The sequence below is a fragment of the Peromyscus leucopus genome, chromosome 3, assembly GCF_004664715.2.
Source record: "Peromyscus leucopus breed LL Stock chromosome 3, UCI_PerLeu_2.1, whole genome shotgun sequence".
Classification (NCBI taxonomy): Eukaryota; Metazoa; Chordata; class Mammalia; order Rodentia; family Cricetidae; genus Peromyscus; species Peromyscus leucopus.
Window position 1 is genome coordinate 15,728,641 of NC_051065.1, and position 72,089 is coordinate 15,800,729.

At 36.7% G+C, this 72,089-nt stretch overlaps 1 long non-coding RNA gene across 1 annotated transcript; it reads left to right on the forward strand.

The window, feature by feature from the left end:
* The first annotated feature begins 9,208 nt into the window (after positions 1-9,208).
* On the forward strand, positions 9,209-53,559 carry LOC119087515. Its single transcript, XR_005090981.1, has 3 exons — positions 9,209-9,280; positions 9,942-10,121; positions 53,200-53,559. It is a non-coding gene; the product is annotated as an uncharacterized LOC119087515 (long non-coding RNA).
* Positions 53,560-72,089: the final 18,530 nt, after the last annotated feature.

The window sequence follows — 72,089 nt, forward strand, 5'->3', positions numbered from 1 at the left end:
ATAGGTATTTCCTTGCTTAAGTTGGGAAAGTTTTCTTCTATGATTTTGTTGAATGTATTTTCTGGGCCTTTAAGTTGATATTATTCTCCGTTTTCTATCCCTATTATTCTTAGGTTTGGCCTTTTCATGGTTTCCCATATTTCCTGGATATTTTGTGTTACGACTTTTTGGCTTTAGTGTTTTCTTTGACTAATGAATCTATTTCCTCTATTGTATCCTCCACACCAGAGATTCTCTCTTCCATCTCTTGTATTCTGTTGGCTATGCTTGTATCTGTGTTTCCTGCTTGTTTACTCAGATTTTCCATTTCCAGCATTCCCTCAGTTTGTGTCTTCTTCATTTCCTCTATTTCAATTACAGGTCTTAAACTGTTTCCTTCACCTGTTTAATTGTTTTATCTTGATTTTCTTAGCTTTCTTAAGGGATTTATTGATTTCTTCCAATTTTTTTTTGTTTCTATTTTCCTCAATTTCTTTAAGGGAATTTTTATTTCCTTTTTAAAGGCCTCTATTATTTTCATAAAGTTAATTTTAAGGTCGCTTTCTTCTGCTTCTTCTACGTTGTGATGTTCACGTCTTGCTGTTGTAGAACCACTAAGGTTCTTGTGGTGCCATATTGTTCTTTATGCTGTTGTATATATTTTTGCACTGGTGTCTACCCATCTCTTCCTCCAAAAGGTGAACAAAGTGCCTGTGTCTGAGTGAGCCCTTCTTGGTCCAATCTGTGCTTGCTGTGTCTGTGCCTCAGAGGGCCACTCTTGGTCCAACCATAGCTCTTGGTCTAATTGGAGCTGGCAGATTCTGTGTCTCAGGAAGCTGCTGAGGTCCCAGGGGATTGGGTGGGTTTGGAGTAGGGAGTGAGTCTTGTAGATAGCAGGGTCCAATGGGTGGCGTTGGTGGGGAAGCCTCCTCACAGAAGTCCTCCCTGCTAAACAGCAACTGGGGCAGCGATATGTGGGGGTTCCTGGGCACGAGTTCTTGGAGTGCATTTTTAAGGTGGTGAATTTTAGAGAAAGTTGTTTCTGTTTTATGCATAAGGACCCATGTTCATAACTTATGTAAATATAAATTTTACCTTGTAGTTTTAAATGGCATTAAGGAAAACAATTAAACATACCACATTAGTTAAAAAATAGGTTCAAACTATAGACATGTCAAACTAAAGAGGGAAAAGCCTATGTAGCCTCAACCCACACAGAGAACTATAGGTAACTGAGGAATGCTGGGTGGTCTTCCCCAGGCAAGAGCATACAAGTTGGTTGTCTAATTCCAAATACTCAGCCTTGAAAATATACATATACATAACAGTGTATGAACTGAACAGATTATATTTAAGAATATATATGTATATATACTTATGCATGAAATAACAATTAGTGAAAAAAGAGGGCATGCAGTTGAAGGAGAGCAGGTAGGAGCATATAGGAGGGTTTGGAGGGAGGAAAAATGTAGCAATGATATTATAATTTAAAAAATAATAAAAAACAAAAAGAAAATCACACACAAAATGTCTCCATATTCTCAGCTAATGTTTGTAAGTCCCATAGTTATTACCTATATGTTTATTAATATATTAAATATAAAAATTCATTTTGTTTTCATTTTTAATTTAAAAACTTAAGCTCCATTATTACTTTATTCCCAACCAACTTCACTCTGCTATCACCTCTGCAATCTTTTAATTGTGTTACCACTTCTGACTGTTCTACTAATGCCAGATACCACTACTGGAAAAAGACATTTATTGGGCTTACAATTTTGAAGGTGGGGAAACCAGTACAGGAGGATCTTTTCCATCCATCCTTACTAAGTAAGTGGAAGGTGTGTTTAAATAAACAGAAGAGCAGTGGTGCCTTGCCCCAGTCACAGCAAACCTTCATTAAATGACAATTTGTGTTTACACCAGCCACAATGCTGTTCCTTTCGCATGACTCACTCTATTCCTTCTTGTAGATGAAAAGGGAAATGCTCCACTCTGGTCTTGGGCGCGATGTTTATACAGGCATTGCTGAGGCAAGCAATGCCAAGAGGTTCCATGGTGACAATGAACTGAAACTTACATGGTGTTGGCCAAGACCACACCTTCAGGAGCCATGGATTTACTGTAGGTGCCACTGATGTGTCCCTTCTGCAAGATGTATGTGACTATTCAAAGGCTGATGCTTGCAAAAGAACTAGACACTTGGCTGTTTGACTAGCAGTTTTTGTTCAAGGTAGCCACAGTCCTAGAGAAGAGTCCAACCGCTGCCAATCAGGGAGTCAGTTGTTTTTTTTTTTTTCATAGACGAATCTTTTCACTTATTCACAGGAATATAAACATCAGAAAGCATAAAGCATGCTTATAATTAGGATGCCTTGTTAACATAAATCTTGGTTTTGATAGTTGTTTAGCAATGATTTTAACAATGGTGAATTTTTTCCAGTGCCTGAGGGAAAGACAGAACCATAGTAAGTGGTCTCAATCCAGGTAAGATGCTCTGAGGACTGAAATAAAGACTCATTTGTTCCCTGAAACAGATCATCTAAGTTGTTTTGAATACAAAAGTAGCTACTCTCACTTTCAGTTCTAAACAAGTTTCTCACTTTATGCATTTAAGTGCTATACCTTAGGGGATGCTTCAAAACACCAGCACGACAACAGTGCTGATATATCCATGATGCTACTGGACAGTACTGCTACATATGGTGCAGTGTAGTGAAATGTACCAAAATCAGTGCTCTTTTTGAAAGCCCTTAAATATTTCCCTGGAAAAAGTATCTCAGAAAACCTTCTCACAAATACTTGAAGTTCAGTGGAATGCAACATAAGACAAAAGTTAGAGCACAACATTGATACTCTTAATTCTGGGAGCCAGAGGGAATGAAACTCCAGATGACTTTACAAGATTAGGTAGTATTGCTGAATAAAATGGACTAATGTTTCTCTAATTGATTAGTTTTTCCAACAGTATATCATCTAGACAGTGAAACAAATTCAAGCCTTTGAAGCATTTGCCTTAGTTAAGAGTGAGAAGAATAGTATTGCCATCCCATAGCTTGCAGACTGAACCACAGAAATGGGAATTAATGAGGTTCATTCCCACAGTGAACTGCCCTGAGTCTTGCAGCACTCAGAGGAAGATGGAAGTGTGTAGTTTCTGTACTAAAGAGGAATAGCCATGGCATTTTGCTTGCTTGCAATGTGTATTTCATTTTATGTTATTTCATCATTGTCATTTACATTCAATCATTCATTCTTCCTGTTTACTCATTTATTGTAGTGTACTGGATATTGTTTTAGTACCCAGTTACACATTTAATATCTTAAGTAATCCAGGTTATTACGATTTCAATGAATGGCAACTAGGTGTCTCCATTATAGCAAGTTATGTAGAAAATAAAACTAGAAGATGAATTATCTTACATTAAAGAAAAAAGTGAATGAATAAATATGAAAGTTTTATGGGATATTTTTGATCATGCTCTGACACTCCTAAGACTGACAATAAAGTTTACTTTATTGTCAGTAATCAGAGGGTGGAGTTCGCTAATAGCTAACCAAAATTAGCCACAGAGGTTTTGCGGGACCAAGGACATATAGAGAGAAACAAGAAGGAGTAGGCTTAGAAAGATTCTTGACCCTTTTGGATTGAGGAAGGAGAAAGAGAGGAGGTCACTGGTCCCTTCTCGGCAGCTTCTCTGATCAATCAGATTTTTACCACAATATCTGACTCCCGAGTTTTTACTGATAAAAGAATAATTAAACACTTCATCTGGCACCCAGTGTGGGGTATGAGACCACGCCCTGAACACCACAGGCAGCTGGACCCCAAACACTGCTGGAGTTAGCCACCCACCACTGGCTGGCTCGGTCATTGAGGCAGGCCCATGCCCTGACTTGTAGCCACACAGGATTCTTCTGCACAATGGTCCCATGTCCCTGTGCTTTTCAGGGCGCTTGCTCTCTCTCCTGGAGGGTTTAAGGGTTCCCAGGACCTCCTCCTTGGGCTGGTGCCATACCAGGTCAGCTGTCTTGACACCTGCTAAGGCTTTTATTACTGTTGCCACCACACACTCTCAGCCCCCAGCTACATGCAAGTAACTGCAACTGCCCTTGGCCAGGTGTGCGTCACCCACATTCTCTGCTCACTCTCATACTTTACTGTCATTTTCAAGAGGTGTGTGAGACACTTAGGGATTCTTAAGGGGGGAATTAGGTTTTTCAAAAAAAGTTTTTACCCACGTTAAGAATGGGGAGCAATATTATAATTCAGGGAGTTAGGTCTCTGATGGTTCCACAATGGGTGGTTTGAAAATGGAAAAATTAAATGAAGAGATAATCAACTTAGCTGAGATTGACATAATACCTATTATAATCACCATCAGTTTGGTAATTCATGTTTTATCCTCAAAAAAGTGGTTTGATATCAGTGTCAACTACAAAAATTTGACTGATAAAACACAATTTTAGAAAGACCTACTAATGAAATTAAGATAAAATGTTCACACATAGACAGAGTTTAGAGCAGAACCTACCACATCATTGCATTATGAAACCAAAGGGAAGTGACCCAAAGTTATTAGAAAACCAACATTAATTTATCCAGTTACCATTCAAGAAGAACCACCAGATGATATGCACCCCCAAGGCTATTTAGAAGTTTTTTGGAATCCAGTAGAAATGTTAGATTTGAAGAGATTTAAGGAAGCAGTAGTTTCATATGGTATGCATGCACTTTTTGTGAAGCAGATGTTAAATTCATGGGCAACTCAGAAGAGAATTACTCCACAAGACTGGAAAGATTTAGCTACAGCAATACTGGAAGTTGGTCCTCAGTTACAATGGAAAACATGGCGGAGAGAGGAAGCTAGGTTCATAGAACAACAAATTAAGGGTAGAGGTATGGGAATTTCCCAAGATCAGCCTCTCCATAAATAGTTTCCTCAATCTGTAGTTTGTTGTGGAGTGCTTTTTTTTTTTTTTTTTTTTTTTTTTTTTTTTTTTTTTTTTTTTTTTTTTTTAACTAGGCAAAGATGTGTTACACTTGTTTATGCTGAGGAATATTACTTTCACCGTGTAAAGGTGTGTCACATTTTCTTTATGTTGCATTTTTTTAAATATACAAGGATATTTGTTTAATTATGTAAAGATGAGTTGCATTTGTTTTACCTTGCCTGTCTAAAGCAGCTGATTGGTCTAATAAAAAACTGAATGGCCAATAGCTGGCCAGAAGAAGGATAGGTGAGTCTGGTGGGCAGAGAATGAATAGGAGAGCAAGAGAAGGTGGAGAGAAGATGAAGAGAGAAGAAAACAAGGAGAAAGAGGAGGACATACCTGGGGCAAGAAGCCAGGCAGCTGCCAGCCAGCCAGATAGTGGAGAAAGCAGGAAAAGTAAGACATGCAGAAAGAAAAGTGAAAATCTCTGAGGAAAGTACCTTATCAGAGATACCTCTCTACTCTCTAAGAACAGATGTAAGCATTCAGACTATCCATTTGAGAAGGCCTGGCAGATGTGCCAGTTAAGCTTAGCTCTAGTTCCAGATCTCCCTTTAACTATCACCAGAGGCATCTAGCTGTACATAGGTTGCCTAGCGACTGAGCACATTTGCCCCCACCCTGCAGAAAAACGGCAGATAGCTTGGACAGAAAGGAGCCACAGGAAAAAAGAAGGCAGTTTTATTTTTCTCCCATTGACCTAGCAAATGATAGATTCTTAACATTTTTCTACCAATCATGTTTAAGATTATAGTTATATGCACATAAGATCCCTCTTCTTAGATATTACCCGAATTTAGTCTTTAGTTAATTCACTAGTCACTTCCCCTTTTGGTTGCAAATGATAATTAACAATTACTGTCCCCTATGTGATTCTTTTTTTAAAAAAAAAAATTATAATTAATTTAATTTTACATATCAGCCACAGATTCCCCTGTCCTCCCTCCTCCTGCTCCCTCCCCTCCCCCCAATCCACTTTCCATTCCCATTTCTTCCAGGGCAAGGACTCCCCTGGGGATTCAGCTCAGCCTGGTAGATTCAGTCCAGGCAGGTCCAGTCCTCTCCCCACTTCACCCAGGCTGAGCAAAGTGTCTCAGCATAGTCCCCAGGCTCCAAACAGGCATCTCATGCACAAAGGACAGGTCCTGGTCCCACTGCCTGGGGTCCTCCCAAACAGTTCAAGCTAATCGACTGTCTCACTTATCCAGAGGGCCTGATCCAGTTCCATGGGGACTCCTCAGCCATTGGTTCATAGTTCATGTGTTTCCACTATGTTCATAGCAGCATTGTTTGTAATAGTCAGAACCTGGAAACAACCTAGATGCCCTTCAACTGAAAAATGGATAAATAAAATGTGGTACATATATACAATGGAGTACTACTCAGCAGAAAAAAACAATGACATCATGAGGTTTGCAGGCAAATGGATGGATCTAGAAAAAAAAAATCATCCTGAGTGAGGTAACCCAGACCCTTATGTGATTCTTATCACTCCTCAGTTTGACCCTGGAAGCCTGATAATCACTGCCTGAGAAAACACTTATCTGCCTTTATGACCACACAGGAATTCAGGCTTGGTGATCAGGGTGGAGGTGGGGGGGGATTGTGATTGTTTGAGTATATAACTCTAAAAGCTAGAGATGGCATGAGAATTAAAGTGAATGGAGAGAGAGAGAGAGTGAGAGAGAGAGATATTAATTTAAGTTAAAAAGAGCTAGCAAAAATGAGCCTAAGCTAGGCGAATCATTTATAACTAATAATAAGTCTCTGTGTTTTGGGGCCTAAAAGAAAAAGTTCAATATAATAATTTACCATTATATGGATGATATCTTACCAGCTGATTCAGATGCAGATAACTTAGAAAAAATGTTTGAAGAAGTAAAGACAATTTTGCTTTCCTGGGGATTACAAATTGCTCCTGAAAAAATATGAAGAGGAGATTCTGTTAATTACTTAGGATACAAGCTAGGTTTACACATATTCAACCACAGAAAGTACAAATCAGGAGAGACTAATTACAAACTCTTAATGATTTTCAAAAATTGCTGGGAGATAGTAACTGGTTATGATCCACAATTGGATTGACCACTCAAGAACTCAGTAATATATTTCAAATCTTACAAGGTAATAAAGAAAGTGATCAGCCGAGGCTGAGAAAGAATTGGCTTTGGTAGAAAAAAAAATTACAGGATGCACACATGGATTGTTTGAATCCAGAGCTTGATTTTTATTCTGGTTATTTTATCTTCTACACATTCTCCCACATGAATTCTTATGGAGAGAGAAGACAATACCTTAGAATGGATATTTTTGCCACACAAACAGAGTAAAAAATTAAAGACCTATATAGAAAAGGTTTTTGAATTGATTTTGGGGATACCTGTAAAAATTAAGACTAACAATGCTCCAGCATATGTCTCTAGTAAAATGACACAGTTTTTCACATATTACAACATAAAGCATATTACAGGTACGCCACATAATTTTGGAGGACAAACAGTTATAACAAATCGAATTATACTTTAAAAGATGTTCTTAGTAAACAGAAAGGGGCAGTAAAACCCTCAGAGATAGATTATACAGTGCTTTATTAACTTGAAAATTTTAAATGCTAATGAAAAAAATGGCTGCAGAGAAACATTGGACAGTAGAGAAAACTGCTGAACTTATTCTACTCAGCCTGTATACTTTAAAGATGTGCTAACCTCTGAGTGGAAGCCAGGATATATGTTACATTGGGGAAGAAGTTTGGATTTTGTTTCTATAGAAGAAGAAACACTATGGATACCATAAAGATTGATAAGGATTAGATTCAAACAGGAGAGACTTATTGATTAAGAATGGTCATTCTTGTGTGATATTTTGATAGCTCTGACTCCAGAGACTGACAATGAAATTTGCTTTGAATCAGAGTACAGAGCTATCCACTAACTGACCAAAATTAACCATAGAGATTTTGAATGACTGAGGACAGATAGAGAGATTGGAAATAGTAGGGCAGAGGTTAGAGTGGGTCTTAGCCTCTTTTGGATGGAGGAATGAGAGAGAGGAGGCCACTTGTCACTTTTCTGGTGCTTCTCTGATCATTCATAGCTGACTCCTGAGTTTTTGTTGATAAAGAATAATTCTAAAAACACTTTAGGTCATTAACTCTAAACTGACTTATAAGACTAACAAATACTTCTTGTTTGACCAGATTAACATGCCCAAAAGGGAATATTGGCAAAGTTAGGGTTGGGGCAGGGTTTTGTGTTTTTCTTTCTAGGACAATAAAGGCATCCAACTAAGGAATCTGAAGACTACTGGGCAAATGAGACATCTGAAGAAAAAGGATAAATTTTTCAGAGAAAATGTCCAAAGAAAGAAAAATAAATTGACCTAATGGTATAGCACATTTCCAATAAGATAAAATTTCATAAATCTTCCCAAATGTTTGTTTCTGCTATTCTCTACAGACATATAAGACAGTCTTTTTGTAGTCTCAATTCAATTAAAAATTAAAGTTGGCTCTTGAGTTACAGTGTGGCTCTCTTCTTCTCTAAATCCAAGCATACTTATTAATGGAAAATCCAAAATCTCTGGCTCATGTCAGAAGAGCCACCTGGTATGGAGCAGAATAAAAACCAAAATTAAGGGACTATTCTATTGCGACAAATGCCATAATCCTTCGGTCTTATTTTGACTCTTTAACATTTTTCTTAAGGTATAAATATTATCTCAAAATTTATAAGATTAATGTATATTTAATCTTTCTGTCATTATATTAATGGTCATACAGATCACTAATTCTAGAAATAGGCTTCATCTAGCTTCCTGTATATGACTTATGGCTTGAATCTGATGTAGGTAACTAGGAATTAAGTCCATGTGCCCTGGATGTACTTAACAAATTGTGGTCCTTTAACCTGTCTGAATCTGCTAGATATGATATTTAAAATGTTTCAGTTTCCTGGAGTAAACTGTGGTCATTCCTAAGAGTGACCTTTCTAGTCTTCAAATGGATGATAGAGGCTCAAAACAACAATTCCATCTGGAATGTGGTAATACCATTAAGCTGACAAACACCACCCAAAGATCAACTTTGAACTAAAAGCTGCTCAGGATAATTTCGAGGCAGTTCGATGGCCCATATTTTTAGATTACTCCAGTCAGGACTTCAGATAAGCCCCAACTTTTCCATCACAGTGAGACTGGACAAAATCTAGCTCTTCCAGGACTTGACCATCATCTCAATTTTCTCAGGGTCCCTTAAAGGTGCCACAAAAAAGAGGAAGCAGTCTAGAAATGAAGACCACATTTCCAAAAGGTAGGCTGGGTCATTTTTGGATGTTCAGTGGATTATGGGTGTTTGCCATTGTCAATTAGTTGCAAGTTGTTACTGGTCATGGTCAGGGAAAAAAAAACTAAGTAAAAGAGGTTAGATTCAAGGATCTCTTTCTGAAAAGAAAAAGGGGAATATAGGAATGATAGGATCAAAGGGTGGATTACTGAATCTACTTTTAAAAAACAACTACTAGTCTTAAATGTTTTATATTGGTTTGGATTTTTGTATATTGATATAAATTTAAGGTTATTTTTGCTATGCTGCATACATGTTTCTACTCTTATTTTAGGTATCTTTGTATATTGATATAAATTTAAGGTTACTTTTGTTATACTGGACATATGTTTTTATTCTTATTTAAGGTATTATACCTATACAGCTCATTTAACAACATAATGTAAATTTCTAGACCTTGAAAGTTACTATTATAAACTATTTAAAATAATTAAGAAATACTGGTAAATAATTAGTCATCTAATAATCAAACTTGTAGTCATGTTAGGTATGTTTTAAGGTCAGAGATATATTTTATATAGATAGGTGGTCTTCAGACACTTCAGAAATTTATAGAATATTGCATTTAAAATGTTTTAATAACATAAGGCTTTTCATAACAGTGAGACATGTTTGCTCCTGGCTGCAGCAATCTACGTCAGAAAAGATGATGATCATTGAAGAATATCCATATGGAGTTTGCTTTCTTTATGACAAAAGTTAGCCAATGAGCAAGAAAATTCCTTTGCCTCGACTTCTGACAGTATGAATTCCAAATTGGATAAGCAGAGCACAAAAGAAAGTGATTGCCAGACTTTGCCAAGACAAGGTAGGTCAGTCCTTCAAAATTCCTGCTTTACAGAAATGTCTGTCTGTATTCTAGACTTCTAGGTCAAAGGTGGATGCCACATATTGCAGAGGAAACTTGGGTGACTGTCCAGGCAGCCAGCTGTTTCTGTCATTTTTATAGTTTTGGAGGTTGTTTGCTCTGCATTTCCTTTTTACTTGGGTACTATTATATTCTTCTCACATCTCTAATGGCGTTGAAGATGAGATAGTTATAGTTACATTTTTCTTTTTTTGCCAAATTCAGAAAAGAATCTCACAGAAGAGGTATAAGATATAAAATGTATAAGGTTGAAAAACAAATAAACAAACAAAACCCTTAAATTATTTATCAAGAAAAAGTATTGAGGTTTAAAAGGTAGTTTTTGGTTGGTAATATAAGTTAGGATAGAAAGTGAATTAGGTACAAAACTTTGGACTCACCAAGATGAGATATATAGTGAAATATTTTCTCTGAATTTGTCAAATGCAAATGGACTGTATATTGTGAATGTAATTCTTATCTGATAATTGTTTTTATTGTATATAGTTTTACTGTGGTAGAGTTAAAACTTTCCCTTTTTATTTAGACAAAATGAGGAAATGTTGTGGGATGTTTCTATCACACTCTGATAATCCTGAGGCTAACAATAAAGCTTACTTTGAATCAAAGCTAGCTACTAGCTGACTAGAATTAGCCATAGAGGTTTTGGAGGATCAAGGACACATAGAGAGACATAGGAAGTAGTAGGAAGAGGCTTAGAGAGATTCTTGGCCCTTTTGGTCAAGGAACAAGAGAAAGAGGAAGTCAGTGATTTCTTTTCTCCTGAGTTTTTATTGATAAAAGAATAATTAGACAAACACCTCATGAAGGCAGTCAGAACATAAAGAAATTAGCATTACAGTAAAGAGCACTAGTTGGTGTCGGTATTTTTTTTTTTTTATAAATGTTAGGTTCAAATTTCAAAAGGTCGTTATTTAGAAATTACATTTAAAGACTTTTTATAATGCTGGAATATTTATTCAACTGCAGGAAGATTTCTATGGCCATATGCATGTATGGTTCAATTTGCTGTGTCAGCTTGCAACATAATAAATAAAGTGCACTATTAGTACAACAAAAGAGATTTTGAAAAATAAAAGGTAAACTCTATATACATATTTGAAAACATGGGCTAATATTACATTTATTCAAGTATAAAGTAGTAAAGTTGACAAATGAAAGAGGTAACATAATATTTAGCAATATATATGGAGTCCTCACTGTTTCTACATAATGTTCTGGGCATTTTAAATGCATTACATTTAATTTTTAAGTTAATGACTGTATAGTAAGTGCTATTATTTTTTGTTTTTATAAAAGAAGAAATTGAAAGTCAGTGAGGAGAGTTTACGCAAATTTGCTTGTAGTTATGTAACTAGTGATTAGCAACAGTAGCTTTTGAGTTCTTGTTGTTTGAGCATATGGACCATCATTTTGATGATCTCTAATCTTCCCTTTATAAACAATTATTTCAGCCTTGGGAAAAAGTTCAGTCCACAAAGCATTTGCCATAGAAGCATGAGGATCTTCTTGGGTTAGAATCCTCAGAAGCCACTAAGAGCTGAGTGTGATACTGCATATCTGTTACTCTATTTCTTCTAAGGCAAGGTGAGAAGCAGAGAGAGGAGACTGGAAGCTCCTATGCCAGCTAGCTTGGTAGAGACAGCAGTGAACAACAAACCTCCTTATCTCACACAAGATGGAGTGCAGGGATTGATGCCAAGGTTGTCTTCTGATATTCTCACATGTGCCTTGACAAGTGTACAGATACCAGGATGCATATACACCACACACACACACACACACACACACACACACACACACACATACAGAAACACACACACACACAGACACACACACAGACACACACACAGACACAGACACACACACACAGACACACACACACAGACACACACACACACAGGCACACACACAGACACAGACACACAGAGACACACACATACACACAAATACATATTTCTACCTATCTGTTAAACGTGGAAAGAAACATATTCAATCTTGTATGAATTTTTTTATTCTTATGAAAGCTGATACAGCAAACGAATATAAAACCTGAGTTAAGAGTCTACCATACATTATTAAATAAGTTTTCTATGAATTTATGGAAACAAAGTACACCCAACATATTGCATATGATAATACGTAGAACTTTTTATTCTGGTATGAAGTTACAGTTTTTGTTTCTATATTTATGCATCATATGACTGTACAACAAATATTATTTTTACCTCAAAAATAATTTCAGATTGAATGTGAAAATTAGATTGATTAGATAAGAGTAATATATATATATACATATACACACACACACACACACACACACACACACACACACACATATATATATATATATATATATATATATATATATATATATATATTGTTTTGTTTTGGTTTTTCCAGACAGAGTTTCTCTATGTAGCTTTGTGCCTTTCCTGGAACTCACTTGGTAGCCCAGGCTGGCCTCGAACTCACAGAGATCTGCCTGCCTCTGCCTCCCAAGTGCTGGGATTAAAGGCATGCGCCACCACCGCCCGGCAAGAGTAATATTTTTATAATTAAATGTTTTCTGTAGATGCACTGAACATTATTCTCTGCCTAACTATTCATTTGAAAATATGCAATTAAAAACTAAGATTCTGATCAAAGGGTCACAATTTATGTAGTTTATTTCAACTTCTTAGATCACATCTGATCTAAGAATAAAATAGAATATTTTATTTTTATAGTATGTCATAAAATAAGTTTAAGGCCAGTCAATGAAGTTATTAATTTTTGCTGTCAACAACATTGTAAAAGTCCAATTAATATTCTCTAAATCAAAACCATTGTATCCTTTTATCAGTGAAACTTTGATCTATGGTTCTAGATATTAAAAAACATCCCCTCATGAAACAACTTGGAGAGAGTTTCTTCATACCATCACCTTCTGTTATGTTAACGTGATGTATCCTATATTAATAGTAAGACAGCATATATAGGGAATGTGATTTAATATTGAAGCAGAGAGTTAACAAAATGTAGCTTACATTAAATGGAGCAGTATGTTTCATGGGATAAACTCCACTTTTATTCCCATTGCTTTCCTTTTGTAGATTATATGTAATTTAAAACAACACATAATATTCTTGTAATGGATACCCAAAGAAAATCATGGGCAGAAGAAAAAGATGGGAACAATATGTGTCAGTCAGAAAAGCAAGCTGAAATCCAGCTTACAGAGCAAAAATTAAATGACTAAAAATATCTATTCAGCAGTAACATTTCGAGTACCAGCTGTGCACTGTGGCAGGATTTGTCTTCATCTGCAGGAGCTCTTCTATAGCTTGTCAGTCCGAGTGAATAAAGGATACAACCAGAAATCAGGAAATACATTGCCAGTTCCAGTTTTGGCACCAAATGGAGGAATGGAGCCAAGAATATGCATGCATTTTAATGGAATCTTGATAATTGGCAGTACATCATTTATGAAGAAATACAAATGAAACATTCCTTAATGTTTATCTGTGAAAGCTTATCATAGATATTTATTTTTGGATCCAGTTTTTGACACCATATGAGTGATTTAATTCCTGTGTGGCTCAGAGTTTTCATTACTAAAGGTATCTATATTTTTATAGATGTAGAAACTTTAATTGGTCTAAAGTTTGCATGAATTTGTGGTATGAATCTCCTCATACATTTAGCTGTTAGTAATATCATTGATAAATTATAATAAATGGCCCCACCTAGATTATACATTATTAAGTCAAAATTACCATTACTTTCTCTTGAGGGACTACTTTCTAGCCCAAATAAATTAAAGCAGTTCTCTTAAATGGTTGACTCAGACAGAATCTAAAACAGATTTACTACATGTCAAATTTAAATCTAGGGTTGTCTAAAATACAGAATTTTTCTAAGATAAATTCTCAGGAAAGTTCTCTTATTTCTTTGGAATTCAAAAATAAATCCAGAATAATTCCTAATATTTCAATAAAATGAAAGAATGAGAAAATCTCATGTTCTCAAAGAACTCTGGCCTCCTGTAGTTGCTCTGTGGGAGTGGAGCACTGAGAAAGATGGGCAAAGTCCACAGTCTAGAGGAACAGGATCCCCAATAGACTTGGCCCTAATCATAGGACCCTGGGAAGTCCACCCTCTGTGAATCATAGGGCTGTATAGCAAATGCTCATTTTCTTCAGGTCCTTTTTACCCTATACCTAATGTGAATGCTTTAGTAAATAATAAAAGGAAACTAAGAAGCTTGAAAAGACTGAACACTTCCTAGTCAATCTCAGCACAGTATCACCCAAATACTCAAATCAAGTAATAGCAATAAAAGGGGAACAAATTATAGGTGTATGTCCTGGTCATAAACACAAAACTTTGCAGCAAATAATAGGAGAGTGAATTCATCAACTCAAATAATATTATAAACTATAGGAGGCTGTCATTTATGGCAAGTATGCAAAATGATTCAACTTTTGAGAACCACCCAGTGTAGAACATTTGATCCAGTTAAAGGAGAGCAATCACATGGTCATACAGCCAGGGTAGAAATGTGTCAGAGCAACCCAACACCTATTACAAAGAATATGCACAGAAATTAGAAACAGAAGCAACTTTCTCAATTTAATGAAGAATGTGTACAAACTATCATAAAGCCAATATCATTTCTAATGGTATTTAATAAAAAGATCCAGGAATGAATACACAGAGCAGAAGAAATCCAAAGCTTTGTTTCCAAATAATAAGGCCCATGATATACGACTAATATACTAAAATCATTCTTTCTAGATAGCAATAATAAAAATTTGCAGCTTTAAATTATAAATGTTACTATTTATACTTTCCAAATAAAATACTTATGTGCAGATACAACAAATTTAAATGAAGCCTACAAAATTATAACCAAGGATATAGATAAATAAATGGAGTTTCTGGATATGAAACTCATTATTGTCAGGTCATCAATTATCACCAAGATGGCTCATGATTCAGGGTGATCTCAGCAAATCTCAGCAAGTTTTCTGATAAGCATTGACAAACTGATGCTAAAATGTATTTGGAGGGAAAAATATCAAGAATTATCACAGTTTGTGGGAAAAAAAGAGTCACAAAATGCATAAAACTGGATTCCAGATTTATGTAAAATTATTGGCATACATGAGAGATGACATTTCTAAAATTGTTTATTAAAATGTTTATTTTCTCTGTGTGGGTGTTTTGCTTACATGTATGATTCTGTGCCACTTTTGTGTCTGTGCCCTGGAAGACCAGAAGAGGGCCTCAGATCCCCTGGAACTAGGGTTACAGATGATTGCGAGCTGCCACATGGGTGCTTGGAATCAAAATCAGGTCTTCTAGAAGAGAAACCGCTGCTCACTGCTCTTAACTGATGAGTCATTGCCACAGGCCCCCAACCCTAAGACATTATATACATGCAATAATTATTTCAAAAGCATTACATAATTTTTACTTTCTTGTTTTTTTTTAATCTTAAGCTTCAAATAACATGTCCTGATCTCATTCATCTCTTAACTCCTCCAAGAGATCCCTCTACCCAACCACCCAACTGTATGCCCTCTTTTTAAAGCCCATACATCCCTGGATTAGGGGTATTAATATTTTAACATAGCTGTTTCCTTCTATTGCTTTGATTTCCCCATTTTAGTGTCAATAACATGCTATTTTAGTTCAGACTTGAAATCTATTTGAAGAGTCCCCCCCTAAATGTCTTTGTAATACATTCACTCATGTTTACTGTGAAACTATTCATTTCCCACCCTATTCGAAGGCGATGGAGTGGTGACTAATAGAGGCATGATCACTACAATGTGATCCTAAAACTCTCTGGAGACTATTCAAATAGTAGGCAAGTTTATAATTGCAAGTTATGATGGTCTATGAAGAAACCATATTATTGTAGAGTGACATACGTGTAATGAAAAATATCTAGACTTTGTAGTCATAAGAGTCTTTCTGATGAAGTGTAATAGAACTTATGTAAGTGAAGTGTATAGAAATCATGCATAGATATGGAAGCTGAAGTCAAATATTTCTGACAGAGCCAGGGTGATTTGCAAAGACTGCCAAGGAAGGGAATGTGAGCTCTTGAGGACAGAGCCAAGACTGAGGCTGCTGAAACAAACAGAATGGACACACAGTTCAGAGAACACCAAACAGAATTACAAGGACCAAACCAAGAATTTTACTCTTTTTCTTAAATGTGATGCTATCAGGGTCCAGATGGTCTGCAGTTCCCTCCTTAAGCACAAACCTTGGCAGAGTGTGGTTGGGTGTCTGCAGAAAGCTGCAGGCGAATGATCAGGCTACTTTGTACTCACTGTTTCCAGTGTGAGAAGTAACTCAGCACAGGCTTTGGTACTTCCTTAAAATTAAGGAACAGTGTCTTTCCATCTGAATTTTATTTGTAAAGACATTATTTGAATCAACACTCTAGATATATTACCTGTCAAGGGATTTTTGTGTGTGATTTATGATAATAATGTACATTCAAGACGTGAAACAAATAATTTAATGATTTTTTTCCCAACATATTTGAATGAGAGGAAGATAGCAGGCAGAGCACAACCTCCTCTGTGAAGTGGGTGGAATTGTTACAGGCTCTAAAGAACAAGGCACAATACCTGTTTGGGGAATAGCATCCAATTTCAGACCCATTGACTCAAGGGACTTTGTAATATCCAGTGAAAACTTGAGCACTGAGACAGAGTGCTAGGAAAGACGAGAGATGTAGCTGAAGAATACAAAGCAAACAAAAGGCTTTTGAAGAAATGAAATTTTTTCCAAAGTGGATATTAAGTTGTATAAGTGCCTAGTATCCGAACTTGAGGAACTCCAGTATTTAAAATAAAAGGAGAAAACCTGCTGAAGGAGGCTGAAGTCTCTGCAGATAGAAATGTAAACTGAGAACATTTTATCATAAAAATGTAAGGAAACAGAGTATTGCATACAATAGGGACTTGGTCTTTAAAATGAACATTATAATCATGTTGTCAGGGAATCATCTAGAGTTTAATTATCTTTATAAATACTGCAAAACATGATGACTTCTACTTGATTCAATGTGAGGACATCACATGGAAGCCTGACAAAAGTCATTATGTTCATTATGCTCTTCCTCATGGATGCCTTCTGACTATCACTGTATAATTATCGAAATTTCCAAGCTTAGATGTCTAGTTTATTAATCATCTTCTCCTCTAAGAGACAAAATATAAAATGCTGTGGTCATTTAACACATATTGATCATTTAATATTTTATTTTTTTACTCAATATCTATTCAAAAAGATATTGTTTATATTTATTAAAGTGCAAAAAAATCCCTTAGTCAATAATCATGTTTTTTGTATTTTTTCCTAAAACTTTCTATTAAACAAAGTCCCGTAAGAGCTAAGACACAAAAAGACTACCCAGAGAATATGGAGAAAAAAATTAAATTGTACATGTATGTACATTTGTGTGTGTAAGCCTGGTATCAAAAGTGGGTCTGTTCCCAAATCACTCTCTGTTGTAGTTTGGAAACTCAGTTTCTCACTAAACCTGGAGATCACTGATTAGACTAGACCAGCTGACCAGCAAGCTACAGGATACTTCTTTCTGCTTTTCCAGCTGTTTTACAAGTGTGTGTTCCTGCACTCGGCTGTTTTACATGGGTGCCGAGGATCAATAGAAGCATTACACAAATCATTTATAAGAATCTGGACAAAGACTTTGTCACTATTCCCTGCCTCTTTTGTTTTGTTTAACCTGTGCTCTACATAGAAAGTATGGACTGATAAGTTCTGTTTAAGAATTTGTTGATTTTTTTTTCTTCAAAAGTAATCAATGGACCCTGGAAAAGAAAATAGGTTCCCTTTGAGATTAAAGCATTGATAAGTCAAGGTATCATGTTATTTTGAGCTTGAATAGACTAAAAAGATACATTTAACTTCCTCCATAAACTGAACAGGTAATTAAAACTTCTTAAAAAGAAACATTTTAATCATGCATCTACCATTGGAAGGTTCTGTCATAACACACATAATGGAGCAAGGCTTTCTTGAAGCCATATGATACAGTCTCTCACATGACTCTATAGGTCCTACTACTCTGATCAATGATATGCAATTCATGACTACAACAGAAGGGACAATCTGAAATTATCAAGACAGTAGTTCAGATTCCTACATCTCGTTTGTTTGATCATGAATAGAACAGCAGTTCAAATCTGTGTTATATGGAAAAGCCTTTCAATACCTAGTGGCCACGCACCTTTGAGGATCTACTAATTGTACCTCATTTTATTTGCAGTGTATGTTCTAGAGATGGAATGGGGAGAAACAAAGCATGCTATAGTTTTTAATACCATCCTGGAAAATACCAAACTTGTTTTTATCAAATTTAGTTAGGGTTTCTGAACCTTCAAGGTCCATCTTACTCTTTTTAGGCTTGCAAAGAGTGATTTAGTGAAAGTCCTGAAAGCTCACCCAATTCTCTCATCTTTGATAAATACCTTCAGTACCTGAAAAAGACTTTCATCTCTTATGTGTGCATGTACATAAATGTGTGTATATGTACATGTGTGTGGTGAATGTTGTGTGTACTTTTGAATATGCAAAAGGAGACGACAGTTTGGTGTTAAGTGGCTTTCTCTATTGATTTCCACCTTTAATTTCTGAGATAGACTTTCTTGTGGAATCTGGAGCTCATAGATTATCTATAAAAACTGGCAATTGAGTCCCTGGGATGCTCCTGCTTTCCAGCATGCTCTACCTTCCAGTTCTGGGATTTAGGATTTTACATTTTTCAAGAAAGTCTTTTTAAAAAGTGTTTATGAGCATCACACTTCACAGTAATTCCACTGTGTCTACAGGCAGAGTGTACTAAGTGCTATAGAACTGGTATATGGAGGAAGGCCTTCTGCTTCTACTGTTGATGGCTCTGTGTTTTGCTCTCTTCTGAATATCTCTTAAGTTCCCCGTATGCTATTTAGAGCTTTGGAGCTGATCTGGATTTTGTTAAGTGAAATGGTTCTTCTTCTTCGTAACTCAACAATTCAAAGGCAATGGCAAGAAGCCCATGAAGCCACATGCTTGGTTTTGATTTTCTGCACACTGAATGGCTTCCCCCATAAAAATTTAAAATGATTTTCCTTAGAGCTCTTGATTTGTGTATGTGTTTCTCTGCCTACTTCTTTTCCTAGTTTGTGATACTCATTGAATTAAGTGCCTTATGTCATAAGGGTGAAGACCCCTTATCTGAATGTCAAATGGAACAATATAAACACTGTTCATTTAAACAAAGCACAAAGGGGTCCAGATTCTCTTCTTCTTTTCTTTTTGTTTTAATAGTAAAAGCTGGTCCTCTTATCATATATTGATTACCATTCACCAGTGATGCAGAAATAATCCAAATTCATATTACATTATATAAATCAAATGTTCATCAGAGAAAAACAAAACTCTTTAAGTGATGGAGCAAAATAATGTCTAAAGAATAATTGCTCCAATTGATTATTACAGTGAGTAGGAACCTTTGCCCTTATGTCTGATAATATGATTTATTTGCTGGAACCCACAGTGGAAGAAGATAATGGCCTAGTGAAAGATGCCCTCTGGTTTGTACATTTGAAATGGCATGCAAGTGTCCACACGTTCTCTCCCACATATATAATACTGACACGGTCCACCCATTAACAATGTAAAGTGGAAATTAAGGAAAAATAGAATGAATTATATTTAGTGTTTGTGCATCTGCAAAGATACACACACACACACACACACACACACACACACACACACACACACACACAGTCCCCGAAAACTAACCAAAACATGTGTGCAGGATTCATGAACTACCTTCTTGATTTGGGATTTCAATGCTTAGGGAAAAAACATGAGATTTTCAAGGGGTCACTCCATAAAGTATAGGTAAGGGAAGAATAGTGGTATCAGGCTGGAGAAGCAAAATGCAGCTGAAAATCCTTATGATTGGAAAACAGAACTGTGGACACCGCTAGGTGTCTGTGGACAGATACAGTGTTTGGAACATGAGATCTCTATTTTTTCCTAATAGTTTTCTGATTGTTATCTCGGTGGCAGTAAGAGTGTATGGTGGTCACACATATTTTATTTAATCATGGACAAGGGAAACATTTGCAGGTGGTTCTATCCTATGCTAAGCCTATTTAAACAGGGGTGTAGGGCAGCCTGTCAGCTGTGGGTGGCAGAGCCGTGCTTCCTTTACATCTTGCTTCCAAGCACCTCTGACTATACCTGGTTTACAATGCACATTTAACAACTGTATGCATTTTCTCTGCCATATCTGTGTATCTTTCCTCGAGTTCAGAAGAAATCTGATCATGATTTAAGAATATGTTGTAAACTTGGACCACAAAAATATGGAAGAAATAAGACAAAATTCGATTAGTTTCTCGTGTCTAAAATTTACTACTTATGTCCCATTGGTCCCATTATTTCATTGTTTGATGACTCCATTGCATCCTATGTAAGGGGAAAAAACAACAATGGTATTTTTGAGTATTAGGAAATAGGAAGATTATAGGTTCTCAATGCAAGTTCTGTTTTCTGTATACCTCTAATGGGACACTTAACTTCTCAAAATAGAATTATTTACCTTAATTTAATTTTTACTAAAGGTACCTGTTTCAAGGATGACTTAAAGAAATGAGACAGAATCAGGAGTAGTAGTTGGCACTGTAACAATATATACAGTTTGGGTTTTCCTGAAGAAATTATCAATGTGTGGCTCATTGGTTCAGTGTACCCTGTGCTACTGAAACTCTATGCAGATGACAGAATGGACTTAGCTTTGGGTGTAATTGAAAGCACCAAGCTGTTTAATGGCAAAGCTGATAACTACATTGCAGGGGCTCAGTTCTCAAACATAAAGCAACTTAAAAATACAGTATTCTAATCCTCTGTGTGAGTGAACTGACTAGGCCAGCATTGATTAAGAAGGGCAAACAAATGACATTTTTTTTTTCTGGGTTTCTGTTAGAAGAGTTGATAATATTACTGGGATTGTGAGACTGAAGAAGACACAGGAGTTAGAAAAAATTAGAACAAACAAATATTTTTACAAGTGTAGCTGTGATGCTCAGTCTTCATTACCAACATGAATGGACTTAGAATCAAGGAAACACACTATCAGGATGTTTCCAGAAAGATTTTCTGGAAGGAAAGGGAAGGATGGAAAGGTTACCATGGACTGAACACAAAGGAGAAATCCAGCTGAGTGCAAACAGTTAACCCTTTCCTGGCTGTGGATGTGCTGTAATCAGCTGCCCCAGTCTTGCTGTGTGGCTTCCCCTGGATAAAGGGTTGTACCTCTAATCTGAGTCCAAATAAACCTTTCCCTGTCACAGCAACAAGAATGGTAACTAATAAAGCATCATAAAATCCAAAGGTGAATTTTAGGAAGTGTTTCAGATCTACTCATGGTATAAAGCATGTGCTGATTTCCAAAACATCAAAGTCAAATTAGTTAAACAGACTTGATTTTTTAATTAAATTAAGGTAAATAAAGATTTGATTCAGAAAGGTAATGGAGTTTGAAGAAGTTTCTGTTCTGTTGAATATGACTTATTTAACTTTTTTTTGAATGTGTGTGTGTGTGTGTGTGTGTGTGTGTGTGTGTAGTTCACTATATAAAATGGGAAATGAAAGTAGAACTATATCATGTTTGGAAATGTAGGATCTAGGAGAGATGATGCCAAATCTTTCCTTGCCTTTTGACATAGTTTTACTACAAGACATCATGGTGAGCTCCCACAAGTATTGGAGTGATCTATCCTACATTCTTGTACAAGATTTGTATGGGCTAATGGGATAATAGAAGCATGAAATGGGCTCATTGTACTGCACATAGTTGCGGCATCACAATTAGCAGGGTATGCCTGAAATAACTTGCTCAGTGTATGGAGGAGAATGAGAAATGGAAGGAGTAGAGACTAGCCCCAGCTTGATCAATAGACAGCAATGAATCTGTGCCTGCATGAGCTGTCTCATACAAGATAGTTAGACTCATCTCACTGGCAGCAGACACAAGAGCAGTGAGCTCTCAGTACTGCATGCTACTGAGTTTTCTGGCTGGTCATTGGACGGCGTTTTAACAATAAATACTACTGTGGTCTCAAGTACTTTTTTTTAATTCCTTCTATTTCTCAAGTAGCCCTGAGGTTATTTTAGAGAAATCACCTGAGTCTTAGGAGGCAGATTTGGAAGAGCAGTTGCAAGGACTAAACTCATGTCTACACCTTATATTTTCATGTATTGTATGTGGGAGAGCTGTTGTGATATTATAAATGGATGCTTCCTGTTCCAACTGCCTGTTCCCAATATCCAGCAGCTGCTTCCCAAATTACCACACAGAGGCTTATATTAATTATAAATGCTTGGCTGATAACTCAGGCCTGTTACTAGCTAACTCTTATGTAGCTGAAGTTTTCTCCAGTCCTGCCCAGCCCCACAGACCCCACAACCACTTATAAAATAATCATTCAGAAGCTTATATTAATTAAACTGCTCAGCCATTAGCTCAGGCCTACCATTGACTAGCTCTTACACTTAAACTCAGCCCATTGCGGTTAATCTATATGTTGCCATGAGTTCCGTGGCTTTACCTGTTGCCTTTACATGCTGCTCCCTGGGTGGCAGGCTGGCATCTCCTGACTCAGCCTTCCTGTTCCCAGAATTCTCTTATCTGCTTGTCCCACCTATACTTTTTGCCTGGATACTGGCCAATCAGCATTTTATTTATACAGAACGATATACACAGCACTCTTACACTTAAATTAACTCATGATTCCTATCTATATTTAGTCTTGTGACTGATACCTTTTCTCAGCATGGTATCATCTTTCTTCTCTGCATTTTCAGGCTACTCTCTCACTCTGCTCTTCCTCTCCCCATAATTCTCCTAGTCTGGCTCTCATGCTCAATCTCTCCTACCCACCTATCAGCCAATCAGCTTTATTATTAACAATGAGCATAATCCACAACATGATATAGTGGAAACAATTTAGGTCTAATGCAGCAATAGTTATTGCTCAGCATCATTCGGAATTTCAATGGGTCTTCTCTTACTGCAAAGATATGAGGGCTGAGGCTCATTAAAATTAAGACCCCAAAGATAAAGGATTTCCACAAAATAAAGTAATTTTAGATTTCTTGTTGTTCTGAGTCAAATTTTGACTGAATAATAAAAGGTTGGTACATGTACTTCCAAGGAAGGTTTTAGTTAGCAAATAACATCTTTGTTTTATAAGCAATTATAGTGAAGATACAATGATCCAGGGGTTTAAACTCAAAGTATTTTACTTAACTGTTAGTTTAATTTTAGTTCTGTTATTCATTTCTGCATTACAGCATTAACATACTGATTCACAAAGCCAATAAACAGAAATTAACAGTGATTTGTATTTATTTTTACGCTTTCCTTCTTTCTTCTCTTTATCTTCCTCTCATTTCCCAAGTTCTCCTTTGTACTTCTTTTCTTTTTATTTATGTTTTTATTAGCTTTAATACTCTTTATATATATATGTGAGTTTCATTATGATGCTTTTATAAACATATTTATTGCAGTTTGATAGTATTTGCACACAACCCATTTTTTTGCTTCCCCTTTGCCACTGATCCTTTTCTTTTTCCAACTAATTGCTCTTCTTCCATTATCACCTTCCCTCCTTCCCTCCCTTCTTTCATCCTTTCCTCCCTTCCTTCCTTTATCCCTCCCTACCTTTCTTCCTTCCTTCATCTCTCCCTCCCTCTCTTCCTTCCTTCCTTTCTTCCTTTCTTCCTTTCTCCCAGGTTGCCTACTTAGTATTACTAGGGTTACATACAGGGGCTTGAGTGAGGGATTATCTACAGAAGCATAGGCATCTTTCCAGCCTATATCATTCAAGCAAATGTCTCTTGCTTCTATCAACCATGGAAGTGCTCAGGGGATGAATGTCAATGGCATCCATCCATTACAGATCTTAGACTAATAATCAGAGCTGCTAGGGTCCAATAGAGCAAAAGTCATGACATGCCAGGAAGAAAGTATTCCACAATACTCAGCCTCTTCTTTCAAGGGATGACAGCCAAAGAGGACAAAACAAGTTACAGTAAGACAAGGCAAAAGCACTCATAACTGAGTCTGGACAAGGCAACCCAATAGGAAGAAAAGAGTGCCAAAAGAAGGTAAAAAGTCAGAGTACTATCTGTTCTCACTGTAAGGAGTCCCACAAGAACACTGAACTAACAGCCACAACATATATACAGAGGACCTGGTGCAGACCCTTGCAGGCCCTGTGCTCACAACTTCGGTCTCTGTGAACCCATATTTCACTGCTAATCTCATAAAATCAAGAAAACAGGGTGTTACTCTTTAGAGAAGATTCCTTGTCAGTATGCAAATGTCCAGCCTTACTTGTTGTCTTAATGAGTTTCCACTATGAAAGTATAATCTTGCCTTCTGACTGGTTGTTTATTCATTCAGATTTCTTCTTGTGTATGTAGATTTCAATATCCTTTGTGCATACACAATTAAGAAGCTAGTGGAGGATTAGTTAACAAAATGAGTTGGAAAAATGATTGATATCAGAACCATTTAAAAATAACAATTAATATTAATTTAGAAATGGACAAATAGAAAAAAAGAAACTAGAAATGCAAAGTAAGGAAACAAGACAAAGTGCATTGAAGTAAATGAGAAGTAATGTTAAAAAGTAGAAGCACTATAAATTGTTGTTGAAAAGACAAATACAATTTTTAGTGCATTAACGCACTGACATTGGATTGAGCATCACTGTGGTCACTAGTGACCTTAAACAGAACAAGTGTAAAATGGCAAACCTGGGACCATTCAGATTTCTGAGAAAATCATCAATGTTTCCTTTATTTTTTCCTTTTAATTGAAAATACTTGCCTCTATGAGTGTTCTGAATTAATTAGAAATTTGTCTCCTGTGATCAGTCAGATGCTGTGAACGTGAATTAATTAGAAAAGAGTGAACTGATACATGAAAAAGAAAAAAATATTTAAATATGCATGACAACATCTAGTGATGCAATGTGTAGTCAGCCTTGCCAAGGCAACCATATCAAAAACTCTCACGTTCAGAATTCATCCACATTCTCTCAACTCTAACCTGATTACAAGGGGATTTTGTTGTGAGGAATAATGAATGCACCATAGTTTAATAGCACTAAGACAAATTGGAGTTAAGTAGCTTTTCTGTTCTGTAGAGAGCAACAGCAATATTGTATATTCAACAATTACTGCCTCTAGCCTGCATGCCTTTTCTTTCAATTTCCTGTCTTAGCAAGGACAGTGAGGAAGAGTTTCGTGACAAAAAGTAGGACTCATTAGTCAGCGTAGTCAAAGTGATAAGAGTATCTTAAGTTTATTTGTGGTATACTGATTATAAAAGTCTTCGTTTACAATGTTTACATTATAGAGGTTTGTTTATAGTCTAGCTATATAGAGCGAGAGAAAAATGTTAACTTTTTACTTTCTTTTCTTTTCTTTTTTTTTCTTTTTTTCTTTTTTTTTTTCTTTTTTTTTTTTTTTTTTTTTTTTTTTTTGCTTTTTCGAGACAGGATTTCTCTGTGTAGTTTTGCGCCTTTCCTGGAACTCGCTTTGTAGACCAGGCTGGCCTTGAACTCACAAAGATCCGCCTGGCTCTGCCTCCCAAGTGCTGGGATTAAAGGCGAGCGCTAACTTTTTACTTTCGGATGACTTCAAATTGCATTTAAAAACACAGAACTAAAATAGCATTAAGTATATTTTAAACTTAATTTTATCATTTAAAATGGCCTTTACATAGGTTAATTTTGATTGCCAAAATGTTTGGCTACCTAAGAGATTCATTAAGCTCTCCTCTGTTGATATGTCTGGGGGACTTTCCAGGAATTATTGGGCAGATAATTGTTAGTATTCAGACCTGCCCTGTGGGGACCTGGCCAATAAGCAGGCAATACCTTGGCCCGCCTAGGGTCCTGAAAACATCATCCCACATAGCCCATGTAGCTACCTCTCCTCAAAAGGTGGGGTCACTATGGCTTCCTCTCTCTTCATCTTTTCTCAGCGCCCCCTTTCCTCCCTCCCTCCCCCCTCCCTCCCTCCCTCCCCCCTCCCTCCCTCCCTCCCCCCTCCCTCCCCCCTTCCCTCCCCCCTGCCCTCCCCCTTCCCTCCCCCTGCCCTCCCCCCTTCCCTCCCCCTTCCCTCCCTCCCTCCCTCCCTCCCTCCCTCCCTCTCTCTCTCTAACCTCTTTCTCTTGTTCTTTTATCTCTCCCATGAGGCCATTGTGTGATTTCTTCCCTCTCCCTCTCCTCCAATAATAAAACTCTCCACGTGAGTGTGAGTGCTGACTGCATGGCATGTTTCTCCCTCACTCACTGTGGGGCTCCTCGACTCCAACCCACCGAGGTTTCTCTCTCACCATTTTTAATACAACAACTAAAAGTGGCTGTGACCGCCGGTGGCGGCATGCCTTGAATCCCAGCACTCGGGAGGCAGAGCCAGGCGGATCTCTCTGAGTTCAAGTCCCCTGCTCTACAGAGGGAGCTCTAGGACAGGCTCCAAAGCTACACAGAGAAACCCTGTCTCGAAATCCACCTCCCCCCACCAAAGTGACTGATACCACCCCACACGCAGAGACAAATACTGATATACACTGCTTTGCTCTGGCAAATCCTTCCTCCATTGTAGATTAATACCCCAGAGACTGAGAGCCAAAATACCCCCCCACCTTTAAATGATTTATATCCACTCTTATTTCATCATAGTGAGTCTCACTCCTTTAATTTCACCTATAATTCTATCATAGCGAAGCAAGAGAGACAGAGTGTTTAGACTAGCTTCTAAACTATTCTCTGAGTATTTCCAAAAAATAACTTGCATGTGAAAACAGAAAGTCTTCATGAAGCATGTTCCCTATAGTCTACTATAGTAAGTGATAAAAATGACCCAAATGAAAATTTGTATAAAATGCAAATGCTCTGCCATAGGGAAATTCAATAGTAACATGTATAGCATAAGAGTAAGAATTTGCCGGGCGGTGGTGGCGCACGCCTTTAATCCCAGCACTCGGGAGGCAGAAGCAGGCGGATCTCTGTGAGTTCGAGGCCAGCCTGGGCTACCAAGTGAGTCCCAGGAAAGGCGCAAAGCTACACAGAGAAACCCTGTCTCGAAAAACCAAAAAAAAAAAAAAAAAAAAAAAAAAAAAAAAAAAAAAAAAAAAGAGTAAAAGAATTTTATAAATACTCACGAACTTTCACTGGTTCATCTTTTTATATGTGTGTGTGTGTGTGTGTGTGTGTGTGTGTGTGTGTGTGTGTGCTTGTTGAGGCCAGAAGAAAATTTTCCTGATTGGTACTCTCCTTCTACTATGTAGGTTTGGGGATGAAACTTGGGTTTTTACTGTTGGAAACAAATACCTTTATCCCTGATCATCTTGTTGGCTCTTCTCTGATATATTTTATTGAATCTGATTGTGTATCTCTCTTCAGTGAACCCTAAGTTTTATAGAACTGTCAACATTTTGGAAATCTCACAAGAAAAATACTTTTCATTGCTGAGTGCTGAGTTGCTTTTTTTTTTTTGAGACAGGGTTTCTCTGTGTAGTTTTTTTGCCTGTCTGGACCTTACTCTATAGACCAGGCTGGCTTTGGAACTCACAAAGATCCACCTGGCTCTGCCTCCAGAGTTCTGGGATTAAATGTGTGTGCCATCACTGCCTGCTGCTGATTTGATCTTAAAAGTCATATTTAAAATACCAATATTCAAATAAAATCCTGAACAAAAGAAAACATTAAATATATGTGTAAATCATCTAAATCAAATAGGCTTTATTATTTCTACTCTTTAAAACAGAAATACTTGGGTCAAGAGAGATGACTCAGTAGTTAAGAATGTATACTGCTCTTGCAGATGACCTTAATTCAGTTCCAAGCACCCATGTTGAGCAACTCACAATCTCCTGTAATCAAGCTTCAGAAAAATCCAGTACCTTAAGATACCATCTGACCTCCACCAACAAAATCAAATGCATATACCCCCACATACATACACATTAAAAATTAAAATTGATCTTTAAATCAAAATTAGTTTATTAAGAACAATCAAATAATTATTTGAAATTTAATTCTACACTTAATTATTCTAAAGCATTGATGTTCTTAGAAATTCCACATTTTGTTGCCTAATGAATGAATGAATTACTATTATTATTAAGTGTATACTTTATTTAATTTTTGAAAACACTATTATAAAATGAAAAAACATAGTCATAACAGAGCAAAACCTGTGAAAATCTCATATGTCTCAAAGACCTAAACACACAGCAGAATACCCTCGAACAACTTAGATGTCCCTCCGTACAAGAATGGATAAAGAAAATGTGGTACATTGACACAGCAGAGGTTGAGGTTTTGTGGCTGGGTTGGTGTCCCAGTCCCTCCACTTGAGGCCTTGCTTGGTTTCAGAAGATGACTGGTTCAGGCTCCATGCCCCCTGTTACTAGGAGTCTTTGCTGGGGTTACTCTCATAGATTCCATGGGTTTTCCATTGCACTAAATGTCCACCTCACCCTTGAAATGCCCCCCAATTCCAGTCATTTCTCCCCTCTCCCCTACCTATTCCTTCCTGTTCCTAACCCCACTCACCCCCAGTCCACCTGTGAAATTATTCTCTTTCCCCTTCTCAGGGAGATCTTGTATCCCTCTTAAGTCCTCCTTATTACTTATACTCTCTGAGTCTGTGGATTGTAGCATGATTATCTTTTACTTTACAGCTAATATCCACTTATAAAACATACCATGTTTGTCTTTGTGGGTCTGGGTAACCTCACTCAGGATGATTTTTTTTCTAATTCCATCCATTTGTGTGCATATTTCATAATGTCATCATTTTTAACACCTGAGTCATACTCCATATGTACTCTGTAGCATTTGGGATTTTCACATGCTTTGGTTCATTATACACTAGACGTGCTCTCCAGAGAGGGTCCCATCTATAAATTTTCTTTGGTTTCAGAAGAAACTTTGAATTTGGAATTTAGAACAATGTAGAGACTGTTAAGGCAATTTAAACTCACAGTAAGGGACTAAACACATTTCTCATTTTGAGATGGATATGAGCCATTTAGGCAGTCAGGAATAAAATTGTACTTTTGAAAGTGATGCTTTGTATGTCACTTTGATAAGGTGTAGAATTCTGTTAAGTGTGATTTCTAAATTAATTGAATGAAGAAACACATGATTAGTGACACATGATTGGGGTACATCTGCTGAGCTTCTGTATTCAACCATTTCAGCTTTTTCACTCAGCATGATTTGTTTTTTTAAACACAATTTTTTGATTCTTTGGGAATTTCACATCAGTACCCCAATCTCACTCATTTCTCAGTCCCTCTCTATCTGCCCTTCACCCTTGTAGTGCCTTAGATCCCCTAAAGGAAAACTTAAAAGGAAATAATAAAATTTAGTTAACAAAAATACAAATAAAAATATTAAACAACCAAACAAATGAGGTGCTTATCCATGCCTGCCTGCCAAGATGGATAATGTTCTCTGATTGACACTTATCATTGTGACAACATAAATATTTACTTGCTTCCTTTTTATCAGAGTTTTTATCTCAGCAATGAAAAATCTAACTAATACAGACTCATTACTGAGAAGTATATACAATGGAATATTGTAAGACACTCAGTATCATTAGTTTTCATAAAAACTAAAACCATGAAGATGTATCACCTGAATATTCATTTTAGTGCTTAAAAATATAGAGAAAGTGAAAATAAGTGGGGATAATACAGTGGTAAATATATTGTACAGTCATGTATTGCTGGAAAAATTATAAATTGGTTCATTGTGGAAAATAGTAGTCCATTTTTTAAATTAAACATACACTTGTGTTGGACTAACAGCCCTTTTGTAGGACAAAGAAATTCTGGAGTTGCTAAAATTCTGTCCTGACTTCAGTGAATATATAATTACTGAATGTGTTACAGAACTATATCTCTCTTATTTGCAATATTGTAGAACGTGGTATTTGATTACAATAAATGCTGTATTTAATAGTTTTATATACTTTGCCTTTATTTTATATCAGATGAGTATTTCTTACTCTTAGATCTACCAAAAGCTGATTGCTTTGCTGTGGTGTCATTAATTAACTGATTTCTTCCCTTAGGGCAAAATAAATCTTCTGGTAAGGATAAATTGTAAGAACTGCAATGACCTCTCCACCCCTCATGTTTAGGAAATAATTAAAGCTCTATAATGAAAACTTACACTCTACTGCAGTTCAGTATGATGATTGCAGTTCAAACATCATCCTACTCTCCTGGGAATCATTCTTTCTATGAAGTATAAACTACTAAGTTAATTAAGGCTACAAGTAAGAATTTGTAGTTAGAATTTTTGTCATTACACATTTAAAGAAGATAAATAACAAAAGCTATTGTTTGTTCAATACTTACTATGTGAAAGCTACTATCACATGTATTTTATAAATATTTATTTACTTTTATTTTAGTCCACAATGTAGGAAAGCATGCTTGTCTTTAAATTACAGATGACAAAATTAATGATGAGGGATATAGGACAATATACATAATGGCATATGTTTAATACATAGGAAACTATAAGATACTGACTCACACTTGTAGCACAGCTAAAAATACACATTTTAAACTTGTCTGTTCATTCTTTTCCCCATTTACTTATCTAATATATGAGTATATATGAAATGCTAGGCAATACATTATATCATAAGGGAGCAACACTGGAATAAAACAGAAACCGTTTGGGTGCATTTACAATTGACTTTAGAAGACAGATGTTATCCATGCCATAGTACACATAGAAGACAGTTATCTGCAATAACATTTGTAAAAAGCAAACAACATGGCCTATGGAAACTTATCATATAGATTCAAAGATGTTCTGCTTGGTTATGGATAATAAGAGGAATTTACCTTAGGAATAGGCTGTGGAGGATGAGGAACTATAGATTAGGTAGACAAAGGATAACAGGATAAGACTTCATGTAAAGAGTATCTAAGCGTGATCAAAATCCTTACCTAGAAGCTCATCATACTACCTCTGGTATGTTTCCAGGGGACTTGAGATTGTCTGAAACATAGCCAAAAATCAAACAAAACAACAACAAAGTAAATGATGGCTGACATGGCCAGACAGGACAGAGGGAATGTTGTGGTGATTTGGGCATGGTATTAAGCATTTAAAATTTTTGTCTTAAGAACATGTGAAGCTACCTAAGATTTATGAAGTACGATTAAACACATGATTAATATTGCTGCACTGTGAAGACCTTTTAAAGGCAGGAATAGTTTGAAGAATGTTTCTGCGCTATAGTTGAGAGATGATGAGTCCTTGGACTAGAAAGGAGAAAATGGAGCATGAGAAAATTAAATTGAATAAAGACATATTTAAGGTATAAAATTGAAAAAGATCCTGGTGATTGATAGACTAGTATGATAAAGAAAAGAGTTATTGATGATACCTGCCAGGTTTTGCAGGGGAAATATAAAGAAAGGTGGTATCATTCACTAAACTAAGAAACAGAAGTAAAAAAAAGACGATGCTTGTCATAAACCAAGACAAGGTATGGGCGTAGTGACTATAAGGCATGTTTGACACACCCATAGTACAATGTCAAAGTGGCAATTTGGAAACTATAAATTGAAATGATAGATTTTGAACTATATATACCCATGTTCTTAGATGTGTATTACCATGTGTTGAAGAAAATAGCAAGTTTGATTTTTCTTTTTTTTAAGTTAATTCTTCTCTCATACAATCCATCTCAACCCCATCATCTGCTCCCTCCACTCCTCCCAGTCCTCCCCAATTTCCCTCTCCCCCAGGTCCCTTCCCCTTCCCCATTGTTTCCCTTCAGAAAAGATCAGGTCTCCCAGGGATATCAATCAAGCATGGCATAACAATACTCAATAAGAGCAGGCACAAACCTTCATTTCAAGGCTGGATGAGGCAACCAAGTAGGAGGAAAGGGGTCACAAGAGCAGGCAAAAGAGTCAGTGACAACCCCCATTTCCACTCTTAGGAGCCCCACCAAAAAAAAAAAAAAAAAAAAAAAAACATCCAAGCTAAACAACTGTAACATATTCAAAGAGGACCTAGCACAGACCCATGTAGGCTGTTATTACCACTGCAAGCTCTTTGAGCTCCTATGAGCCCTGCTTAGTTGATTCCACAGGCAGTTTTTTCCTGCTGTCCTTGATCCCTCTGCCTCCTACCATGCTTCCTCCATTACTTCCGAGGGGCTCTCTGATCTTTGCCTAATGTTCGAGTTTGAGTCTCTGCATCTGTTCTCATTAGCTGCTAGAGGAAGCCTCTCTGATGAGACTTGGCAGGGCACTAATCTTTGCCTATAGCAGAACATCCTTAAGAAATATTTCATTAATTTTTTTTTTTTTTTTTTTTTTTTTTGCCAGTCATGTTTAGTTCTACTGCAGGTCTCTGGGCTATCTAGTCTCTGGTTCCTGGGCCTCCAAGCAGTGTCAGGGATGTGTTCTCTCTTCTCTCTCATGGTTCGAGTCTCAAGATGGACCAGTCACTGGTTGGCTATTCCCATGAGTTCTGTGCTAGCTTACCTCAGCACATCTTGCAGGCAGTAAAAATTGAAGGTCAAAGGTATTGTGACTTGTTTTTGTTTTGTTTCATTTTTCTAGACAGGGTTTTTCTGTGTAGTTTTGGTGCCTGTCTCAGATCTCACTCTGTAGACCAGGCTGGCCTCCAACTCACAGAGATCCACCTACTTCTGCCTCCCAAGTACTGGGATTAAAGGCATGTGCCACCACAGCCCAGCAGTGTGTACTCACTCATAGGAGGATACTAGATGTAAAACAAAGATGACTAGACTCCTACTCACAACTCCAGGGAGGCTACCTAGAAAACAGGACCCCAAGAAGGACACAGAGATTGCCCAGTGACAGAGAAATGGCTGAGATCTACATGAACAACCTGGATATGAGTGGGGGTAAGGAAGGGCAAGGGTTGAGGGAAAGAGAGCTTAGGGGAGTGGGAGATCCCAGCTGGATCAAGAACAGAGAGGGAGAACAAGGAATAGGAGACCATGGTAAAGGAAGACCACATGAGAATAGGAAGAAGCAAAGTGCCACAGAGGTCCACAGAAATCCACAAAGATACCTCTACAATAGACTACTGGCAATGGTTGAGAGAAAGTCCGAACTGACCTACTCTGGTGATAGGGTGGCCAAACACCCTAATTGTCGTGCTAGAAACCTCATCCAATGGCTAAGGGAACTGGATGCAGTGATCCTTGGCCAGGCCCCAGGTGGAGCTCCAGGAGTCCAAATGGCAAGAAAGAGGAGGCATTGTATGAGCGAGAGTTGTTGGGACCATGATTGGAAAAAACACAGGGACAAATAGCCAAACTAGTGGAAACACATGAGCTATGAACCAGTTGCTGAGGAGCCCCCAACTAGATCAGGCCCTCTGGATAAGTGAGACAGTCAATTAGCTTGAACTGTTTGGGAGGCCCCCAGGCAGTGGGACCAGGATCTGTTCTTAGTGCATGAGCTGGCTGTTTGGAACCTGGGGCCTATGCAGGGACACTTTGCTCAGCTTGGGAGGAGGGGATTGGACCTGTCTGGACTGAATCTACCAGGCTGAGCTGAATCCCCAGGGGAGTCTTTTCCCTGGAGGAGATGGGAATGGGGGGTGGGCTGGGGAAGGCACGGGGGGGGGGCGGTAGTGGGGAGAATAAGAAAATCCGTGGCTGATATGTAAAATTAAATTAAATTATAAAATTTTTTTAAAAAAAGGTATTGTGACTACGTTGGTGTCATAGTCCGATCACTGGAAGTCTTGTTTGGTTTCAGAAGATGGCCAATTCAGGCTACATGTCCCACATTATTAGGAGTCTTTGCATGGGTCACCTTCTCAGATTCCAGGGAATTTATGTTGCACTAGGTTTCTACCTCAACTCTGAAGTGCTCCCCACCCCAGTTTCAGTCATTTCTCCCAGAACTCTCTTCTTTTATCTCTCCCCCTCAACCTGATCACTCCTGTTCCCATCCCCACCTGCATCCATCCATTCATAAATTCTATTCTATTTCCTCTTACCAGGGAGATTCTTTCATACCACTCCCCCACTCCCACCCTACCATACACACCCAGCCCTCTGTTGCTACTTAGCCTTTCTGAGTCTATGGATTGTAGGATGCTGATCCTTTGCTTACAGCCAATATCCACTTACAAGTGAATATATACCATATTTGTCTTTTTGGTTCTGGGTTACCTCAAAATAATTTTTTTTCTAGCTACAACCATCTGCTTGCAAATTTCATTATGTCAATTTTTTTAACAGCTGAGCAATACTCCATTGTGTGATTTACCACATTTTCTTTATTCATTCTTCATTGAGCAACATCTAGGTTGTTTACAGTTTTTTTTTACACTGTTATGACTAATGCTGCTATGAATATGGTTGAGCAGCTGTCCTTGTAGTATGATTGAACATTCTTTGGGCATATGGTCAAGAGTGGTATAACTGATTAATGAAGTAGATCGATTCATAATTTTCTGAGAATCCCCCATATTGATTTCCAAAGTGATTGTACAAGTTTGACTCACAACAATGGAGGATTGTTCCCCTTGCTCCACATCTTCTTCAGCATGAGCTGTAACTTGTGTTTTGGGTCATAGCCATTTTGACAGATGTAAGATGAAAACTTAAAGTAGTTTTGATTTGGATTTCCCTTATGGCTAAGGATGTTGAACATTATTTCAGTGTTTCTTGGTTACTTAAGATTCCTGTGTTGAGCATTTTCTGTTTAGATCTGTACCCCATTTTTATTTGATTATTTGGTTTATTTGTCTCTTTTCTTGAGTTCTTTACATATTTTGAAAATTAACCCTTTGTCAGATGATGAGTTGGTGAAAATCTTTTCCCTTTCTGTAGACTTTCATTTTGTCCTATGGATGGTGTCCTTTGCATTGCAGAAGCATTTCAGTTTCATGAGGGCTCATTTATTGATTGTTGGTTTTAATGGCTCCATTGTCTATGTTAGGCCCCCTGTGTCAATGCATTCAAGGCTATTCCCCACTTTCTTTTCTATCAGGTTCAGTGTATCTGGTTTCATGTTGAGGTCTTTGATGCACTTGGACTTGAGTTTTGTGCAGGGTGATAGACATGGATCAATTTACATTCTTCTATATGCATCTAGTTTGACCAGCACCCTTTGTTGAAAATGCTCCTTTTTTTCCAGTGTGTATTTCTGGCTTCTTTATAAAAATTCATGTATTCATAGGTGTATGGATTTATGCTTGGGTTTTTGATTTGACTCCACTGGTCAACCTGACTAAAACCTGATAAAATTAGTTTTTTATACTAATACCATGTAGTTTTATTATTATAGCTCTGTAGTACAGCTTGAAATCAGAGACAAAAGAACTTTGGAAGTTCTTTTATTGTACAGGATTGTCTTAACTTCTGTTTTTTTTTTAATTTTCTGTTTTTCCATATGAAGTTGAGAATAGTCATTTAAAGGTTTATGAAGAACTGTGTGGGAATTTTGATGGGGGTTGCCTTGAATATGTAGATTGTTTTTGGTAAGATGGCTATTTTTACTATGTTAATCCTACTGATCCATGATCATGGGAGATCTCTCAATCTTCTGATATCTTTCAAATTCTTTTCTTCAAAGATTTGAAGTTATAGTCATATACATCTTTAACTTCCTTGGTTAGAATTAATTAAAAATGCTTTATATTATTTGTGACTATTTGGCAGGGTGCTATTTCCATGATTTCTTTTTCAGTCCATTTACCATTTGTATGTAGGAGGGCTATTTATTTATTTGAGTTAATCTTGTGTCCAGCCACTTCTTTGAAGGAGTTTATCAACTGTAGGAGTTCTCTGGTAGAATTTTTGGGGTCACTTATGTACACTATCACATCATGTGTGAATAGTAATACTTTGACTTCTTCATTTCTAATTTGTATCCCCTTGATCTCCTTCAGTTGTCTTATTGCTCTAGCTAGAACCTCAAGTATTATATGGAATAGGTATGGAGAGAGTAGACAGCATTGTCTTGTTCCTGGTTTGAGTGGAATTACTTTCTGTTTCCTTCCATTTTATTTGATGTTGGCTATTGGTTTCTTGTAAATTACCTTTATTGTGCTCAGGTATGTCCTTTGTATACCCGATCTCTCTAAGACTTTTAACATGAAGGGGTGTTGGATTTTATCAAATGCTTTTACAACATCTAATGAGACAATCATGTGATTTTTTTCTCTCTCCACTTTATATGGTGGGTTACATTGATAGATTTTTTTTTATATGTTGAACGACCCCTGAATCTCTAGGATAAAGCCTACTTTAGCATGGTTGATGAACTTTTTGATGTATTCTTGGATTCTGTTTGTGAATATTTTATTGAGTATTTTTTTAGTCACTGTTCATGATGGAAATTGTTCTGTAATTCTTTTTGTTTAATATTTGTATGGTTTGGGCATTAGGGAGACTGTGACCTCATAAAATTAAGTTAGCAATGTTTCTTCTGTTTCATTTTTGTACAATAATTTAAAGGATATTGACATTATCTCTTCTTTGGAAGTCTGGTAAAGTTCTGGGCTAAAACTCTCCGGCCCTGAGCCTTTTATGGTTGGGAGACTTTTAATGACTGCTTATATTTCATTGGTGGTTATAGATCTATTTAAAATGTTTATCTGATCTTGACTTAACTTTGGTGACTGGAATCTATAAGGAAAACTCCATTTATTTTAGATTTTCCAATTTTGTGGAATACAGGTTTTTAAACTATGACTTAATAATACTTTGGATTTCCTTAGCATCTATTGTTATGTTGCCCTTTTTGTTTCTGATTTTGTTAATTTGGATATTCTCTCTCTGTCTTTTAGTTAGTTTAGATAATGATTTTTCTCTGCAGTTGGTTTTCTCAAAGAACCAATTTATTGTTTCATTGATTCTTTGTTTTGTTCTCTTAGTTTCTAGTTTATTGATTTGAGAGCTCAGTTTGATTATTTTCAGCTGTCTATTCTTGGGTGTATTTGTTTCTTTTTGTTCTAGATCTTTTGGGTGGGCTGTTAAGAGACGTCTCCATTTTCTTTATGTAGGCATTTTATGCTACGAGCTTTCCTCTTAGCACTACCGTCGTTGTGCCCCATAAGTTTGGGCATGTTCTGACTTCATTTTCATTAATCTAGGAAGTCTTCAGTTCCTTTATTTCTGCCTTGACCCAATAGTCATTCAATAGAGTGCTGTTCAGTTTCCAGGAGTTTGTAGGATTTCAATTATTGCTGAAATCTAGCTTTAATCCATAGTAGTCTGATAGAATACAGGGGATTGTTTCAATTTTTTTTTGTATTTGTTGAGACTTGCTTTATGACAGAGCATGTGGTCAATTTTGGAAAAAGTTCTGTGAGGTACTGAGAAAAATGTACATTCTTTTGTGCGTGGGTAAAATGTTATATAGATATTTGTTAGGTCCATTTGGTTCATAGTATTTGTTATTTCCAGTATCTCTCTGTTCAGTTTTTGTCTGGATGACTTGTCCATTGGTGAAAGTATGTATTCAAGTAACCCATGGTTAATGTGGGATTTAAGCTTAATAATGTTTCTTTTACAAATGCTGGTGCCCTTGATTTTGGGGCAAGATGTTAAGAAGTGCAAGTCATTTTGGTAGATTTTTCCTTTGATAAGTATGAAGTATCCTTCTCTGTCCCCTTTGATTAATTTTGATGGAAGTCTACTTTGTTAGATATCAAAATGGCTACACCAACTTGCATCTTGAGTCCATTTGATTGGAAAATCTTTCCCTAACACTTTTCTCTGAGGAGATGTCTGTCTTTGAAGTTGAGGTGTGTTTCTTGTATGCAGTAGAAAGATGGACCCTGTTTTTGCATACATTCTGTTAGCCTGTGTCTTTTAATGGGGAATTCGAGTCCATTAAAATTGAGAGATATTAATGACATATGCTTGCTAATTATTGTTATTTTATTGTTGGTGGTAGTGTGTGTGTGTGTGTGTGTGTGTGTGTGTGTGTGTGTGTGTATGTGTGTGTGTTTCTCTTCTTTTTATTTTGTTGGTGTGAGATTATTTATTGCCTCTGTTTTTGTGGGTGGTGGCTATAGTTAACTTTGGGGTCGAGTTTTTTTTCTAGTACTTTCTGTAGGGCTTTATTTGTGGACTGATATTGCTTAAATTTTACTATGTCATGGAATATCTTGTTTTCTCCATCTATAGCGATTGAAAGTTTTGCTGGATTATAGTAGTCTGGGATGGCATCTGTGGTCTCTTAGAGTCTGCAGGACATCTGTGCAGGCCCTTCTGGTTTTTAGAGTCTCCATTGAGAAGTAGAATGCAATTCTAATAGGCCAGCCTTTATACGTTAGTTGGCTTTTTTCCCTTGCAGATTTTAATATTCTTTCATTGTTCTGCATCTCTAGTGTTTTAATTATTATGTGGTATGGGGAATTTCTTTTCTGGTCCAATTTATTTGGTGTTCTGTATGCTTCTTGTAGATTTATAGGCATGTCCTTCTTTAAGTTAGAAAACTCTTTTTCTGTGATTTTTTAAAAATTATTTTCTGGGTCTTTGAGCTGGGATTCTTCTTCTATTCCTACTATTTTTATGTTTGGTCTTTTCATGGCATCCTAGATTTACTTGATGTTTTGTGTGAGGAAGTTTTTAGATTTAACATTTTCTTTGACCAATATATCTATTTCTTCTATCATATCTTCAAAACTTGTGTTCTTTTTTTCCTCTCTTGTATTCTGTTGGTGATGTTTGTATCTGTAATTCCTGTTTACTTACCTAGATTTTCCATTTCCAGAATTCCCTCAGTTTATGTTTCCTTTATTACATTTATTTTCATTTTTAGGTCTTTAAAACCTTTATTCATTTCATTGAACTCTTTTTTAAAGGGTTTTATTCATTTATTCCAATTTTTTCTTTTTCTTTTCCTCAATTTCCTTAAGGAATTTACTAATTTCCTCTTTAAGGACCTCTATTCCTTCATAAAGTTGGTCTTAAGGTCATTTTCTCATGCTTTAGCTGTGTTGTACTATCTAGTCTTCAACTATATCAAAGACCCCAGTGTAGCAGGAATCTTAAAAGTTCTTATTAATAAAATCAAACCTGAGGCGAGTTATTGGGGTCCATGCTGGTTGACCAGAGAGACAGAACAAGCCACAGCTATATCACCTCACCGGATCCTCAGCTGGTCTTGTCTCCTCAGACTGGATGCTTCTGTGTCCTCATCCCAATGGCTCTCAGCTGAACTGCTGCTGGAAAGCCTGAAGCTTAACCAGCCACATGCTTAACCAGCCAAAAGCTTCTAGTTTCTGGTCCTCACGCCTTATATATCTTCCTGCTTTCTACCACCACTCCCTGGGATTAAAGGCTGGCTTTCTGGGATTAAAGGCGTGTGTCACCATGCTTGGCTATTTCCAATGTGGCCTTGAACTCACAGAGATCCAGAGGGATTTCTATCTCTGGAATGCTAGGATTAAAGGTGTGAGTGCCACCATTTTCTAGCCTTTGTATTTAGTGGCTGTCTGTTCTCTGACCCCAGATAAATTTATTAGAGTACACAATATTTTGGGGAACACAATACCACCACACCCCAGAAGTACATATTACTACCTAATTAAGCAGAAAGTGCATTGTAAGCAGCTTCCAAAGTTCTAGAAATGACAGAGACATCTAGCTGCCTGGACAGTCACCCAAAGTTCCTCTGCAATGTTGGGGCATCCATTTTAAGCCTATAGGCCTAAAGTCTCTGGCAGACATTTTAGTGAAGCAGGAAATTTGAAGGATTGTTATGCCTATTGGCAAAATTCAACAGTTGCTGCTTCCTGTATCCTGCAGAATGTCTGGCAGTCTCCTCTGTGAAGCAGGAACCTGAAGGACCATCTTGCCCTGTTTAGGCAAAGTTTAGTGGTCACTTTCCCATGGGTCCTGCATGTCCAGTCTATATAACATACTGTCAAGCAGTCCAGGCAAGAGCAGTGTTTTGCCCAAATGGCCAGTTTTGCCAAAAAGAAAATAAATTCCACACAGAGTGCCTTTGATGTCTATCTTCCTCTTTGAAGTAATTTGGTGCTGCCAAGAGCAGACATGTCTCACTGTCCAGAAAAGTCTAAACTTTTAAAATATTTTAAATGCCATATTCTGTAAGTCTTTGAAGTGTTTGAAGATTATCTACTTAACTGAAATATAACTATGCATACCGAGAAAACTTAACTAACATGACTATAAGTTTGATTATCATACATGACTAATTATTATTGTGTACTTCTCAATTATACATTTCAAGGTTTTTGGCATTTTATCTTTTTATTATTAAGACATTTTCTGTTTATTTTACATACCAACCACATATCCCCCTCTTCTCCTTCCTCCTGCCCGCCATCCTTCCCCTCCTCCAACATACCCCCCATTCCCACCTCCTCTAAGGCAAGGTCTCCCATGGGGAGTCAGCAGAGCCTGGTACATTCAGTTGAGGTAGGTCCAAGGCCCTCCTCCCTGCACCAAGGCTGTGCAAAGTGCCCTGCCATAGGCACTAGGCTCCAAAAAGCCAGCTCATGCACCAGGGTCAGGTCCTGATCCTACCACCTGCCTGGGGTTCCCTAAACAGTTTAAGCTAAACAACTGTCTCGCCTATCCAGAGGGCCTACCTAGTCCAGTACCATGGGAACTCCACAGCTATTGATCCACAGTACATGCATATCCACTAGTTTGACTGGCCATCTCTGTATGTTTCCCCATCATGATCTCACTATCCCTTGCTCATAGAATCCCTCCCCTCTCTCATCAATTGGACTCCTGGAGCTCGGCCTGGCCCCTGGCCATGGATCTCTGCATCTGCTTCCATCAGTCACTGGATGAAGGCTCTATAATGACAGTTAGGGTATTCAGCCATCTGATCACCAGAGTAGTTCAAGCACCCTCTTGACTATTGCCAGGAGTCTAAGGTGGGGTCATCCTTGTAGATTCCTGGGAACTTCCCTAGCACTCTGTTTCTCCCTATTCACATGATGTCTTTATTTATCATGGTATCTCTTTCCTTGCTCTCCCACTCTGTCCCTGTTCCAGCTCGAACCTCCCACTCCCCTATGTTCTCATCTCCCATCCCTTGTCCTCTATCACCTCCCCCCGCCCCCCAGTTTGCTCATGTAGATCTCATCTATTTCTCCTTCGCTGGGTGATCCATGTATCCCTCCTAGGGTCCTCCTTACCAGCTAGTCTCAACGGAGCTGTGGGTTGCAGTCTGGTTATCCTTTGCTTTATATCTAGTATCTACTTATGAGTGAGTACATACTATGTTTGTCCTTCTGAGTATGGGTTACCTCACTCAGGATGATATTTTCTAGTTCCATCCATTTGCCTACAAATTTCAATACATTAAATTTTTAAATGAGGTACATAATACCTCAAACAAAGGTAGAAATATACATACAGTATAACAAAATTAATTTCAAATTTTTATTAATAAATGAAAATCCATAGCAATGTAATATATTTCAAATGAGTTGTTACTTTTTTAAAAGGTAGATTCAATATCTACCCTTTTATCCTATCATATCTATATCCTATATTTCTATATTATAGCTCCCTTTCTTCTTTTAGAAAGAGATTGACTATGACCAATAACAATTTGTAACAATTTGGGGGTGTGTGTAGGCATAATGTTCTAGGCTACCTCCTACTGATTAGGAGTACTGTTAATCTTATGGGGATCCTTAGAAAATTCAAGATAATGGTCAAATCTTGAGATGACTGGTTATAACCCTTGTTGATAGATGCCATCTGTCAAGGTTCAAGAGGTCTCAGTTGATCAAGTCTGATCCATCTTAACCTGGAACAAATCTACAACCTCTTGCATCTTTTGGAAACAAAAGCAGAGCCTTCTTTCTGAAGGAACATATCCTTAGATCTGAACTTTGAAGTCAAGATACCTTTAAAATATATACATATTTGTTTAACTTGGCAGCTTTTACAATCAAATGTCTCTCTCCAGTTAAAAATTCCAAAGACAACATAATCCAGACTATGTGTATAATTTCAATCTTTACATGGCCTGTTATATTCTTTATATATATATTTTTTAGAATTTTATTTTATTTTTATGACTATATCTTTTCTCTTCTCTCTCTCAAGCCTACATACCTTTTTACATACTATGTAAACTGTTCAGAATTTTATTCCATCTGAATTTGTTTCAGTGTGAATCTATAGTCCTTCTCTGACAAGGAGAGATTTTAAACTGCTAAACTGCATGGCTAGGACCAACATAGCAGCCTTGACTGCCGACTCTGCCCCTAGTGGCTTCCCAACATGACGGAGGTACCCAGGAGAGTCATACTTACCCCACTAACTCTGGGGTCCATGCTGCCACCAGGCAGTATGCTGTTGGCTCACAAACCTTTTTTGTCTGTATGAGCTAAATCCACCATGGAGTGTGCTGCACAGCTTAGAGACATCTCTGTGTACTGAGGTGGGAATCTGCCACACAGTGTTCAAGCCCAAATCTTGCATACTGTCTGTGCCGTGGCCTGCATGAGAGACACAAGTAGGAAGCTGTTTGGCTCTGTTATTGTGTATTTAGAAGCCCTTTTTAAATTCTTTTAGGCCTTAGGAAATTCGAGAGCCCCAAGTTGGTATGCCAAATGTAGTCGCAAGATTTCCTGTGGCCCACCTGGCCCGAATCCTCTTACAGTCCCACATCCTCTTGTAAATTAATCACTCAGAGACCTAATATTAATTATAAACTATATGACCTATAGTGAAGAATTCTTGCTAACTAGCTCTTTCATCTTAAATTAACCCATTTCTATTAATCTATGTATTGTCACATAGCTGTGGTATTACCGGTCTGCTGGCATGTTGCTCCTTGTGTGACAAGCTAGTGTCTCCTCTGCCTCTGCTTTTCTTCTTCCTGTCTCCTCTCTTGGATTTCCTGCCTGGCTATAACCTGACCTGCCATACACCAGAGCAGCTTCTTTATTAGCCAGTCATAGCAACACATATCCACAGCATATAGAAAGATATCCCACAGCAGCTGGGCTTTGGTGGTGACTTATTGCCCTAGTTGTTGTTGATTGTGTTCTTACACTTGTGTCTAGGCATCTGTGTTTGAGGTAATTATAGATCTGAGTTTTTCTTTATTGGATGGGTGTTTTGTTCCTCAGTTTATGTTTCTTCTTTGGTCTTTTGGTGTTTGTGGCCTATAGTTCTGGCAGCAGGTTTGAATTCTGGACCAGCAAATGGTCTCTGTCTGAGTTGAGAGGTGGGGTAAAGTAATAAGGGGGAGAGTGAGGATTGGGGATAGTGTCCTGTTGTGGGAGGCAATAAGAGAGTGGAGCAAGTCAATAGATGGTCTTCCTATTTGGAGTTCTGACTGCTGGACCCAGCAGTGAGTGTCTGCCTGAGTTCACCTATCTGTTTTTCTGGTTGGCATGGCCTACAAGTGTTCTTCTGGGTGGCATGGTCTGCACCTGAGCAGGGGATATCTGCCCAAGATTGGAGTAGGGGCATGACAGGGGAGGTGAGTGGTGGGGTGGGAAGGGCTGGCAGTGGGTTGTGTCTTTGGGATCCTAACTGAGAGCATGACAGGGTTGTGAGGGGATAGGTTAGTTTGGTGGCAGGTGGGCTTTTTACTTGTTCTTCTGATTTATGTGACCTGCTGAATTCTCTTCATTTTATATTAATATTTATTTACTTATTGTGTGTTTCTCTCTCTCTCTCTCTCTCTCTCTCTCTCTCTCTCTCTCTCTCTCTCTCTGTGTGTGTGTGTGTGTGTGTGTGTCTGTGTGTGTCTGTATATACCTAAGAATTGAGAGCTGCTTCTCTCCTTCTACTCTCTGGGTCCTGGGTATCAAACTCAAATCATTAGGGTTGGAAAGGAAACTTACTCACTGATAAAACATCATCTAGGCTTTGTTTGTTTGTTTGTTTTGCTCATTGCCAGTTTTCTTTGCTTTGCATGGCATGGTGTTTGTAACTTCTACTCACAACGGTAGTTCTTGTGCCTAAAAGGCTAGCACATATGACATCAAAAGGAAGGAATAAATAATTGTGAGTGGGTGACAGATGAACTAATATAGTAGAAATTTCTAAGGAGAAGGCAAGTAGTAAAGAGAGAACAAATACTGCTTAACAGGATTAGTGATGATGATGACAGTATTAGCCAAATGCATAAGATGAAGACTGAAGAGGCAAGGAGATGGAGATCATGAATACAGGGAGTTCCTCTTAGGAGAACCACTGCTGATAAAGAAAACATGTATATGGCAGTAATAGGATGGAATAAAAATATTTTCCTTTCTCTTTTTTTAAAAAATAGATAAAATGTTAAACATTTTAAAATGCTATTAGAAATACATAATTTAGAACGAGTGGTTAATTAAAATAAAAAAAGTTGCATGTAAAAATAATAGTGGATAGAGGATGAGAAGGAATAATTATTCAGTTAGGATTTACAGAGGTGGAGCGGGATCTAAGGAAGAAATGGTTTTCTGAAGGGAGCGATACCTTTGTATCTTCTGTGGCAAAGAGTGAAAGAAAAGCAAAGTGTTCGAGGGTTTAGAGAGCAAGGGTAAGGGTAGGTTTAGTAGCAGAAGTAATGGATGTTCCCTGCAAGATATGAAAATATTTGGGTTTAGACAAATGTTTAAAGTGGACCTTGAAAGGGAGAGTTGTAAAGAGCAGCTTCAGAGTGTGATAGAACAGAACAAAGGGAAAAGTTTTTTCTGGTCAATGTATAGTGTGCACTACCACCTTGTCATGAATATCAGTGTAACTAGACACTAGAATATACATTTTAATCAATGAAAATAAGACAGCTTCTATTTGGAAATCAGAAATACAAAACAAATGATAATTTGGAACTCTAAAAAAAAATCCTGTGTCTAACACATTATATTAAAATAAGTGCCCATACCAAATTCAATGCCAAACATTGATGTGCATAAAAATGCCTGTTCTCTTAGTCCAAGATCCTTACAGGTTCCTTGAAAGGTACTTATACTTGGGATATTGAATTTAAAGGATTGAATTTTCCTAGGTATACTAATGTAGACCTGTATACCTTTAGAGGTCAATGATGCATTGATAATTTATAATTTTATCTTGAGCTGCAGTTTAACCAAATGACATGATTCAGCATCTTTTCCAAATTGTCTTGAGTGCCAGATTTAAATAAGCTGCTTCGTCACTGGAATCCTCCTGCTATAACTTCCTCTCAAATTTGATCTGTTGTTTTGCAATTAGCAAAGCCCTGCAGCTTCACTACAGAATGGCTTTGTAATATATCTTGAGCCTTAACAAGAAACTTTTTGATGTATTTCAATTATGATGAAGAAAGCAGCATCTTAATTAAGGAAACATTCCATTTTGAGGCTGTTGAAAGTGCGATTAAAGTTTATGGCTGAAAGACTCCTGTTAAGATGGGTATCCCCTCTGTAGTTAGTAGATGTGATGTGGGAAGTTTATGCTGGGGCCTTGAGAAACAGCTCAGATAGATGCAATGGGCTACTGCAACTGAAGACTGCTAGGAGGCAAGCTATGCTACAGTCAGTATTTAAGCACGGTTCCATTAGCAATATATACATATTTTATTAAGTATATATAAGGATATATCTATTTACATACAAATTATAAATAAATACAGAAAGATATTTATTTATAAAGATATGTATCTTTATATATAGTACATACTTACACACATACTTATGTATGTATATATATTTAAAAGATCTGGGATGGAGAGAAAATTCCCTTTGAAATTAAAGGAATTTCAGCTGGGCAGTGGTGGTGCATGCCTTTAATCCTAGCACTTGGAAGGGAGAGGCAGGTGAATCTCTATGAGTTTGAGATCAGCCTGGTCTAGAGGTTCCAGGACAGGCTCCAAAGCTACATGGAGAAACCATGTCTCAAAAACCAAAAGAAAAAAAAAACCTAAGGGAATTTAAATAGCAGATTTTGGTGTGATAAATGCTCACTGATATGGCAACCCTGTCAGTATGCACAAAAGAAAACTAATTCTACATGTAGCATGCAGAACTCTAGAGAATTAAAAATTAGTTGGTGTGTGGTGCTAAGAGATATATATGTGTGAAATCCCCAAAAGTTTAGTCATAAAATCATATGTGTATCTAATTTAAATGAGGATCATTTTATTTCTCCAAATTAGTTCAATGTATTCTGAATAAAACTTTGTGTTTTTATTCTTTATGATGATATTAATATCTATTTCATACTCCAGTTTGACAGATTAAAATGACTTTGGCAACAAAGAAAACAATTTGTTTGGAAATTAAAAGACAGTCTTTTGGTGTTTGACTTAATGTTTTTTGTTCTCATACATTTTATCATTCACATTCTAATCATGTGCTATACACCCTCCAAATGATATTATAATCACTATGTAGTTGTGGGAAAATTTCTCTTTTACTGAGTGACATTTGTTAAGTGCTCATATGATAAGAACCTTTGGAAATTAAAATTGAGATGACTTCATGTGGCCAAGATGTGGTCATAGGCTTATCAAGATGATAATCAAAGGACACCACCATATTATTTCTTCATTTTTCCAAAATATTAGGTTCCTTGGAAAAAATAAAACATATGCAGTGGATGAAATATGTGATTGTTAAGTATAATCTTTTATGTATGGTTGAAATGTATGACCAAGTTTAATATTAGTAAGGGATAGAAAGAAAAAAATGCATTTAATATCCACAAAGTAATAAATATATGTGAGTTATATGAACACTTATGTCCTAGTTAGCAAGTTGGGGAGGAAAGTGTATACTTGGCTTACCCTTCCACATTGCTGTTCATCACTGAATCAAGTCAGGATAGGAATTTAAACACAGTAATATCCTGGAGGCAGGAACTGATGCAGAGGCCGTGGAAGGGTGGCTTTCTTCATAGGGCTTGCTCAGGCTGCTTTCTTATAGAACCTAGGACTATCAGCCCAGAGATAGCATCACCCACTATGGACAGGGCCCTCTCTCATTGATCACTAATTGAGAAAATGCCTTACAGCTGAATCTTATGGTGGCCTTCCCTCAACTGATGCCCCTTCTTCTCTGATGACTCTAGTTTGAGTCAAGTTGACACACACAACCAACTAGTACAATATATGTAGCACATTTTATGTATTTCATATTCAATAGTTCTTAATTTGATATTTTTAACTGATATGTAAATTAGTATAATTATTCACCTGCACTACAAATAAGCAATTCCACAGCTACAGCCCTTGGTCAGACATTATTGTCTCTTTTAGAGCAAGCATGCATTTATGAGGTAGAGAAAATTTTGTCTATTAAATCAGTTATTCATGAACAACTCTGGTTCTCATAACTCTATTATTGGTGTATAAAGATAGTGTGTTGTAAAATATTATTTTAAGGTGTGTTATTTTTGGCCGGGCGGTGGTGGCGCACGCCTTTAATCCCAGCACTCGGGAGGCAGAGCCAGGCGGATCTTTTGTGAGTTCAAGGACAACCTGGGCTACCAAGTGAGTTCCAGGAAAGGCGCAAAGCTACACAGAGAAACCCTGTCTCGAAAATCCAAAAAAAAAAAAAGGTGTGTTACTTTTGTTTATGTTGCATTTGTTTAACTCTGTGAAGCTGTGTTACTGTGCCTGTCTAAAACACCGATGATCTAATAAAGATGTGAACAGCCGATAACAAGAGAGGAGAGAGAATAGGTGGGACTGGCAGGCAGAGAGTATATATAGAAGGAGAAATCTGGAGAGAAGAAGGATCAAGGAACAAGAGAGAAGGAGGAGGACTCCAGGGGCCAGCCACCCAGCCGAACAACCAGCAACGGAGTAAAAAAGTAAGGTTTCAGAAGTAAGAAAAGTAAAAGTCCAGAAGTAAAAGGTAGATAGGTTAAGTTTAGAAAAACTGGCTAGAAACAAGGCAAGGCTGGGCATTTATAATTAAGAATAAGCTTCTGTGTATAATTTATTTGAGAGTTGGGTGGCAGGCCCCCCCCAAAAGAGTAAAAAACCACCAACAATAGTGTGCAAACAATCTAAGTAGTTTAGGCCTCCACCCTTTGTTCCATATGTTAAGTATATTAACACAATCAAACTGTACTATTACTTCCCGCTCTGGTGTCCAGGTGACTAGAATATTTTAATTTGGCCTAAGAGATAATTGATTCATTGACTGAAATGTTTATGATTAATGATTAATTATGACAGTGAACTTATATTTTGGCTCAAGTAAATTTTCTATATGATCATCTTATAGATTATGAAAGAAAGTCCCTAACTGTACAAAGTTAGTATCATTCCTTCAATGCAGTTGAACTTTATAATTTACTCACTCTCAAAATGTAATCTGCTAAGATTATATCTGACTTTCCCCATATTAAACTTAACATAATTTTTTAAATTATAAAACGTTTTCCTCTCCAAACTTCTATAAAAGTTATTGTGCTGACTAGTCTTATATCAACTTGAAACACAAGCTAGAGTTATCTGAAAGGGGGCATCATCAGTTGAAAAAAAATAAAAAACCTCAATTTTTCAATTCAAATGGCTGTAGAGCATTTTCTTAATTAGTGATTGGTAGGGGAGGGCCCAGCCCTTTGTGGATAGTTCCATCCCTAGGCCAGTGGTCCTGGGTTGTATAAGAAAATATTCTGAGCAAGTCATAGGGAGCAAGACAGTAAGCAGCTCCCCTCCACGGCCTCTGCATCAGCTCCTGCCTCCAGGTTCCTGCCCTGTTTGAGTTCCTGTCCTGACTTCCTTTAATGATGAACAGCATATGGAATTATAAGATAAATAAACCCGTTCCTCTCCATCTTGCTTTTTGGTCATTGTGTTTTGATGCAGTAATAGAAGCCCAAAGTAAGACAGTTATAAAGAAGAAACAGAAGCAGAAGCAGAGGAGGAGGAGGAGGAGGAGGAGGAGGAGGAGGAGGAGGAGATCCTAAGTATGTCCAATGTGCCACATGCCTTTCCTAGAGCCTAATCTAAAAGTGTGCCACATTGCATGACTTGGAGGGAAGCCTGTGAGCAGCCACAAACATTGTCACGGTTGTTTTCCTCAGTAACCATTGGTCTGATTAGACAAAATATTACTCTGAGGTATTTAAAAGTATTGGTAGTATGCTAGTCAGCTTTCTGGCACATTAATAAGATACCCAAAATAATTAACCTTTAAGGAGAAAAGGTGACATTTGGTTTTGGCACTTTCAATCACATCCAGTGGCCAGTGCTACTGTGGCTCTGCTACTGTAGTGTATTCTGTCAGTACTGAGACTGACCACTTACACTAGGAGCCATGAAGCAATGTAGGGAAATAAGTCAGAGTCACCAAATCTATTTTAAGGCTCTAATCACAATGAGCTAAAGCCTTTAATGCATGGGCTACTGGGGAATATAATGGAGTTTGATATACATTTATACTTCTAAGATTCTTTGGTGATACAGTGGCAGATGATTTTTCATTGTAGTCATCAGACACCTTATCACACAAGAGATATGACATTGAACAAATAAGGTAATAAGTTACCTACGTAATAAGTTACCTATTTCTCTCTGAAAGAATCAGGATAAGTAGTAGTTGACTTTTTTATGTTGATGACGCTTATAAAGTATCTAAGAATGTTTAATTATAATTATACTATATACTCTGATAGGTAAACTTCTTGATACAAAAATTAATATGGACTGGGTGGTGGTGGTGAACACCTTTAATCTCAGCACTCAGAGGCAGAGGCAGGCACTGTCTATAGAGTGAGTTCCAGGACATTCAGGACTACACAAAAGCAAAAAGCAGCAAAAAAAAAAAAAAAAAAAAAAAAAAAAAAAAAAAAAAAAAAAAAAAAAAAAAAATTAATACAATTTTTTTTGAAACCTAAGGCAAAGAAACCAGGTAATCTACCAGAGTTAATTTTGTCAAATGACTCCAACTGGTAAGATGCAATACAGGTTAGAGTTCACTGAGTTTCTTCATTATGCTTCTGTAAAGATGTGTTTGAATGTTAGAAAGAAAGCTAACAATTAAATATGATCTAATTTTGGACCTAACAAACCTTATCATACATTTCCATAACTGCTAGGATGCAAATGTCATGTTGACATTCTTCAAGTTGATGTACTTCACACTCATTCTATGTCTAGAATGTTGTAACTCTTATGTTTGCTTTTTTCTTTACTTCTTTCCTCTTTCTCTGTTTCCTCCTTTCTTTATCTTTCTATTTCTTAGACATAAAAATTTGATATGTCCTTGGCTTTCAGCCACCTTAAACTCTATTACAATTACTATCATTATGAAAAATTACTTGCTCCCCAAGGTTTATGTAACAGGCTATTAGGGAAGAAAGATACGGAAAAAGTCATTCTACATTGGTATTAGCTTGACTGTGCTCAAGGCTAATCTCTGTTTGAATATTTAAAAAAAAAAGTTACATTTTGACCTTTTGAGTTTGATTTTATTTTTTTTACAAAAACTCAACTAATAATGTAGTGCAAAGTGTTGTCATATGTAATAACTCAGTAAGTAAAAATCAAAGAACTTTGGAGAATGATGAATTCAATTATTTTTGTTTTAGAAACATGGTTGTCATTGACTTAGGTGCTCAGCTATGTCAACTGAATACTGAAATGGATTAATTCTTCTCATTAAGTATGCAGAGGAAATGAGAATTATATACATAGTTACCTGTACATATTGATTTTTAATACATGTCTTGACTATTATAAATCATATGTTATGTGTATTGTATTCTAATTCATTTCATTATATAAAATTAATTAAAATACATATCCACATGTACATATATATGACTTATATAATTATAGGGATAAAGTATAACTTTTGCAAATATGTCAATAATTAGATTGTAAAGATAGCCAAGAGTTATTGATAATACTTTAAGTAAAACTGTTATTCTTAAAATGTTAAACTTTTTTCTGTTTTACTAGTTGATTTATACCTACTCATATTACTGGAGCTAAACTCTGTTATGCAAATTCTATCAATTTTTAGAATTTATAATTTAAAATCTAAATATTAATGCTTATCATATCATAAAGTACCTATATGGCAACTGAAATTCTGTGATATATAGTAAAGTATAATGAAAATTATGTCATAAAATCAAGGATTAGAGAATAAAGCAAACAAATAATGTTATGAGTATTTGGTATACGCAGTTAGTTACACACAAACACATTCCCTTCCTTGAGAACCAAGAGTCTATAATTTTCAGTACTCCAGAGTATAAGCATGGGAAAGCCCTCTGCTTGGTTCGAGATACTGCCACTTGATAAAACAGACATATTTGGGGAAATAGTTTTTTTTTTTTTTTTTTTTTTTTTTTTTTTTTGGTTTTTCGAGACAGGGTTTCTCTGTGTAGCTTTGCGCCTTTCCTGGAGCTCACTTGGTAGCCCAGGCTGGCCTCGAACTCACAGAGATCCGCCTGGCTCTGCCTCCCGAGTGCTGGGATTAAAGGCGTGCGCCACCAACGCCCGGCTGGGGAAATAGTTTAATTCGAAGACTGTGTATGATAAATGTGCAAGATGAAGGTAGATAATGTTACTATACCCCAAACTAAAGTTGTTTGAAACAGCCCCTCTACACCACAACTGCATGATATGAAGAACCGCAGTGATGGGTGTGTATCACAGAGGCAGATCAGTTAACTGAAAGAAACAGACCAAACATACCAACACCTCCAAAATGATGGGTATTGGTGACAGAGAGTTAATGGAGAATTTCCAATAGTCAAAGTTGTAACAAGTTTTACAGCACAATGATTTTACAAATGATTGTTAGTGTTATTACAGAACAAATTGTAACTCAGTGCTGGAAAAATACATTTCTGTATAAAAATAGTTGAGAAGAGAATGCACATATTCTTCAGCTAGAATTCCAAATTGTTTTCATGGACGGTCCTTACTCAACTGAAGTAAAATATAGCATATATTAATAAGGGAGATAAGTGAAGAATTATGAACTATATTAATATTTTTATAAATCAATACTCATGTCAAAATGAAAGTTGTTACACAAATAAAATTTGAAAGACAAAATGATGTACAAATAGGAGAAAGAAAGAAATTACTAATGATGAAAAATCTAATTAAATTTTATCTGGTTTATCATATATGGAAGTATTTATTTACATGAGTAAAATTAATATCTTGTAAACTTTAAAATACCTGCTCTAAATAAATATAATATAGAATTACTTGTAATAAAATAAAATTATAAAAATAAAATATAATTAAAATTAAAAAGACCAACATATTTTTACAATCTTTTATATGTATTATCAAAATTTTTTCAATGAGAAGAAATATTGGGTATAGATGGTTCTGAGCTTAATCCCAATTTTAACTATACAGAATCACAGAACTTTAATAAAACCTGAAATCTTAGTAACACTCTAGCTATGACTTCTACTATAATGAATAGGTATGGAGAAAGTAAATATCCTTGTCTTGTTCCTGATTTTAGTGAAATTTTGCTTTGAGTTTCTCTGTTTAAGCTTTAGATAACTTAAAAACTGTCTGAATACTACCTCTCTCAGCTTCTTCAATTTTTTTTCTACTAATGCCATTAAATTTCTAATTCATGGCATCATATAGTGTTACAAATTATTGCTAAAGTGGAAAATGTATGGATTTTCCAGGCAAATCATATTAAGCAATATGATTCCCTTATGGGTGTTGTCAAATGCAAGTTCTCTTCAGAAGTTCTTTCCTGAAATCCCAGTTCTTCATTTTTCTCTAGTTCACAGATATTGTCTGAACTATTGATTCAGTAACTCATGTTTCATAACAAAACCTCAAGCTTTATCACCAAAGAACATCTCCTGAGAGTTTATATATTCTTTTCTTTGAATATCAATGCTTTAGTTCAACCAATAATCACTCAAATTAAAATTAATGGGTTCAATCCTAGGCATAAAAAATTATTTAAAAATCATGACAGTTCTTTTTCACTTTTAGGCAATCTTGAAAACGGCAGCTCTACAGTGTGTGAGCCAGGAGTGAGACATCTTTGGCATAAGATAGCAGTGGCAGCAGGATACATGCCCACGGAGCTACAATGTATCCAGAAGAATTTTAAAACAATGTGCTAATTGGGATCCTGGCTTAATTTTGAACAGAGACTGACAGCATGGCCATCATAATGAATTATAGTAACTTGCATGGAAGCATTGTGATAATGTGGCAATTAACCAGGCAAATCATTCCATCCATTTTCACTCAAGACTGCACGTAGCATTTGAATGCACTTTCTAGGGGTGAACAATGAATCTGTGAGCCCATTTGTTTCATACACCATGTGAGTTCATCTATTTTTCCTATCAGTGCTTTTGAGATGAAATAAACTCAGATGACTAAAAATAGAAATTGTTTCTTTTTCATTATACTTATTTATTTTATGTGAATGTTTGTATGCTGTATGCAGTGGGCACGTGGCTAGAGGTCAGAGGGCATGTTACAAAAATCACTTCTCTCTGTCTGCCATTTGGGTCCTGGGGAAGAGATTTAGGTCAGCAGCATTGTGTCAGCCACTCTTCCCTACTGAGCCAACTCACCAGTCTCCTATAAATTATCTCCTAAGGGTTTAAATTTATTTTTTTTGAAATCAGTTTGTACAAATGATAGTTTCTTTTCTTTCAGAAAAATCCTAACTCCAAAACAATGACTACCAATAATAACTACTTTGTATTGATTATATGCCAGGTTTTGAGCGATGTGTGTAATTTTATCATCAGCAATTATATGAGGAGCATATTGGAATTAGGAAAAACCAAATGTGTTATCTGAGTATTCACATCTACCATGTACGGGACACAATATTTAACCAATTTATCTGCCTTCATCATTTATTCTTTCACCTCTGCATTTGTGGGCTAGAGACTGATTGTTACTATTAACTAGTTAATGTTCCAGTACAGAGTCAAGAGTGTTCACAGCAGACAAGTTAGAAGCTGGGTGCAGTTAGAACTACAATGTAGATTTTCAAAGTGTGTGTGGTCTCTACCAACTTCATTAATGTTTTTGTTATAAGAGTTAGATGCCTAGGTGTATGGGATAGAGCTGTGCATTCACTCCAGGAACATAGTGACTGCTGCTTTTTTTGCTAGTGATGCAGACAGTTGCGATTCAAGTTTCTAGTTATATATTATGCCAATAATGTTGTTTTCTAGTTTCATGTCATCCTGAAACTTTGTTTTAAATTGTAATTATTTTCATAAAGACAAAAAAGAATGCAACCTTGGACTGTCATTATATATACAAATATGCATATGTCACATATATAGGATGCATATGAATATTATTTATATTATACATAAAAATAGATTTAAATTATTTAAACATTTAAGCTAAATGTCTGAAATCATATATAAAATACATATTTTTACTTTCCATTTCTTATTATTACTATTTTAAACACATAAATATTTGTTAAGAATATGACAAATCCTTGTGTATTGCTTACCTTATTATATAAACTAATTTTATTCCATCCATTTAAGCTGTTGTGTTCCCAACTAATTGTTTTATTTATTCCTAGATTCCTCAACAGGACAATACCTTATGTCTATACACCTAAATCTCAAGAATTTCTCAAAATATTCTCATCATCACACAAAAATAACAACTTGGATTATCATTAGGTTTTTGTATCTATGTCTTTTCAAATTCACAGTTTCCACATCTTTTGCTGTTGCTGTTAAATACTGAAATAGATTTTCCCATGCAGCCTCTTAGAGACTGTAATTTTAGATTTTGATAAGCTATTCTTGTGTAACTTTAATTTAAATATTAAAGAGATGATACAGTTTAGGAAATTGTCTTTGTATCAGATGTCCTCATAAGGAAATGTATATCTTTTTAAGTGCATTTAAAAACTCTTGGTGAATATTGCCTAAAGGCAAGAACTAAGGAGTTCCTTTCTTCATTTATCTTCTAGTAAAACACATGGCATGTCCTTATCATAGTGTTGACACACAAAAGAAAAACTCAGTGATGAAAAAAATTATTTTACAATTTCCAAAATTAAAACCTAACCCAACAGTGTCATTAAATTGCCAACACATTTTTACTTATTTAAATATTATTATGAGTTCAGAAGGATAAGCATTTTTACTTACTTTAATTTACTACAATTTTGAAGCCTGTTTTGTTTAGATGCTAATATTTCTTTTCCCATGGTCATATGGAAGCAATGATTTCTTTGCATTCTGCCTTGAGAAATATCTAGTTTACCTAGGTTCAGTGTTGGTAGGATTTCTTAAGGAATAGACATGACAAACGTATTTATATAATATGTATGTGGGTATAAATTTATTTTAACATATTTGAGTATTTAAATGCTAAAACTCATAAGTTTATAACTCTAAATATCTAATATGTGTTTATATTTAAACAGATATATGCATGTTTAAAAGATAAAATGAAATTCGTTATGACGGGGCTTCAAAGAATATTATATATCTCAGACCTCTCCATTATTCTGTTGAAAATCTCAGCTCTAAAGATGAAGTAAAAACTACCAATGATATCATTACAGACAATAATTAATACATTGTCTATTTTTCTCTAGTTTGCAACTCATTAGAATTACAAACTTAAGTTACAGGGTATTAGAGACATTTCAGGTATATAGATAAGAGTACCAAATAGTTAATTGCCACAATTTCTTTATTTTGCTTATTTTTCAACTTTAATGTGTTGACATTTAAATTAAGAAAAGCAAATGTATTTAAAATCAAGTCTGTAATATAAAACATATCATAATAATTCCACCTTCTATTCCCATCTCTTTTATTCATGTTTACTTTGCTCTTGGAGGAGGCAAACAATATGATCCATATATATTTAAATTTAAAAATTGTTTAAATGATAATAAAAATGCCTGGACTTATCATTATGAGATAAGGAACCACCAAATATGCCATTGAATTCATTTTGTGTTGATTAAATACTGCTGAATATGGGGCCTACACTTAAGGGTGTCAGCCACTCGGCAACACAGATCTGGGTCTCCTGTGCTGCCACCTGGGACCATGTTTCTGTCTGTTACTCCATAGCAGCCAGAGTCTGGGTTGATATTAGGGGCTCCTGTTGCCACCAAGGGCTGTGTGGATGCTGAGGGACAGGTTAGCCACCTGAGTCCATGATGTAGCCTGGGCCATACAGATTTGCACTGCTACCCCATGCCATGGTGACATCTGGGCCAGAGCTGCAGCTGAAGGCCATGTCTGTGTCCGTGGCCTAACTATAGCCAGCATCTGTGTTGATGTCTGATGCTTCTGCTACCATTGAAGCCCATGTAGACAGCTGAGGTCTGGGGCCATGTTAGTATCCAAGGACCATGCTGCCAGTGGGGCCACCCATGCCCATCTGGGTGGCATGCACTGCCATCTGGGGCAATGGTGACTTGGCTGGATTGAAGTCCGAGGTCTGTGTAGCCATCAGAAGTCATACAGAAGGCTGGTGTTGGGGCCTTGTTGGTGTCTGGGAGCCATGTGGCTGCCAGAGCCATTCTGATCGGAGTGGCTAGTGCTTCCACCTGGAGCCAGGATGTTGTCTTGGCCAAGTGGCTGCGAGGGCCATGTCTGGGTTCATGGTCCAACTGCAGCTGGGGTCTATGTTGATGTCTGTGGTCCGTGTCACCTCAGGAGGCCATAGGAACCATGCATGGTGAAATCAGACGGCCACACTGAGCTGGCCGCACCTATCAAAATATATTTCTTGAAGAAGCTTTTTTCAATAAAAAAGAATGTCATCGTTCAAAAACTATTATATCAAATACTATTGCTAAATTATGCACAATGCAACCTTTGCTCGCAAAATTACAGGTAGATTATTTCGTTTAATTTTGAATTTTACTATGGAAGAGTAAGGATTATAAATAATATATAGCAAATCTAAATTATTTAATACTATGTCATGGCGAGGTGATTATAAATTAAGAAAAGGTTTAGAAACCAGGTTTGAAAAAATAGGCAGAAATCTAAAGCATTTTTGTGTTTAGGTTGCAGGAAGTAGAGGTTAGGTTATACCACAGTTCTCCGCCCAGCATTTTTCTCCAGCCCCTTTGCTGTGATCTATATGGACAGTGAGCATGCATTCTGCTTTGTGTTTCTTTATCTGGGTAGAATATGCTAGCCCTGCCTCTGATTTGTCCATACACACATGTTCCCTTTAGGGTATTGTTAGGTGCAGGGCTAAGAAAAGACCTGTCTCCACTGTTTTTTTTTTTTTTGTTTTTTTTTTTTTGTTTTTTTTTTTTTAGAAGAAGTATCCTAAAGAAATGCTTCTAGGATTCCACGGTCTCTAAGAAACCTGCTGAATAGCAATTCGGATGCCACAAAGAAAAACGGAAAATGACACAAAACTTAGGAAATATCGAAATATTGTATAAGTAGAACATCTGTTTTGCCAACAAAGAATCTGAAGCCTACAGAAATTGAAGCAAATTGCCTAATGGGAGCCAGCAAGTAAATCTAAATCTTGAGATGCAACAAATACAATATATAAATACATTGTAAATATATGTAAAATTTATATTCATATCTAATATATGAAGCGAATTTAATTTTAGAGCCTATGTTTTGACACTTCATGTTACTTTTTATGTGTTAACTCACTGATGTGCAAACAGTTTCAAAACTAAGTGTCATTTGTAACAACATTGGATTAGGATATTTAAATAAAATAAATTTGAACATGTTACACATTAATTATTCTAATTATTAACACCCTGGCAGTATGAGAATGTACCTTTCCATGTTACCAGTTCATATAATAATTTTAGAAATATAAAAAAAACAGTTTTAAATAAGCTTAGAGACAAACAGATGATGTTTAGATTAGCTTTATTACAAAATACTGTATTCCTGAAGACATTTGTAAATTCTATATAAAGCTTATCACTTTATTTATGAACTGTTTAGTATCTAAGGGTATATAAGATATAAATAAATAATATTAAACTGTAAAATAATATGAAATAGCTAATATTTGCAAGAAATTGTACAAATTTGCAGTTTATTTTATTTTCCTTTTACAAAATTATTAATGAAAATAAAAATAACTTTAATGTTAATATATAAAGAAGATTAGAGTTATTTTTCATTTTTTAAAAACTTTTTTTTGGTCAGGTAACATTTACAATTTCTGTTTGATAGTGTGGCAACTGTTATATTAGTGAAAAAATATATCATTTGAATGTTTCAAAATTAGAAATAGAATTCAAATTCTAGGGATGTTTATGCAAATAAAAGACATTTTAACTCTTAGATTTAGAACAAGACAGCATTTACCTAGAAGTCAATTGCTAAAATGTCTTCAAGGGACAACTGAGGTTGTTACAAACTCATGGAATGCTTAAGAGGACTTTTATGTGAAAAGGAAAACAGAGCTAAAAGTATTTATCATTTGAAGCAAGGAATAAAAGTACCATTGAAGGTCAACATTTACCTGTTAGCTGTCTTTCTAGGTCTTCTCTGGTGAAAATGTTTACTAAAGTTGACATTCTGTAATCACCTCCATTACTTATCCTTGGGCAATGAAAATAGAATGTTCAATTTTTAAAGCTTCACTTTAGTCATTGAAAGTAATAATAGTAATAAATTGTCAAGCTTGAATTATGATCTCCTCCCTAAATGAAAGCAATCATCAGCCTCAAGAGAGAATGGGATCTTCCTAATCTTCAGTAACAAAGCATTCCAAGGAAGTTCACATCACTTAGTTTTAAAAGCATAGACACCTTCAAGGCAAAATGGCTCTTACTACTCCCTGGAAAGCCTCAATTCTGGACCTCATCTATTTGATATAATCTTCTGGGGTCTGGAGATTTAGAGTGTACTGTGGAACTGTTGTTTTTCTTGGCCTAGAAAATTGGCTAAATAGACAACATGTTCAGGTGTCAGTAATGAAGAGAGATTGGATTTTTAAAAGAGATAAACTGGTTTCTGAGAAAAAGTAATGGTTCTATTCTCAGAGATGGAGGTGGCTGATATTGTTCTTGTCAGTGGAATAACTGGAGTAAATTCTTAGAACTAGGTTTTCCAGTGAGCGCCATCACTATGAATTTAGAAGTTGCAAATTTGCTTCAGAGTGTTTATTCTACTTTGCATGTAATGTAGATAGTTTATCTTTAATGAGAAGAATAAAAGGGAGACTTTAAATTTCCTATATATTTTAATATTTTCAAATATTTCATTATTATATAAAAATTGAGTTATATATATGTATTTTATATATATATATATGTATATATATATATATATATAAAATCACCCATTGTTTCCATTGTTGCATATTTCAAAAATAAAGCATTATATGTTATAATATCTGTGCTTGTTAATTCATTTTCATAAAAATGGGATTATATTTCTATGGTCAATTTTATGTATGGCAATGATGACTTATCTCTATGAAAACAAATGCAATTGTTTGTAGGAGCTAATTTAAATTCTATAGTAAAAATATAGTCTTTGTTGCTCATCATGCCTTACACAGAGGTCAGTCTCAATAAAAATAACTTATGCTGTAAAATTTACTACAACATAAAACATTTGTCTGTCTCCCCTGATGTGGTACACACAAAATGACCCATGTAGTGAGATCTACTTACTTGCTAAAAAGGAATACCCACACTTTCTCATAGATATAATCTCCATTTTAGGAACATGCCTGAAGTTTCTTTCAGTAAATTTCAATATATTCCACTTTTGTTTATTTATTGGTAAATTCTAGAAATATTGTCTGCAATACCAATCTTCCAAATATGGTTTTGAATGGAAGTAATTTGTTGAACCAAGTACTTTTTGGTGAATATTTGACTTGTCTGTTTTTCAAATTTTTTTTATCATGTCTCTTTTAACAAGCATAGAAATAAGTTTTTGTAAGCATTTTCCTGGGTTACCTGAGAAGATATTCAATGATATAGTATTATATATTAACAATCTGGACATACTAGCAAGTAATCATGTGGAAGTCTGAGTCAATTATTTAATTTTATCTTTTGAAATTATAATTGAAAATTATAATTGTCATTGTAAACACTTTAATGAATAGAAAAGATGAACATATTTTACTATTTGCATCTCTGTACTCACTAATTAGTAATTTGTTATCTTTGCCTATTCTTCTATCAAGTATTCATTTTTCTCTTGATGTTTTGCAAGAAATTCTGACTGGCTAATGATAGGACTATTTGTTTAATTTCAGTTTTCAAACATTTTCTTTGATTTCATATTTGTCGACTATTCTTGTCTTTATTATAAGTTCTTCTGTTGGAAAATTCCTACCAGCTTATTTCCATGCTATCACCTAAAAAAGCAATTGTGCATCTCATTGTTTTTTACTTGATTGCAGGGTACCCATGTATTCAGTTAAAAAATAATGGACAAATCTGTGGGGGTGTTTCCAGGCGAATTGAGTTTCTAAATTGGTAGGTTCAATAAAACCATTTCCCTTCCCCAAATGCTTGAGCTCACTTTCTTACTGCATTAACAGAACAAAAAGAGAAACACTAGACCCCCCCCCCCACTACAATTGGATGGACTGCCTAGCCCACAGTCAGGACAAACCTCTGCCACCCGCCAGTCCCACAGCCGCTCAGACCCAACCAAGTAAACACAGACACTTATATTGCTTTCAAACTGTATGGCCGTGGCAGGCTTCTTGCTAACTGTTCCTTTATCTTAGATTAACCATTTCCTTTTATCTATGCCTTGCCACATGGCTGGTGGCTTACCGGCGACTTCACATGCTTCTTATCATGGCGGCAGCTGCAACGTCTCTGGTCATGGCAGCGGCTGCAGCCTCTCTGGTCATTGCGGCGGCTGCAGCGTCTCCTTCTGCCTTTCTGTCCTTTTATTTCTCCTCTCTGCTAGTCCCGCCTATCTTTCCTGCCTAGCCACGGCCGATCAGGTTTTATTTATTGACCAATCAGAACAACTTGACATACAGACCATCCCCCAGCACAGCCAAGTGCAGACCATCTCAAACACCTGCACTCAGGCCCATGGTCCTAATCATCCTCTATACGGACCTGCTGGGTAACGCCACAAAGAACCCAAGAAGGGCTCCCACAGGACATACAAATCATCCCACAGCAGCTGCTCAGTTAAGCTAATATGTATATTTTAAAGGTATCTTGAATTCAAAATTTGAATCTAAGGATATGTTGCTTTGGAAAGGAGACTCTGCTTTTATTTCCAAAGGAAGCGAGAGGCTATGGATTTGTTTCAGGTTAAGATGGATCAGATTTGATCAAGCCAGACATCCTGAACCTTAACAGATGGTATCTATCAACAAAGGTTATAGCTGCTCTTCCCAGGACTTGACCATTATCTTGAATTTTCTCAGGATCCCCATAAGACTACCATTGGCCCCTATCAGCAGGAAGTAGCCTAAAACACTATGCCCATATTCCCAAAAAATGCATTATGGATGTTTATCTTTGTTCAGGTCATTGATTACAAATTGTTATTGGTCATAGTCAATCACTTTCTAAATGAAGAAAGGGGAATATAATATAGAAATATAGAATATAGATGTGATAGGATAAAAGGGTAGATTATTGAATCTACTTTTAAAGAGCAACAACTTGCTTAAAATATTTCACTTTACTCTGGATTTTAGTTTATTGATTTATTGATACAAATTTAAAGTTAATTTTGATATGCTGTACATATATTTCTACTCTTGTTTAAGGTATTATGTTTATGTAACTTATTTAAATTGTAATGAATAATTCAGAAATACAGATTAATAATTAGTCTTCTATTATAGTCATGTTAGTTAAGTTTTCTAGGTATACATAGATATATTTCAGTTAGGTATGTAATCTTCAAACACTTCAAAGACCTACAGAATATGGCATTTAAAATGTTTTAAAAACTTAGATATTTCTGGACAAAGACACGTTTGGTCCTAGCAGCACTGATTTCTTTCAAGGAGAGTGATGGGCATTAAATAATTGTTGTAGGGTTTGCTTTCTTTATGGCAAAAGTTAGCCACTGGGCAAAAAATTGCCCTTGTATAGACTGATGACAGTTATGTTATATAAACTGGACATACAGAACCCATAGAAAGGTGACCACTGAATTTTGCAAAGTGACATGGTCCTTCAGGTTCCTGCTTCACAGAAGAAGCTGCTAGACATTCTACCAGATGCAGAGATAATTGACTGAGAGACTCTAGGCCTATAGGCTGAAAAAGGATTCCCCATTGTTATAGAGGAACTTTGGGTGACTGTCCAGGTAGCCAGCTGTCTCTGTCATTCTAGATTTTTGGAAGTTGCTTACAATCTTTTTCTTGTTTACTTCAGTAGTATTATATCCTTCTGGGGTCTTTGATGTAGTTGAAGACTAGATAGTTACTATTTACCTTGGTTATGATAAAAGATAAATTAGATATGAAACCTTAGACTCACAAATGTAGGATAGATAGAATATTTTCTTTAAATTTCCCAAATATAAATAGACCAGATATTGTAACTGCAATTCTTGCTTGATAACTGTTTTGTTATATGTAATTTTACTATGTTAACATCAAAACCTTCCTTTTTGATTAGACAGAAAAGGGAAAGTGCTATGAGTTATCATTCTGCATGCTGTGAATATGTGTTGCTCTGATTGGTTGATAAATAAAACACTGATTGGCCAGTAGCCAGACAGAAAGTGTAGGTGGGGTAAGCAGACAAGAAGAATTCTGGGAAGAGGAAGGACAGAATCAGGAGTCATCAGCAAGACACAGGGGAAGCAAGATGACAAGGCAGAACCGAGAAAAGGTACTGAAAGACCCCCGCTCCATTATGAGGACATGGGGCGTTGGGCCGATGAAATGTCCCCCCCCAATAACTTAGCCTAAGAAACGCCATTCTGAAGGAATCAGAAAAACAGGAGTTCACAGCCGCAGCCAGCCATCCAGCCTTGAGAGAGATAATTGTGGTCAGCGGCCTTGAGAGAAAGACAGTTGAGTTAAATTAGGATATTTTATGGCGGGCCCCTGGCCTTGAGGAATAAGCAGCTGGCCTGGGCAAGGCCAGATCAGCCACACACATACGACCCCAAGTTCACCCTGGCCTTCTTTGAAACAACCAATAGGGACCCTGTAACTATGCTTCTTGCTTCTGTAACCACGCCTCTGCCCTGGAATCCCATAAAAAGTCCCCTTTGCCCTAGGAAGGGGTGCAAGTCCTCCGAGAGACTTCGCCCCGGGTACCCGTGTATCTAATAAACCCTCTTGCTTTTGCATCTGATCGGTGGTTTCGGTGTGTTCCTTGGGTTTGGGGTCTCTCCTGAAGGAAGATCTCCTCTGGGGGTTCTTTCAGTACTAAACCATGTGGCTAAACATAGGTAAGAATTATGGGTTAGTTTAAGTGAAAGAGATGGTCAGTAATAAGCCTGTACTAATTGCCAAGCAATCATAATTAATTTAGGCCTCTGTGTATTTACTTGGGTGATGCGACTGGGGGAGATTTGTCCTGACCACCGGCTGGCTGGGACACAGGAAGTCTTCCAACTACAGCTGGTTGCTTCATATTGGTTGTGTGTCACTGCCTGCTGGCTTAAGCTATCAGCAAAAGCTCTGGCAGTGTGCTGCAGGGTGGATTAAGATTTTTGCTCATATAGACAAAGGGTTAAAGATACACAATAAAAACAGATTCAGACAAAAAGACCTCGAAATGGGTCACAGTATGTTTGAAAAATGAGCATAGGCTTAAGAAAGGAAAAAGGGTATAGTCATAAAAAATGAATAGTTTAAAAATAAAGACTTTAAAGAGAGGAGTAAAGTAATAAAAAAACAAAAGTCTGAGCTGTGGTGACACACGCCTTTAATCCTAGCACTTGGGAGGCAGAGGCAGGTGGATCTCTGTGAGTTTGAGGCCAGCCTGGACTACAAATCGAGTTCCAGAACCACCATGGCTGTTACACAGAGAAACCTTACATTGAAAAACAAAAACAAAAACATGCAAACAGCTGCTGTGGATATTGTTCTATATAAATAAAACACTGATGGCCAGTGACCAGGCAGGAAGTAGGTGGGACAAGGAGAGAGGAGAACTCTGGGAAGCGGAAGGCTGAGGAGAGAGACACTGCAGCATGTGAAGACGCCGGTAAGCCACCAGGCACGTGGCAAGGTATAGATTTATAGAAATGGGTTAATTTAAGATATAAAAACAGTTAGCAAGAAGCCTGCCACGGCCATACAGTTTATAAGTGATATAAGCGTCTGAGTGATTATTTTATAAGTGGATTGTGGGACTGCGGGGCTTGGGGAACCTAGAGAGAAGCCCTCCAGCAACAAACAGCAAAAGGTCATGTAGAGATGGAAAATACATAGGGAGTCTAGGTCTTGTATTGTGTTGATTTTTTTTTTTAATACTGTCAAGCAAACAACAGCTCCTAAGAGACAAGGGATTAAAAGAAGGGCTAATGAAATACACTAGCCTAGGTATTGTAAGAACACCTTAACTTTAAAAAAAAAAAGTCAAAAATATATTTGTAAAATGGAACTTAAAGACACATTGCTTTGGAGAAGCTGTTTTGCTTTTGTTTCCATGGGAAACAAGAGGCTGTGAATTTGTTCCAGGTTAAGATGGATCAGGTTTGATCAAAACAGACCTCCTGAACCTTGACAGGTGGTATCTATCAACAAAGGATATAGCTGGTTTTCCCAGGGCCAGGACATCATCTCAAATTTACTCAGGGTCCCTATAAGATTACTGGCACCTGCAATCAACAGGACATAGTCTAGAGAACTACAGCCAGATTCCCAAAATGCTGTTTAGGAATGTTTGTTTTCATCTAAAGGGGCTTGGTTATAAATTGTTAATGGTCATAGTCAATCTCTTTCTAAGGAAGAATGGAAGATATTATATACAAACGATAGAAAAAAGGGTAGATTATTGAATCTACTTTAATCCCCCCCAAAAAACTATTAATATTACATATTTTATATTGGTATGGATTTTGGTTTATTGACACAAATTTAAAGTCAATTTTGTTACACTGTATGTATATTTCTATTCTTGTTTAGGGTATTATGTTTATGCAGATCATTTAGAAATGTAATATATAATTAAGAAATACAGATTAATAGTCATCTATAATAGCAAATTTATAGTTATGTTAGTTAGGTTTTCAAGGTCATACAGAGATATATTTCAGATAGATAATCTTCAAACACTTCAAAGACCTATAGAATATGACATTTAAATTGTTTTAAGAACATAGACTTTTCTTGACAGTGAGACATGTCTGTTCCTGGCAGCACCAATCTACTTCAGGGAAGTTAATGAACATTGAAGAAACTCATTATGGAGTTTGCTTTCTTTGTAGCAAAGCTAGTAATTTGGGCAAGAAACGGCCTAGGCTTCTTGACAGTATGCTGTATAAACTGGACATGCAGGATCCATAAAATGTGACTGCTTAAGTTTGCCCAACAAGGTGGGATAGTTTTTCAGGTTCCTGCTTCACAGAAGAAACTGCCAGACATTCTGCAGGACACAGAGGAAAGTGACTGACTAACTTTAACAATAAAATGGGACAGTCCTTCAAATTTTCTGCTTCCCTGAAAAGTCTGCCAGATACTCTAGGCCTGTAGGCTCAAGATGGATGGCCCAGCATTGCAGAGGAACTTTGAGTGACTGTCCAGGCAACCAGATGTCTCTGTCATTTCAAGAGTTTTGGAAGTTGCTTGCAATGCAACTTCCTGTTTACTTAGTTAGTATTATTTTCCTTCTTAGGTCTTTGAGGGAGTTGAAGACTACATAGTTATAATTATAGTTTTCCTTAGTTCTGATAAAAGGAAAATTAGATATGAAATTTTAAACTCACAAAGATAAGATAGATGATAGAGTATTTTCTTTAATTTTGCCAAATACAAATAGACTAAATATTGTAACCAATTCTTTTTTTTTTTTTTTTTGGTTTTTTCGAGACAGGGTTTCTCTGCGTAGCTTTGCGCCTTTCCTGAAGCTCACTTGGTAGCCCAGGCTGGCCTCGAACTCACAGAGATCCGCCTGGCTCTGCCTCCCGAGTGCTGGGATTAAAGGCGTGCGCCACCACCGCCCGGCCTTTGTAACCAATTCTTACTTGATAACTGTTATTGTTATATATAATTTTACTGTGTTAAACTTAAAACCTTCTGTTTTGATTAGACAGAAAGGGAAATGTTGTGGGATATCCTTCTGTAGGCTGTGAATATGTGTTTGATAATAAGTTGTTTTGGCCTATAGCCAGGCAGAATAAGGCTGTGCAGGAAAGCCAAACAGAGAGACAAGGATAAGAAGGGTGGGGTCTAGGAGACACCAGCCTGCTGCCAAGGAAGCAAGACAAAAAAACTGAGGTAACAAACCATGAACCACATAGCCAAACATAGATAAGATTTATGGGTTAATTTCAATGTAAGATCTAGTTAGTAATAAGCTAAGCATTTATGATTAATATAAGCCTCTGTGTGGTAATCATGTCATGCTGGCCATTCTTTTATGTATACTTCATAATGTGACATATAATATATCTCAGGCTAAGGATTAATGTGTACTTTGATGGATTTGTTAATTTTTACCCAGGAAATTACTCCAAAATTCAGAATCTTAAAGTCAATATTTATCTATATTCCCCACAGATCAACAATCTTAGAAATGCTTAACACAGGACCTAACTCAAAGGTTCTCATATTAGATGTAGCTCAAATTTTGCCCCAAGGTTTGACCAAGAAAAATTAGTCTTCAAGGTTTAGCTGACATTTATCCAAATACTTCAGTTGTTTATACAGTTATATGCTCTTCTGAGCTATGCAACATGGATTTTGGCAGAGAGCTGGTAAAGAAAGCAAGCTAGAGGGAAGAAGGAGGGAAGGAAGGGAAACCAGAGGAGAGGGAGAGAGAATCTTCAAAGTGACCTTCTTTTATTCCTGTGTCTGTCTGCTTCTTTGTTCCATTGTCCTGACCTAGAGGGCTGTAGTTAACTACTCCCCAAAAGCTTGGACAGTGAGAGAGGCAGCTCACTGGCTTCTTGGAGGCTACTTCTTTCTCTTAGAAAATGGGGTAAGTTTGTATTTATTTTAATTAACTTCCATTCAGTTAGCAAACAAAATGAAGTGCTTCATCATGACATACATATAATTTCCATCACCATAGGTCTACGTTCATATTCAGTCCTTCACTGTCTGGTCTTAGGCTACTGTCTAAAAATCTGACTTTCATAGTGAAAATCAAAATTTTAACTGTATTCATCTCATAAACAAATTGCCAAGTGTAAAAATTATATATTACTAAATTTACTCATGCAAAATGAAAAATAGTTTTCAGTGATTGGGCTTTGCTTTCAGTTTGCTGAGAGCAACCTATAGTCTTGGCTTTAACCAGGGTTATTTGGAATTTCCATGAGACCCATTTTGTCAACAACTCAATTAGATGTAACTCATTCCCAATACTGTAGGCTTCTTTTAGTGACAAGGTTCGGGTTCTATCTCCTACATTATTTAAAGATTTTTATTTAGATTGCCTTTATATATGTATGTATTTTAGGAGGCTTCTACTGTATTAGGTTTTCATACTACCCCTCAAAATGGCCCTTAATTTTAGTTGTCTCTCCCCGTTTTCTCCTTTCTCACTACTCCACAATATTATGTATCTGTGAAGTGCCATTTTATCTTATTCCAGAAAAATACAGTAATTGTGGGGTCTTGTTCTCTGTATTAAATCACATTTATAAATGCTTCACTGAACAATATTTTTCAAATATAACCTACATATAGTAATCATATTTAAAAAATAATTTTTTATAGTTATGAACCATCTGTTCAATACTGATAAGAAGTTCAATAAAATAGGCTGTAAAAATCAAAGCTGTTAAATATTTGTTAATTATCTAACACATTGCTTAGCTTATTGAGTACATTTAATACTCCAATACATATTTCAAGGTATATATGGAAATTTTGCACTTACATTTAAAAACACATTTTAAGAATTCTTTCAGTTATGTTCTTCTAATCCAAATTTATGAGCAAAACATTTATTGCACTGAGTCTGATCTTTCATCATGAATACAGTTTCTGTAAAAGTAAGACAGACAATTTCTATCTGAAAAAAATATCTTAAAAGAACATTGTACATTAAAAATCACTGAAGCATTCCTAGCTAAGCTGTTCATGGACTAGTTTAACATTTTCTAAAATTATCCGTAAATTTAAGAGCCATTCTAATTTTCTCAGCCATTATTTTAAACTCCAGTAACACCAGGAACAAATCTAACTAGTCACTGAGGCATAAAGCATTCAGGTCAAGCAGATCAGAACAAAAATGTTTTCTGATTCTTTGTGTCCCCACTTCAGGATGTCCTGTTCTGTGAAAACTGCCTCTGCTTCACTTCTAGTGATAATTCTCCTTGTCAGCTACAGAAACATGTTTTAAAATGGTAAAAATGGCAAAGAGATAATGGGAGAACAGAACCCAAAGGGTTAATGTCTGTCTCTCTGTAACTTAATTTTTATTTTATGACTCTCAGTTCACTTCCCTGAATCTAAAATACCCTGACATCAGACATACTTAATAGAATGAATTGATAGCTAACCAAACGTCTTAAGCGTGAGAACATTAAAAAACACACATTTTGTTTCATGAACCACATGGTCATAATGTAAAACTCAGGAGGTAAAAAGCAAACTTGCTTTGGGTTAGTCTATGAAAATAGGTCTGATTCGAACTTATTGTCTCTCTTCTGAATATACAATCAATAAAATTGTAAGTTGTGATATAAAAAGCATTAGATATAATCATATACAATACCATTCCAATTTTTAAAGTCTGAAATTTTGTATTTAGGCATTAGTTCTTTGTATATTAAACCTTATAAAGAGCCTAAATTTTTCCCCATAGAAATATTGAGGTTTCTTACTTACCTCTTGTTGCCAGGCCATATTGCTAGTTTTTTTCAATTTAACTTTTTTATTGATTCTCTGTGGATTTCATATCCTGCATCCTGATCCCACTCATCCTCCCATCCCTTCCTTTCCACCTTCTACTCTTGCAACCTCCCCCACCACCCAGGACAAAACAAAATAAAATTTAAAAGGAACATCTTGTGAAACTGTAGTGTGACACAGTGACTCACACAGTATACACTTTAGTCCGTATACCATTACTTGCAAATGTTCATTGAAATGAGTCATTGGTCTGGTTGGAGGCCTCTGGGTTTTGCTACCCCATAGATACTGGGACCTCACTAGAACTCCTCTTGGATATCCTGTTGTTGTCCTCTGTCATGTAGACCCTGCAACTTTTGGTCTGCAGGGTTGGCCCCTTTTTGTGCTCCAGCAGGTCATAAGATGGGGTGAATAATGGGATGGGCCAACTAGTAGCCCTGGTTCTGGGTCTAGATGGTTGCTTGGTTGGTCAGCTCACCAGCTCTCCCTCATCCTCAACACCAGGGTGAGCTCTCCAGCTTTCTCTGCTAGTTCACCCTATGTGTAAGCAGCAAAGTGTGTGGCCAGTTCTCCTGCTCTCATGTCCTTCAGGCCAGCTCACCTATTCATGGTGACAGGGTCAGCTCTACTCTGTTGCCCAGGCAAGGTACAGGACTCACTCTCTGAGTGCTGCATCTGGTGAGGGACAGGGTCAGCTCTTTTGCCTATTGTAGGTGACAAGGGACTAGGGGGGAGGGCATTTTTCCCTTGCCCTCACCACCACATGGCAGATGAGGGGTTCTGAGGCAGCTCCCCTACTCTCAGAACCTCAGGGCAGGCCCACCTATGCCCTCACCAGCAGGGCCAGCACTACTGTTCTGCCCAGGCAAGGTGCAGGGCTTTATCTTCCAAGAACTGCAGCAAGTGAGGGGCAGGGACAACTCTTCCACTCTCATGACCTCAGGGCCAGCTCTCCCACCTGATACAGGCAGTGGGGTGTGAGGTGGGGTAGGGTGGGATAGGGAGAGCATCTCCCCCTCCATCTCACTATTGTGTGGTGATGAAGTATGGTGCTCACATTCTTGGGGCTGGCTCACTTACTCCCTGTCAATGGGGGTCAGCTGTATTGTGTTGCCCAGGCAAGGTGCAGGGCCTGCTCTCCCTAGTGCTGCATCTGGTGAGCAGTAAGGTCAACTCTCTCCTCTGCCACAGGTGGCAAGGGGTGATGGGGGCGAAGCTTAATGTCCTTAATTTTACATTGGATCATTTCTTTTCCAGAATAACACTGTTTTGTCATACTATTGAAGAATGAAATAGTAGTTTCCTGTAAGAGCTGGAGAGATGGCTCAGCAGTTAGGAGCAACTTACTGCTCTTGCTGAAGGTCTCAATTTTGGTTCCCAGTATCCACATGGCAGCTCACCATTATTTATAACTCTAGTTCCAGTGGATTCAACATCCTTTGGCCTCTGTGGATAACAGTCACACAGGTGGTGTACATACACACACATTGGCAGTACACTCATACATGTAGAATACAGTTCTTTAAATCTCTGTTATAAAATCTGCATGGTCTTCATATTCTTCCTCCAACTGCTTTTGACAGGTTCACCTCCATGTGCCCTTTACTATCCCCCATTTATCCATGCATCCTGTATTTGTTACTTATTCATTCATGTCTTTAGTACTTGGCATAAATGTCATAAATTCTGACTAGTTGTCCAGGAACTGCTGTTCTAATACATTTTATTCTCTCTCTACTGATGAGATCTGCTCATTGAACCATTCCAGTGCTAAAATGGATCATTTAGGAGATTAAAAATGGAAAATTTCAGTCAAATATATTTATATTTGATTGCAATCTCATAGTTGTCTCTACTCTTCTGTATATGACTGTATGCACATGAATGTGAATGTTTATGTATGAACATTTGAGATTTGTTAGTATTAAACATATTAAATCTTGGACAATTGGATATTACTTAAAAATCTGTCCATTTTCATAAGGAGCTTTTTTTAAAAAATCCAACCTTTTTTGAGGAAGAATACTACTATTAATTATCTTGGTAAACTAAATAATTGGGATGAAGAGAAAATTTATCTTGACTGGTTAAAATAAGTAAAACAAACAAACAAACAAAAAACCCAGAAATGTCATTTAAATAGAGTTTATTTTGTGAACATTTACTTTTATTTACTTATATTCAAATCAAATGAAGCACAATCTTTTTTTCTATTTCCTATATAGTTACAGCAAAGAAAATTTAAAATTGTAACAGGACGCTTAAAGCTTGGTTTGATATATTACTAATGGATGTGTAGGCTAAAATGATAAATGAATCTCATTCTAAATTCTGTCGAAGAAATAAATCACTAATGCCATCAATGACATTAGAATATTAACATTCCACTCATCCAATATACTTTCTACTTGTCTTTTACTAGAAAGCCTGTTCATTTTAGTCACACACGTCTTAAGCTTTACAAGACTGGCAAACTATTATTAATTGTGGTCACTTTACCTATGTAAACTCTTGGTAGGCACCACTTGTTGCAACAGGCATTTGCTAGAAGAATGCATAGTTCCTCATTCTCCAGTTGATGAAAACATCATTCCTCTGCAAATTGGGCACAGTACCTATAACGTGTGTGCCACTAAGAAGAGTTACCTACTTTTTCCAGATGGAGTATCTAGAATGGATTATGATTTGAAAACTCCATCATCACCCCTTTGTGGAATTTTAGTTGGTATTGCAGCAGGGTTGCTCAGTGTGATATGTAAATGGAAGTTTATTTATGAGTACATCATCCATTATCCCAGGGGTGAGCTAGATATGCAAAGTGTAAGCATCTGCCACAAAGAACCTTTCTAGGAGATAGAGCCCATACCCAACACTGCTTGGGTGATCAGGAATGTGAGAAAAGAAATTCCAGGATATTAAGGGTA